A 72089-nucleotide genomic window follows, 5' to 3' on the forward strand; every position below is an offset into this window, starting at 1 on the left:
TCTTTCCTTTTATGTCATCATTTTCAAATCTTCTAATCACATCTAATTTACTTTCAGTGTTACCAGTGTTCATTTCTTTGCTGCACTTTTATCTTTCCTGGCCAATTCCCTCTTTTCATTATGTATTTATATAAAATGTCAAATGGGTTTATAAGAGGGAGACTGAATAATAGATACACAATGACCCTTCACCAAAAGGCTAGAAATAAGTGGCATGATAGGTCACAGATCATGATGCACATCTGCTGTTTATGGAATGATTTTCAGATTGAAAAGCTAGAAGAAAAATTTGCACTTTATGCAATTACTCATACTTCATATACCATTATAACTGAAATTTAAGCCATAATTTTGGGGAACTGGTGTGACTTAACTAAAGTATGGTAACTAAAATCCATGCATATCAGAATCGTACAAAGAGCAGGCTGACTATATACACCAGAAAGTTTAAAATTTAAGACAGACAATACCAAGTGTTATTTAGGATATGGGACAACTGGAATTCTCATACACAGCTGGCAGATGTATAAAATGGTATAATTTCTTTGTAAAAATCTTCAGCAATATATACATGTTCTTTGATCTAGCAATTCCATTCCTAGGTTTTTACCCAACATAAACTTTTGTGCCCCAAAAAACATGTATAAATATTTTCATAGCATTATTTGTATATCCAAACCTGTTAATAACTCAAATGTCCATCTATAATAGAATAATTCATTGATACAACTAAATGTTATACAGCAAAGAAAATAATAAAGCATTGTTACATACAACAACATGAACCTCATGAACATAATGTTGAGCAAAAGAAGACAGAAGCAAAAAGTATGTGCTGTAAAAGTCCACTTACATGAAGTTCAAAAACAGCCAAAACTAGTCTATGGTGTCAGGCTAGTGGAGTGTGGGAGAATGGTGACTGGAAGGGGACACACAAAGGATTTTAGTGTCCTGGCAATTTTCTTTTTCTTGATCTTAACTTTGTGGGGTTTGTTTTTGCTTTGTTTTTGTTTGTTTGTTTTTGTTTGTTTGTTTTTTAAAAAATTTATTGAGCACCCTGGTTGGGTGGCTAAGTTTGTTGGAGCATTGTTCCCTACACCAAAAGGTTGTAGGTTCAATCTCTGGTCAGAGCATATACCTGGGTCGCCAGTTCAATCCCCCATTGGGTTGCATAAAGGAGGAAATTCATCAATGTTTCTCTCTCATCGATGTTCTCTCTCTCTCTCTCTCTCTCTCTCTCTCTCTCAAATCAATAAATATATCCTTGGGTGAAGATATTTCTAAAAAAGAGAAAAATCCATTGGACTATATTCTTATGATGTGTGCACTTTCCAGTAATGACAACATACTTCAATAAATAAATGTATTATTTTATTTTATTTTTTTATGTGTTTTATTGATTATAATGTTACATTTGACCCAATTTCCCTTCCCTCTTCTCCTCTCCACCCGGTGGCCCCCCTCCCTCCAGTTGTCCCCCCCTTTTAGACCATGTCCATTAGTTGTGCATATAGTTCTTCTCAACCTTTCTCTGTCTATTCCATTCCCTCCTACCATGCTCCTTAATTCCTATATCATCTCCCTCCCTCTCCCCCTTCCCCCTCCCTGCTGACCTCCCCCCAATATGTTCCCCATACCTATAGTTCTTTTTCCACTCTCGTTGCCTGTTTAGTTTGCCTTTGTTTCAATTTCCTAGCTTCTGTTGTTGTTTCTTGTGATGCAGTTTTTATTTTAGTGTTCATAGTTTTGATCCTCCTTTTCCTAAACCAGTCCCTTTAACATCTCATATAACAGTGATTTGGATCTAATGAACTCTTTCAGTTTTATTTTGTCCCGGAAACACTTTCTCTGCCCTTCTATTCTGAATGACAATTTCACTGGATAGAGTATTCGTGGTTGTAGGTTTTGGATTTTCATTACTTTGAATATTTCTTGCCAGTCCCTTCTTGTCTGCAGGGTCTCCCTTGAGAAGTCAGCTGATAGTCTAATTGGGACCCCTTTGTACATGTTTCTTTTCTTCTCTCTTGCTGCTTTTAAGATTCTCTCTTTATCTTTAACTTCTGACATTTTGATTATAATGCGTCTTGGAGTGGTTCTCCCTGGGTCCAGTTTTTGTGGAACTCTCTGTGCTTCCTGGACCTGTAAGTCTATTTCCTTCCCCAAGTTTGGGAAGTTCTGCTTTATTATATTTTCACTTAATTTTTCAATTTCTAGTTCATCTTCTTCGCCCTCTGGCAAACCAATGATTCTTATCTTGGGCCTTTTATAGCTGTCCCAGAGGTTTCTGATCCTCTCATCCTTGCTTCCCATTTTTTCTCTCTGCACTGGTTGACTGTTCCTTCTTTGTGTTCTGGTGTGTTGATTTGAACTCTGGATTTTATTTCCTCACCACCTGTCTCATATGTGGTTTAGTTCCTTTCAGTATGAGTGTTTTTCGATTCTTTCTCATCTTTTTCCAGATCTTTTGTTAATTCTGTAAGCCACCTGATAACAGTGGCCCTGAACTGAGCCTCTGACAGGTTTCTTATTTGTTCATCTGTCAGATTCTTCATCTGTTTCCTGGTGAGCTGCGCCACTGGGATTTCTATAGTTGTCTGCCTCATTTTGACAGATGCGTTTTGTTTTCTTGGGCCGGCTATAGGGGGCGGTGCCTGTGTAAATGTATTATTTTAAAAGGAGGTACTCTTCCCTTCACTTCTGGTCAAGATGGAGGCATAGGTAGATATGCCTCTCCTCCTTTCACAACCATAAGAAGGATCACAACTAACCTCAAAACAAAAAACACCCAGAACTGCCAGAAAATCAAATTATATGGAAGTCTGACAACCAAGGGTTCAAAGAAGCCATAATCAACCAGACAGGTAGGAGAGGCAGAGATGGGAAGCCAAAGTGGAGAGAATGTGTTGTGGCAGCAGCGACAAGGTGATGGCCAGTGAGACAGGCAGTCCCACATTCATGTGTGGTGGAAAAAAATCAGGAGGGATAACTTGGAAGCGAGTGACTACAGCCCCAGGCCAGATGGCACAGCACAGGGTTCCAGCACTGGGATAATAAAGCCTCATAACTTCTGACTGTAAAAAACAGTGGGGATTAGGGCAGTGGAAGAAACTGCCAATCTCTCAGGACAGTCCTAGAATATACACAATCTCACCTACTCTGGGGACCAGGCAATGGCCAGAAGGGCACAAGTCACATACAGGAAGAGGATAAAATGACTAGAAATGAGGCAGCGCTGAGCAAGCCTTCAGCAGCCAGGCAGTGGCACTGTCCCCTCTCTAACCCCTCCCCCACATATAAAGCCACAAAGTAGTGAAACTGGTTGCCCCTCCCTGGTGAATACCTAAGGCTCCACCCCATACTACTGAACAGGTGCACTAAGAGAGGGAGTCAAAGCAGCTCTAGCTAATACACAGAAACAAACACAAATTGAGGAGACAAAGAAATGTGGCTCAAATAAAAGAACAAACCAAAACTACAGAAAAGAACTAAATGAAACAAAGATAGCTAACCTATCAGATGTGGAGTTCAAAACACTGATGATCAGGATGCTCAAAGAACACATTGAGTACATCAGAAGCATGAGGGAAGAAATAAAGGCTACACTAAGTGAAATAAGGAAAAATCCCCAGGGAACCAACAATGATGGGAAGGAAGACAGGGTTCAAACCAACAATTTAGAACATAAGGAAAAAATAAACATTTGACCAGAACAGAATAAAGAAACAAGAATTCAAAAAATGAGGAGAAATAAGAATACTCTGGGACATCTCCAGAAGTGCCAACATCTGAATCATAGGGATGCCAGAAAGAGAAGGGAAAGAGCAATAAATTGAAAACTTATTTGAAAAAATAATGAAAGAATACATCCCTAATTTGGCAGAGGAAATAAACATACAAATCCAGAAAGCACAGAGAGTCCCAAAAACATTAGACCCAAAGAGGACCATACTAAGATACCATAATTAAAAGGCTCAAGACTAAAGATAAAGAGAGAATCTTAAAAGCAGCAAGAGAAAACCATAGTCACCTACAAAGGAGTTCCCATTAGACTGTCAGCTGATTTCTCAAAAGAAACTCTGCAGGCAAGAAGGGACTGGCAAGAAGTATTCAAAGTGATAAAAAGTGAGGACCTACAACCTAGATTACTCTCTTCAGCAAAGTTGTCATTTAGAATGGAAGGGGCAAATAAAGGGCTTTCCAGACAAGGTAAAGCTAAAGGAATTTATCATCACCAAGCCGTTACTACATGGAATGTTAAGGAATTTATTTAAGAAAAAGATCAAAACTATGAACATTAAAATGACAACAAACTCACAACTATCAACAACTCAATCTAAAAAATAAAAACAAAACAAAATGAAACAAACAAGCAGAACAGGAACAGAATCATAGGTATGGGGATCATTTGGAGAGCTATCAGCTGGGAGATGGAAGGGGGAGAATGGAGGAAAAGGTATCAGGATTAAGAAGCATAATTGATAGGTACAAAATAGAGGGGCATTAAGAATAGTACAGGAAATGGAGAAGCCAAAGGACTTATGTGCATGACCAATGGATATAAACTAAGGGGGAGGATTGCTGGAGGGAAGTGGGTACCAGGTGGAGAGGGGCAAAGGAGGGAAAATTGAGACAACTGAAATAACAATCAATAAAATACACTTTAAAAAATAAAAGCATGGTACCATATAAAAAATATTAAGGTGCCAGCTGGAAGGTATCCAACATGTGAAAGCTGTGACAATTTCAGCATCAAAGTAATAATAAGTTTAGCTGATTTAGGTGTACTTATTCAATAAAAAGTTATGAATTTATAATAACCCTAAAATAAGAAATTTGAAGTATTGATACACAAGACAAGTTGGATGCATTACTAAGGGAAGTATGCTAAGTGAAAAAAAAGACAATATCAAAAGGTTACACACTATGTGATTCCTTTTATATCACATTTTTGAAATGACAGCATTCTAGGAATACAGAACAGATTAGTGGTTGTGAGGTCCTGGGGATCAGGAGGAGGTGTTGGGGTGTGGGGTTATGGTGGGTGTGATTACAAAAGAGCAATTCAAGGGACTCTCATAGTGATGAAAATATTCAGTATTCTTGACTATGGCAGTAGATACACAATCCTATACATGTCAGAAAATTGTATAGATCTAAGTATGCATACACAATGAGTACTAGTAAAATTGAGGGAATCTGAATGAGATAAGGTGGATTGTATCGATGTCAATATCTCCACTATGATATTGTACCACAGTTTTGAAAAATGTTACTCGTATAAGAAGCTGGGTAAGGAGTATACAGAAATTGCTCTATATTATTTATTATAACTGCATGTGAATCTACCATTACCTCAATAAAAAGTTCAATTATAAAAAAGAAAAAACTTACCCTGGCTGGAGCATTGTCCCATACACCAAAAGGTTGTGGGTTCAATCCCCAGTACAATTGATCTTTCTTACACCAGTGCCTCTCTCTCTCTCACTAAGATAATTTAACTCTAGGGAAATGAAGTGCTATTTTTACACCTTTGTCTATGGTTCATTGAGACTATGTGGAACCTGGATTTGCTGCAGTTTGTTGACAGTTAATGTCAGTGGCAAAGGGTAGGTTTTTTTGAGAGAATGGGGTTTTGAGAACAAATTCCATGGACAAAAGTATAAAAGTGTTACTGAAAAAAAGGGGGGGATTTGTCTGCCTGCTACCACAAAAGCCAAACTCATGAGGCAGGTGTTGATGCAAAAGGAAAGAGATTTTATTCAGATGCTGCACAATATGGGAGAATGTCACTCCCTGTCTCAAAGCTCATCTCCTCTGCATAATGTAGACAAACTCCAGCCGTCCTCAGCATGACCAAAACAAAAGGCAGTGCCTGAGTTCCTGCTCTATTTTCAAGTTTCATCCTTTGGAGTCTGCAGGCAGCTGTTAAGTGGTCATCCAGGTAGCTTAGCTTATTCCTGGCTGCTACCCATTCTAGGATCCTTCCTGGATGCCACGGACTATGTGGCTTCTAAGGCCATGTGGCCAATGGAGAGAACGTTCTGCATCATGCCAGGGCAGGTTATGAGCAAGCAAGCCAGAACCATAGTAAGAGAGAGAGAGAGCAAAAGCAAGTTTCTTCACTCCCCTAGGACTGTATCGGTTTGAGTGTGGGATAGACCAGGTGTTTTCTCAAAATGCCCAATCAACTACCCAAACTCTCCAGGCTTTGCTGGGTCCACCTCCCAACCAATTCCTTCTTTCCCCAGGCTAGACTGACAGGCCTCTCTGGTCCAGCACATCCCTGCCCATTTTGACTTCTGTGGTGCATGTGCCTGCTTTCCCCTGATTCCATACCCAATCTGGTACCCAAAGGATGGGGAGAAAGAATTTTCTCCTGCTCAGTGCAAGGACCTCCCCCTGCCACCATCCCATATCCCAGGACAAGGAAGATGTCTCTGGCTCCCCCACACCCACCCAACCCGGAGGCTGCCCAGATTCTCTGCTCTTAAGGCCTCAGGCAATGTCACAGGGCTCAGCCATCTCCCAGAGATGGCCCAATGGAGTTGGGCCCAACCACCTCTCCCACTGTGGGAGGTGGTGCCCTGTTGCTTGCAGTGCCCACCAAGGTTCCTGCTACCTCTGGGCCAGGCAGTTGCATGACTGAGTGGCTGGGCATCTGATGGTCCTCTGCAGTGATAAGCTAAGCCTCAGTCTCCAAAATGGCAGGCTCCATTCTCCCTAACCCCCACCCACAGAGGGGTGCCCCCTCCTCCCTGCAGCTTGGCAAAGTCTGTCTATTATGACGCTCAGGCAACTCAGCTCTCTGAGAGGGGGTACCAGCTGAGTCCACCAATAACAAAGGTAGAAAGAGGAGTGCAAACAATTCACCTGTCTGTGTTTTCCCTCTTCTGGTCAGCAATGGTTAGAGACAAGAAAGAGATACCCTCACAAAGTCAAGGCAGCTCATGGCTTCTCTGAGTACTTGTTATATGCAAAACCTTGGGTTATATTTTATGGGAAACACAAAAAATGATGCAGTAATATAGTCAGTCTTCATATAGCTTTCTGTGAGTCCTAGGGGAGAACAAAGCATGGTAAATCCACATGGACAAGAGAGTCATTCTTTTCTTTAGAATTCCCTATGGTGAGAAAGATGTTCGAAAAAAAATAAAGAAGTAAAATGTTTCCTGTTAAGAAAAAGACCAATTAATAAATGTAGCAAGAATGCTAAGTTTAAAAATATCTATTTTGCAAGCCCCAGTATAATCATCAATTCAGGCATGGGTCATAAGTGGGTGTTAAATCATTGGGTATATTACTCGTTTATTAGAATGACTAAAATGCAAAACACTGACAACACTCAGTGTTGGAGAGGATTTGGTGCAACAGGAGCTCTCATTCACTGCTGATGAATAAGCAGAACAGAAACAGATTCATAGATACAGAGAACAAAGTTATGTTGCCAGATGGGAGGGGGGCTTAAGGGGACTGCCAGGAAAAAGGTAATGGGATGAAGAAGTACAAACTGAAGTATAGGAGAGATGTCCAGCCAAGATGGAGGCACAGACAGACACACTGCGTCCCCGCCACACACACACAACTAAGAAGGAACACAACTACCTCAAAACTAGAAACAATCAGAAGTTCCAGGAAATCAAACTGCATGGAAGTCCAGCAAACAAAGATATAAAGAAGAAATACTCATTCAGAGCCGGGGTGGAGAGGACGCAGTGTGGTGGAGGCAGTAGCGGTAGCAGCGGCAGGCCAGTGGAAAGCAGAGTCACATGTTTTAAAATGTCGGGAGGGACACCTGGGGAGCATTCCCAGCTCCTCTCCGGACCTCACAGCTCACGGTCCTAGCACCAGGGAAAATCAAGCCTCATTGCTTCTGACTGTGCAAACCAGTGGGATTTGGGGCTGCGGCAGAAACTGCCAGTCTCTCAGCAGAGTCCACTTGTTTAAAGGGCCCCCACAGTCCTAGAACATCCAGAGACCCACTCACTCTGGGAATGACGACCAGGGCAGCAGCTAGAGGGGTGCCAGTCTGGTGCGGAGGTGGGAGAGGTGCCTGGAAAAGGGGTGAGTGCTGGGCAGGTGACATTGTTCCCTCTTGGACCCCTCCCTCACACACAGCGCCACAACATAGTGAAACAGGTTTCCCTGTACTGACGAATCCCTAAGGCTCTGCCCCTTACAACATAACAGGAGTGACAGCTCTACCTGGGACGTGGAGGCAAACAAACACAGGAGCCCATCAGAATGAGGAGACAGAGAAGTATGGTCCAAAAAGGGGAATGGACCAAGGTTTCAGTGGGAGAACTAAGTGACAAGGAGATAGCCAACCTAAAAGATGCAGAATTCAAAACATTGGTGATAAAGATGCTCACAGGCTTGACACATATGTTTGAGTATGGCAAACGCATAAGAGAAGAAATGAAGGCTATGCTAAATGAAACGAAGAAAAATCCACACAAAACCAATGGTGAAGGGAAGGAAACCAAGTTTCAAATCAATGATTTGGAACATAAGGAAGAAAAAAAACAGTCAACCAATGCAGAATGAGGAAGCAAGAATTGAAAAAAATGAGAAACACTTCCCAAATTTTGTGAAAGAGATGGACATACAGGTCTGGGAAGCTCAGACGGTCCCGGGCGAGCTGGACCCAGAGGGAACCACACCAGGACGCATCATGATTGAGATGCCAAAAGTGAAAGATAAAGATAGAGTCCTGGGGGCAGCAAGAGAGAGGCAGAGAGTTGCCTACGGGGGTAGGAGGGTGCCTCTAGGACTATCAGCTGATTTCTCAGAGGACACTTGGCAGGCAGGAAGGGACTGGCAAGCAGTATTCAATGTGATGAAAGGCAACATGCAATCGGGATTACTCTATCCAGCAAAGCTATCATTTGGAATGGAAGGGCAGGTGAAGTGCTTCCCAGAGAAGGTAAAACTAAAGGAGTTCATCATCACCAAGCATTATTATATGAAATGTCAAAGGGACTTACTTAAGAAAAAGAAGATCAAAACTATGAACACTAAAATGACAACAAACTCACAACTATCAACAACTGAATCTAAAAAATAAAAACAAAATCCAACTAAGCAAACCAGAATAGGAACAGAATCATAGGTATGGGGATCACTTGGAGGGTTATCAGCTGGGAGAGGGATGGGGGAGAAATGAGGATATGGTGCAGGGATTAAGAAGCATAATCGGTTGGTACAAAATAGACAGGGGGAAGTTAAGAATAATATAGGAAAGGGTGAAGCCAAAGAACTTATATGCACAAACCACGGACATGAATTAAGGGGGGTGGGATTGCTGGATGGAAGGGGGGTACTGGGCAGAGGGGAGCAAAAGGGAAAAAATTGGAACTATTGTAACAACATAATCAATAAAATATACTTTAAAAAAAGAATAGTTAAGAAAGGTAAAAGCCAAGAACTTACATGTATGACCCATGGACATGAACTAAGAGGTGGTAGGATTGCTGGAGGGAAGGGAAGTACTGGGAAGAGTGGGACAAAAGGAGAAAAAGATTGGGACAACTGTAATAGCATAATTAATAAAATATACATAAAAATTAAAAAACAAGCCTGTACAGATGCAAAAAAAGAACAAATTGATAGTTATAAAATAATCATGAAGATGTAAAGTACAGCAGATGTAATACGGTCAATAATATTATAATAACTATATATGGTGCCAGGTGGGTACTAGACTTATCAGGGGATCACTTTGTAAATTACATAAATGTCTAACACCATGCTATACACCTGAAGCTAATATAAAATAATATTGAATATCAACTATAATTGGAAAATATAAAATTTAATTAAAAATTAAGAACATTTGGTGAGTGTGATTAATTCAGTTCAGGACACCTGGGTGTCAAAAAATAAAAAAGAATTTGATTACTCCCAAAGTTCAATGAATTGCTGTACTAGTTTGTACAGATGGGGAAAAAAGTCTCTAAACACTTTTTTCAATAAAATCTAGATAGGTATAAAAAGAAAAAACAACTGAATACTACATGATTCCAATTATACAACATTCTGGAAAAGGTGAAACAATGGAGACAGTAAAAAAAATCAGTGGTTGCCAGGGGCTGAGGGAGGGAGAGATGAGTAGGTGAAACACAGAGGATTCTTAGGGCATTAAAACTATTCTGTGTGATACTCTAAGAGTGACAGACTGCATGTCTGTCAAAACCCAAGACTACAATGAAACCTAATGTAAACTATAAACTTGAGGTGATAATGATGTGACAATGTAGCTCATTAGTTGTAACAAATGTACCATCCCGTACAGGTATTGAAAGTAGGGGAAGCTATGGCTGTGGTAAGGGAGGAAGTACATAGGAACTTTCTGTGATTTCCACTCATTTTGCTGTGAACCTAAAACTGCTCTAAAAAATAGAGTCTATATATTTTTTTAAATCATTAGTTGAAAGATTGTGGAAAGCAATACAGCTATATGGTGCCCAAGTGCCATCCCACAAACTACTAGTAACCAGTAACTGTGAAAAGGTAATGTGTGTACCTTTACAATGGAGAAACCTTGTGGTTGCTGCCTTCACCCAGGTACTAAATTTTGCATCTTAGTAGTGGAAAAATCTGACACCAGACCTTGTAACAGGTTGTAATATGAAGTGTTCAACAGCATGTATGATATTTTCTTGCTAAAAAAATGTTTAATTAGGATATAATCAAGGCTCTGAATCAAGGTAGAAGATACAGGGGAGAAAGGTCCTGTTAAATGACACCATGAAAAAAGTAAGTCAGACAAATAGAGAATACAGGACATTGTATAAGATACCTGGCCTGCACTTTTCAAAATATCAGTGACATGTATTTTTCTTAATATTTTTGAAATGAACGGAGCTATTCTAGGCAGAGAGTTATTAAAGAGCTAACATAGCCAAATACAATACATGAAACTTCCTAGGATTTTTGAAGCAAATGGGGAAATTTGCATATGGATTAATATTAGATAGTATTATAGAACTAATGTTAGTTTTATTAGGTTTGGTACGCTTCTTTTCCTTATGATAACTTCCTTCTTCAGAGATGAGTGCTGGGTACTTTCATTGTGTCAAACCTGCAAACTTACTTTTAAATGGTTCTCCAAAAGAAAGGAGAAGATAGAAAGCAAACATGGTAAAATGTGAACGGTTATGTTTGGTCTAAGGTTCCTGGAACACTTATGTGTCATTTCTTCAAGTTCTAGTGTGCTGAAAAATCTTCATAATAAAACTTTGAGGAAAATAACGTGTCCTGATCATCAAGTTTAGATGAGTTAGCAACTTTCACATTTTCCTGACTGAGCTAAAAGAATTTCTTATTTCTGTACTTCTAATGTTAAAACTAAAGAGTTCAGAGTACCCAAAAGAGAGCTGATGATAATGGCAGCTTTACACCTATAAATTACTTTAAACACATACTGCACAGGTCACACCTTTACTCCAGACCATGGTGAGAGTTGTATGCCATGCATTGCATTAATGTAAACATGGATGAAACCCAGGTAACTTCTCATGGTTGACACCAACAGAGATAACAAAAGGTGTGGGAGGACACACCGAAGTGAAATCATTTAAGAGACAGCTTCCAGCAGCTGACATGAGCTCTATTTGCTTCATCCCCTATGAGGACTCTTATGCCTCCAGAGTGCAAAATTTCTGCAGGTAAGATTAAGGTCCTTTGACTACTCAGAGAAATTATTAGGTACCTGCTCCTGACAGTTTCTCTGGGCACAATTTAGTACAGTTTCCAAACAGGAGTTGACATAATTTTACTATTTTCAGTGTCCTTTCTTCTTCTTTTCTAATTGTCCTTGCTCAATTTGCTGATTTTTAGAAGGGTGAGGGGAAAAGGTGGTGAAGACGGGGTTTTAGGCAAGAAGGGGCAGGGGGATGAGACATGCTCGTGGGCCCAGCTGGGCGAAGGTGAATGCGTGGATTTGGCCTCATGACAGGGTCTTACATTTACCAACAGCTCACAAGAAGAAGGGGAGTCAGACAAACTCCTGTGCAAACCCCTTTCCCATGCCCTCCTCAGCAATTTCAGAGTTGAAGCAAACTCTAAAATGTAGAAAAAAGCCTTCTAGGCCTCTGCGATGGTTATCTTTACAGAAGACAGGCTGCAAACTCTGTGTCATTATCAGAGAGTCTCTAGTGCCAGTGACAGAAATCAATATTGCCTGGCATTTGCAATTTACAAAATGCTTTATTATATTTGTTGCTTTAATATTTTTAACATTCCTGAGAGTCAGTAATTTTTACAACATTCTCACAGTCATCCTTCTAATCTGAAGTGCTCAGGAGGTGCTTGAAAAATGAAAGGAGGTCCTTGTGGTTTAAAGCCTAGTTTATTTAGGTCTTTTAACGTGTAGTGAACAAAAGAGCTGAAGTTCTGGAATCAGAGCATGGCCTTGAGCCCCACTTTTACTTAAATACCATGTACCCCTTGGTGAGTCATGTACCTACCTGAACCCCATACTTGCCCCACAGGGCTATTTTGAGAATTAAATAAAACAAGGCATGGAAAGCATATAATGCAGCTGAGTACTTATGCTCATCATAACGCTTAATGATTTTTTTTCTAACTGCCTCATTGCCATGACTGTCCAAAGACCCACCTGGGAACAATCGTATTTGCTGGCCAGCAGTTCCTACATTCAGGGCTTATGTGTACTTTTCTTCTTTGTTCCAAAATTGAGTGCTTTCAGCAGCCTGAGAGTGCGGTCTCTTAATTCAGGGAACATTTAAACAATGAATGGCTGGAGACATGTCAAAATTTTTGTCCTCAAAATGGTCCCAAAGTGTAACAACATATTGCTAAAATTTAATAAGTTTTATAGAAAGTTACTTGAATTTCTTTCAAGATAAATCATCTACTTTGAGAATAAACTTTCTCCTATAAAAAACTATGATGAAAGTCACAATCTTCTCTTGATCTCCACATAAAAATCCTGTGAGCCAGAATGCTTTCTCCATCACATTTGTATTTATTTTTAATAGATGACAAGATATCATTTCTTCTCATAATCACAATGCACTACATGTTGCCAGGATTGTGCTTGAGCCAGAAAGTTTATATAAGCTTGGAGAATAGAGTGAATTTTCTCTAGCTTGATGTTTTTCCTGATTATAAACTTGAAATGTGTATTAACTCTTAATGAACATTAAGGTAAGTGGAAATCCTTAAAATTTTCCAGGGAAAATATCATTAGGGAGATAGTTAATATTTTTAATAAATCCAAATAAATTAATGAAGGAGATCTGCAATGTCTTTTTTTCTTTGCTCTGTCCTAAAAGCAGGTCTTCCCCAAGATTTTTCTTCTCTCCTAAAATCCAGAGAAATATTCATATAAATATTCATAATGATGTTCCAGCAATAATGCTCTTTTTCTCCTTCATATCAGTGGGTATTTCTGGCTAGTCAGGGCTACCAGAAAGATGAAGGCAGCCTGGGTCCTTCAGAGTCCTCACTTGGGTCTTCAGGACATCTCAAAATTAACTCCTTAGCATGAAATGAATGTAATGCAAAAATCATTCTTTTTTCCAGACTCAGTGTTTGCCTTTTTTCTTTTCTTTTTGCTATATCTCTTAGCATTTGAGTGCTTGGAGAGTGAAGTCACCATACAGGTTCAACTTCCATCCTCACTATCATTACCTGGGTGACTTTGGCTAGTTTGCTTAGCCTCTTAGTAACTCTATTCTTAACTATAAAACAGAACAACCCTTGCAAGTGTCCCAAATGTATTGCTGCATTATGACGATGATGATAGCAGCTGTGGTCTGTTTTAATGTGGGTTCTATAGATGTCCACATCTAACGCCTACATGAAGTGATTGTGTAGAAATGTTCAGGTGTAACATAATATGATTATCAAAAATCAAGGGTGAGTCACCAGAAACAAAAATAATATTGCTGTATTATTTTTGTTGAAAGTCGATCTGGGAAAAGTACACATTAGCTCCAAGAAAAGTCTATTCTAATTTTAAAGGCCTGGGCTACAATCCAGGAGACCTCTGTCCTTGATCCCAATGCAACCTGTTTTATTAGCTACCTATGTGACCTTGAATAAAGCTACTCAATATTTTTTGTCTCAGGTCCCCACTATATAACAGTAATAACTGTACCTTGCTTGACTCTCTCAGAGGATATTGTAAGGATCAGGTGAAAACATATAGAGGTTTTCATTGTGTTATGATGTTACTTTATAGTATTGAACACCTAATGAAAAGCAAATTTTTATTAGATATGAGATTATCAAGTGAGTTTATGTAATATAAAAATGACCAGACTGAGAATCCAAAATCTTTGTTTACTAGTCACATAATATAGGGCAAATCAAGATTCAAGGATCTTATGTCTTTAATTATAAAGTTGTCCTAGTAATCTGTGATCTCCCTATATGTGTAAGATAGTGCTCTGTAAATTGGAAAGATTCTTGTTAACATAAAATATTTTATACACATTATTTCTATACTTTAAAAATTCAACCATTTTAGCAGTTGTTGCTAAAAAACATATTCTAGATAATTAATGTCTCAAGGGCAAATCCCCTTGTACTAAATACTTCATATGTATATTGCAATTATGATAATGTAATTGAATTTACCAGTCACCTTTTATTTTCATTAGGACATTCCTTTTTTTCCGTGGATCAACATGGATGTGATTTTGGACACCATCATATTTTTGGCAAAATTTTTATATTATTTTTTAGAATCTTTAGTTTACAAGATAATTCCCAAGAGAAAAAAGGATGTTTCTGGAGAGATTGTACTTATAACAGGAGCTGGAAGTGGACTTGGAAGGCTAATGGCCATAAAATTTGCCAGCCTTGGGGCCATTTTAGTTCTATGGGACATTAATGAAGAAGGCAATATGGAAACATGCAGACTGGCCAAAGAAAAGGGTGGTAAGAAAGTATTTGCCTATAAGTGTGACTGTAGCAACAAGCAAGAGATCTACAGAGTGGCTAATCAGGTAAGCTGATTGGTGTCCTTCTTAGCTTCTATGCCAGAGAAAAAAAATATTGCAAAGAGAGGAAAAGAAAAGATCTTCTTCCAAGATCTCTTTGTGCCTCTTGCCTGAGTCTGCGTGTCAGGAATCTGACTTTGTAGCCTCTGCAAAGGAGCATAGAATAAAACAATGCAAGTGGGAATTTGATGACTTGTTTCTCAACTGCTTCCTTGGCAACTCATTTACTATCAAGGGTCAGGGAAACTAGGTCTAGTCCTGGCTCTGTTCCTCATTGATTGTGCAATTTTTACCAAGTTACCTGCTCTCTCTAGGTCTTGGACAGAATGACATTGACCATTAGGTTTTCCTTAAATATCTAAGAATGTCTTACATCAGAGATTCCATCTCCTTCTTAGGCTCATGTTCCTCCCTCATAATTAATATAAAATAGCACTTGCTTAAACAGATCCCCTTGTCAAGTCAATGGGCTGTTCTTCTCTAAAAGTTAGGCTCCTTGGATGTCTTTCTCTGTCTTGCTTCTCCCCAAAGTAGAGGAATCTTATCCTTCAGCCAAACCTCTGTTCGGCAATATTATTAATCCATCTTTCAAAACTTATTTGACTTGACTGAAATATTTACCTACAATCTCACAATTATGTTATCTGGAAGGCTCAACATGAAACAGTGCATGGACCAGGAATTAGAAAATCAAGACAAGACATGCAGTGTTTCCTGTTCAAAAACAAAGAAACAGATTGCTGTATCAGCTCAAAAGATCCAGTTCATGGCAAAAAAGAAAGTCTTCAAATTATTGTTTAAACATGCATCATGCTTTACCCCTGGGTCAGCTTTATCAATGTCACCTACAAGCTTTAATTTGAGGCAAAACTGTGAAAGAGAGAAGAACAGCCCCATCATTTTTTCTGGAGCATGCTTGCCTCTGAGTAGGATGGGTGGTACATTTTGGAGTGTGCAAGCAGGCAAGGTGGGCAGTGCATAAGGGAAGGGTGAAAGAAAATGCTGTAGCACAGCTGTGGACCACAGGGAAACACCGGCCACGGACAGAAATTAAATCTGGGGAGGTCTTTTGGACAGAGGTGCTCAGGCTCACAGAGGTCTCTGGGCAGTGGGCCAAACACATCTGTGTTTGGGATGTCTTCGTGCCAAGCACTGGTGAGGCTCTAGCAGGGTGGAATGAGTTCCTGCCAACTGACTCACAGAAGAGTCAGGAAGGAGACATGTGAAGAAGTAACTATCAAACACACCATGCTGAGGGGATACCTACCTGCCACCTGAACGAAAACATTTGGAAACATGCATGGATACAGAAGCAAATATAACCCATACACCACCCTCGGCATTAGCAACTGGCAAATGTAATATTAGGTCATCTCTACACACACACACACACACACACACACACACACACACACACAGACACATCAAGATTCTTTAAGCAAAATTGACAAATCACAGTAGTTTTTAAAATATAATTGATCATTAAGTTACTTTTAAAATTGCTGGTGTTCTATGTGCAGAATCAAATGCCTAGTTTTAAAGAAACTGAATAAATTTTCTTTAAATGATGACCTGGAAAAACAAATATGAAAATCTAAACACCTCAAATGAGTTAACACTTGCCTCACTTCTGTCCAGGTTAAGGAAGATGTTGGTGACGTGACCCTACTCATTAACAATGCTGGAGTGGTGACAGGAAAGCTGTTTCTCAACACTCCAGATGACATGGTGGAAAGATCATTTCTTGTAAATACTATATCTCATTTCTGGGTAAATCTTAATTCTTTTTCATTTTATATTATTGATAAGTAGGAAAACTCCATGTATTTCTGTAAACAATTGTTCAGCCATTTATCAGTATATATACCCTTTGTGAATTTGCCATTCATAGACTTCCAGCCTCTCATCTGGGTTTCACTTTGCCACACACACTCAGCTTCGTTTTTCCTTTTCTTGCCCTGTTATAAGTGCTCAGTGCAGGGCTCTTCCCTCTATCCTCTCTAGTCTGACCCCAAGATTTCTTAGGCTTTTCAGAAATCTTCCTGTCAAAATACAAATAGAATATGACAGCCATTATACAAAAGAGGTTTAGTTTGTTCATAAGAGAAGCTTGTGCAGAAAGGAAGTGGCTATTTTTAGAGTCATGGTCTGTGTATAACTGGGCATCAAAACAAAGGAAATAAGCTCTTATTTTATGCCAGGCACTGCTCAGAGTTCTTTTCCTGCACATGGTAGCCATGGTGCCATTTTCATTCTCATTTTACAAGTAAGAAAATTGAGGCTCAAATGGTTTAAATGCATTACCCAGGTAGTCCTGCAACTGCTAAATGATGGCCCATACTTACAAAAAAAGGAAGCAAGAGACAAGGGAAACTCTTTACAGAAGACAATTAGTGAGTCTATAACTCAAGACTGGTTTTCTTGAGGCCTAGTGTTTAGACCAGTGCTTTCCAGTAGAACTATCTGTGATAATGGAACTGTTCTTCTCAATATGGTAGCCACTAGTCAAGCACAGCTATTGAGCACTTTAAATATGGTTGGTGGAACTGAAGAACTAAACTCTTAATTTTATGTAATTTAATTCATTTAAATGCATATTTAAATACCACATGCCTAGAGGCTACCATCTTGGACAACACTTCTCTGGAAAATGGATAGGGGGCTGAAGAAAGCTTGCATTACCAAGGGAGTTGGCACTGAGAGAGCTTCTACTTGATTAAATGAACAGATACAAGCAGGGGTAGGGCATGGAGGAGGCACAGGTGGCTGTAACTGGGCCTTAGGAGTCATGGAGAAGGGAGGGAGGCACAGTCCTCTGTGGCTCCAAGGATAGGGCCATGGAATGGGTTTGCTTTAGGTGTCCCAGGTTACTCTTTCTTTGCAGTCAGTGCTTCTATACCCACTGTCTAAGGTCCTCAGAACTATTTCCTTGACTGTCTTTCTTAGAAAGCCCCACCTGGAGCCCAAAAAATCTCTTTCAACCTCTTTTCAATATTTAGTGAGTACCTAGCACAGTGCTTGACATACAATAGGTGTTCCATAAATATTTATAAAGTGACTGACTTTTTTCCCTCTCCCACCCCAACTAAAATGTCTTTGGGAAGGGGAAGTATCACCTTGGCAGATAGAGCAGGGGGCACCCATATATAATCACATCACAAACGTAGAAGCCACCCTTGATTTCTCCATTGCCCTAATGCCACCATCCTTGGCTCTCCCTACAAAACATGCTTAAGTACACTCATTTCTCTCCTTCTCTGCTGCTAGCCCTGGTCCAAGGCTTTGTTATCTCTTGCCAGCAGCTTAACATGGCCTTCCATCTTCTAACCTGTCTTCAGACAAGAATAAAATGATCTTTATCCAAATCATCTCACTTCTCTGCTCAAAAATGTTCAAAGCATTCCAAATGCACTTGGAATAACATATAGTTACCTATCATGCCCTGTAGGCCCCTATATGATGTAGCAATATCCTCCTACATCTGTCTCCCACCTCTCATTTTTCTCTACATTCTGCTCACTTTCTATACTCCAAGGATCCTGAAAAGATCCCAGAGCACATCAAGCTCTTATCTATATGAGGGTCTTTGCTGAGCTGTTCCCTGATAAGAATATTCTTTCTCCTGACTCTCACATGGTGGCTCCTTCTCATCATTCAGCCCTCATGCAGTCTCAGAACTTGTACCTTTATATTGTTCTAGACTCTTTGGCTTAATTCACTTACATAGTGACCAAAAAGGTATTAATAAACACATACATTTATTTTTGTATTAATTTTAATATGCATTTATATATGATCTTATACATATATAAAATACATATAGCTATATGCAATATCATGGTTAGCTTTCAATAATAACTTTAAAATATCATTAATTTTATAATCATATTAGAATATGTATGGTATATACCATATTAAATTTACCTTCTCAATTCAAGCTTTACAAAAAAAAATCAAAATTGTGCTAGCTTACTCCATACCTTTGCTCTATAAATTTTAATTTTAAAAAATTGTATGGATAACCAAAGATGTCTCAGAAATTTACCCAATTTGGTATTATCCTAAAGTGTTCAAGTCTTTTAAGTTGACATTACAGAGTAGCACAGTCATCGGAGATATTAAAAGGCTGTCCAAAAGATGACATGGAAAAATTGTAAAAGACTGTGCAAGCAGAGCAGCTAAGTCCAAACAATGGGCAAAACACTCTGATGTTAAAAAACATCAACCCTTTTTTTTAACAATAAAGCTATCACTTATTGTAATTCAATTTAACTGAACACATATTTGCATTCATCATAACCTGAAATATTTTTGTAAAAACAATGATAACTTCTTTGGCCCATAATCAATGTGAAAAAAATCAGGAAACTCCTTAACTAGGCTTTTCTGTGAGAATAAACAAGTCTTATATCAATTTCAATAAAATAAAATCAAGTAAATCTGATGCTTGTTTGTACTACACCCTACATGTGATAAGATTAGGAAAAAGAGCTTCATTAGTTCACAGATTTACCTTGATTATGAATAATGAATAAACTTGGATCAATATATAATTCTCTAGTACATTCCCTGGTTAAAAATGTATTTTACAAGTGTCATTAATTGCTCACTGAACACTTATGCATTCCTTTTTGTTTTTTTTAATATGCTTTATTGATTATGCTGTTACAGTTATCCCAATTTCTTTTCCCTTTGTTCCCCTCCACCCAATGGTCCCCCTCCCTTCAGTTGTCCCCCACCCTTAGTCCTTGCCCATTGGTTGTACATATAGTTCTTCTCAACATCTTCCTGTCTACTCCATTCCCTCCTACTATGCTTCTTAATTCCTGTACCATCTCCCTCCCTTTCCTTGCTTCCTCCCTGCTGACCTCCCCCCATAATGTTCCCTATACCTATAATTCTTTTCCCATTCTCGTTGTCTACTTAGTTTGCCTTTGTTTCGGTTCCTTAACTTCTGTTCTTGGTTGTAGTGATACAGTTTTCATTTTAATGTTCATAGTTTTGATCCTCTTTCTCCTAAACAGGTCCCTTTAATACCTCATATAAAAGTGGTTTGAATCTGAAGAACTCCTTCAGTTTTACTTTGTCCTGGAAGCACTTTCTCTGCCTTTCTATTCTGAATGACAGCGTCACTGGATAAAGTAATCATGGTTGTAGGTTTTTGCTTTTCATTCCTTTGAATATTCCTTGCCAGACCCTTCTTGCCTGCATTTTTATTTTTTTGAGAAATCAGCTGACAGTCTTATTTGGACCCCTTTGTAAGTAATTCTCTTCTTCTCTCTTGCTGCTTTTAAGATTCTCTCTTTATCCTTAATTTTTGACATTTTGATTATAATGTGTCTTGGTGTGGCTCTTCCTGGGTCCAATTTTTTTGGAACCCTCCGTGCTTCCTGGACCTGTAAGTCTATTTCCTTCCCCAAGTTAGGGAAGTTTTCCTTCATTATTTTTTCACGTAATTTTTCAATTTCTAGTTCTTCTTCTTCACCTTCTGGCAACCCTATGATTTGGATATTGGCCTGCTTATAGCTGTACCAAAGGTTTCTGAGCCTCTCCTCATTTTCCTCACTTTGTGTTTCCTCTTTCTTCACTGGTAGACTATTTGTTCCTTCCCTATGTTTCAATTCATTTATTTGATCCCTGGTTTTCTTTCCCTCACCACTAGTTTTGTATGTGTTTTTGTTAATTTCAGCAGGACTAGCCTTCATTCCTTCCCTGTCTTGTTTAAGATCTGCTGTTATGCCTGTAAGCATTTTTATAAGCAAAGCTCTGAACTGTGCCTCAGAAAGATTTCCTATCTGCTGCTTCATTAGATTAGATATTTGCTGTCTGGTCAGCTGCATCACTGGGATCTCTATCATGATCTGTGCCATCCTGACAGTTTTGTGTTTACCTTTGCTTCCTGGGAAGGGCTGTCACACCTCCTATGATATAGAGGGTGGAGCCCGGTACACTCGTCAAAACTGGGTGACCCTTCTCACCACACTGTGGTGTTTTCTGTGGGGGTGGGCATCCAAGATGGATTCCTGCCATTCACTCTCTGCTGAGAAACCAGAAGCCTCCTCCTCCGTCCCCACCCCCTCCAGGCCTCACAGTCCAAGGCAATGGGGGTCTGCCTTCCCTGGCATTGGAATCGCAAGCTGACAGGTCTGGTCTGCAGCCAGGGGTGCTCCCCAAGCACTTATCGCCTCCCCTTAAATATAGTGTCTGTGCTTACCACCATCCTGCTGCCATCACCACTGCTGCTGCCACCAGCACAACTTGACCTCTCCGCCCCAGTTTCACCCCTCCTACCCATCCAGATGAGAACCACTTCTTTATAACTTCATATGTTGGACATCCATTTATTTTCTGGAACTTCTGGTTATTTCTGGTTTTGCGGTAGTTGTATTCCTTCTTAGTTGTGGAGGGAGATGTAGCATATCAGTCCAGCCTCCATCTAGGCCAGAAATCCCCTTTTCTTCTTCTTAATGGTAGAGATTCATATACTGGGAACAAATGATGAGTTACTATGATAAATTCATCTTCTGGAATGTCCTAAAATGCCCTCACTGATATATAGGGCTACAAACACAAACAAATCCCTGAATTACCTAGTTATTTTTCTCTGTGAGGGAAGACTTTTCTCAATTGGACATAGAAAACTGGTAGCAACTTCAGCCTTAGCTCAAAAGCAAATAAGCATATAGATACATTTGGGGAGGGGAGAGGAATCTTGTGGAAGAAAACAAACCAGACCAAACTCCTGCAAATGATTAGATCCCTGTGAGTAGGTAAGTGCTTCCCCTGATCCTTTTAAATTTCACCTGTGTTCAGCCATATGACAGACTGTTGTAGGCCACTACTTTCTCTCCCTTTCACCTAGGGACTTTCACTGCCTCAACCAATGGCATTCCTTATCAAAAGTAAAACTGACGCACACCTTCAACTCTATTATTCAGCTTCACATTATTGAAAGTTTACAAACTTTCAGACACCCATAATGATGCTGCAGCTGGACCTCCAGTCCCTAAATCCCATGAGGTCTACCAGATCATCACTCTGGAGATGCCTTCTGGGGCCAAGGTTGAATTTTTTACACACTTAAACTGAAAGACAATAAACAACTCTTGCCATTTACAACTAACCTGAAGAAATGACTAATGCAACAATATTTTTTTATTTTTGAAGTTTTGAACAACAAAGAGGTCATTACCACAAGACACAGACATATAAAATGCTATCACATCTGAACATGAGATGTCAAAAAAAAGCCAATCATCTATATCTAAGCAGACTCACCAATTAATTAATTCAATAGTTCTGGAACAAGGTTAGTGAGACCCAAAGACCTTGCAAGCAAAGGTGACATTTTTTGAACCAGTAGCTGCTACCTGCTCAACTGGGTCCTTGTAGGTAAGCACATCTCAGCAGATTCTGCAAAACTCTTAACGCAAAATTCTACATCATTAAAATTGTAAATCTTATAGAAATAGATGGTAAGAATTGCCTGTCAATGTTTTACTTAATTTATTTAACACAGCTGATACATTGATTATATGAGGAATTTGCATTTGTATAGTCAATGAAAAAGAATGCTAAAATGAGTTCACCAAACTCTTACCTCCAGAATCACAAAAAAATTACACCTATGAGTTTTCTACTAACCTCTAATCTTACAGGATTGTGAAACATCTGGTCCTAATAATCAGTCCAAGTTACATTGCCAAGAGAATTTGATAAACCTCAGGCAAGGTTATTAGAAAATGTTTCAGTATGTTGAAAGTCACACAATCACCTGTTTGCCTTATTTCCAACTTTTGGGGTATTATTTCTGAACAGAGATTAGATTTAAAATCCTCATTTCAGAGGAAAGGAGAATGAAGAAGTTTGTTGAGAGAACCTAAGAAGCACAAGGGTAAAAGAACATGACATGGGATTTAGCACACTGAATTAATATCTTAGCTGAGGATGAATAAGAGGATTTTGCCAAAATATCAATAGCCAAAAATATATCTAAATCATGGTAGACAATTGCAAAGCACTTTATTTACCAGACTGTCTTCCTTGCATTGAAATTCACCTTTTTTTGAGCAGTTTTTCCCATTCTCTCAATCCATCAGTGTGAGGAGGAATCTTGTTTATTATAAAGCCAGGAGGTGGGTGTGATTAACTTTTAATACAAATTGCTGAAAACTACGTAGAACTCAACATATTAGAAAAACTAGGTTTAAAGTTTTTTTTAAATCAAACTAGAAATGTAAAATGTTGATTTAATTCAGTTGGTATAGTTAACTTAAAAAGAAAAACAACTCAAATAGTATTTCTTATGGATTAATACATAATAAATTTTAAAATCCATAAGTACAGTGACTACATGGTACAGTAGTCTATCTCTATATCGCGGTTCACTTATCGCGGACTCACTGTATCGCGGGATTTTTTTAAGTATTATATTTAATTATTTATTGTGGATTTTTCACTATATTGCTGGATTTTATGGTACTGTATACATATGTTGTTAAAGTTATGTAGGTTTAAGAGTGTAGAATATGTTTAAGAACATAAGTAGTGTTTATAAAAGTGTGGAAAATGTTAGTAAGGGAGTAGGAAAGGTTAATAAGGGGCTAGGAATGGTTTATAAGTGTGTGGGAAGGGTTTATAAAGCCTTAAAATATATATAAATACTAAAATAAATGTAAGGTTCCTACTTCACAGATTTTCACCTATTGTGGCGGGGGTGGGGAGGGTCTAGAACATAATACCTGTGATAAGTGAGGGAATACTGTACCAGTGACTATTTAGTACTGCCACAGGATTTAACACATCGTAAGTGTTATATAAATATTTATTAAATTAATCTGTAAATTCACCAAATAATAACTGAGCAAATAAAATAATAAATGAATAAAATATTGATACTGTGCATTTATATCTTCCAGACTTGTAAGGCTTTCCTTCCTGCCATGATTAAAGCTAACCATGGTCATTTGGTCTGTATTTCAAGTACAGCAGGATTAATTGGTATTAACGGACTAGCAGGTGAGTACTTTACTAAACTGTGTGTCTCTATATTACCAAGGCCATGGGACTCAGAAATTAGAACTCTTTCAAGGTATAGAAACTCATACTTCACCAAGGGGAACTCTCTCATCCATTTGGTTTTACTTATAATATTAGCATTACTTCCCATCTTCTTATTTAAAATAGCAGTGGCAAGGGAAGATATTCTCTTTTAAAAAATAGAGAAAAGTGTGCCACTTGGCTCATTAGTCTTCTTGAGTTAAAAGAAACTGAATTAATTTCCTTCATCTTTCAGAGTATATAGTGTGGAGATACAGGAGTACAGTGGCCACAAAAATAACTTTAACAAGGATGTTTTGTTCCTAAGGAAAGGATAAACCATAGAAAAGAGTTTCAATTTTTAAAATAATTCTGTAAATTAACATGTCCAATTTCATTACTAATAGCTCTTCACTCTGTTTTAGATTATTCTTCAAGCAAATTTGCAGCTTTTGGCTTTGCAGAATCTCTCCTTTTTGAATTAAAACTAATAAAGAAAAGTAATGTTAAAACCACCATTGTCTGCCCATATTTCATCAAAACTGGAATGTTTGATGGTGCTACAACCAAGTAAGTGAACACTTACAGTAACCTTTGCTCTTATAATAATCTTCCAATGTATGTCAATTATCTTTCCATTTTGAAGTTCTGAAATATGGACAGTAAAACAAAATAAATACCTTGAATGCCTAATTTAGTGAAAGAACAAAGTCAATATGTATTAAGTTAATGAATTTATTCAATTTAAACATATTAATATCGGTTATATAGTTTATGGTACGGTGAAAGCTTTACCAAAATAGCTAATCAGAATAATACAATATAACAGAAAAATTGGAAGTCAGAAGATAATAAAATATTTAGCATTATAATATTGACAAGTTCTTTCCTAACAGGTATACTGAAGTAAAAGTAATCTAAAAGACAAACTATTTTGTAATGTTAATTAATATATGTGGGGAAGTATTTTGGAGGTGTGTTTTGATACAAAGGTTACATTTGGTAGAATAGTTCAAACAAGGATGCAAATGAAATATGAGGGCTTGTACAATCAGTAGAATATATTGAAATGTATAAACATGATTGAGAGCAAGTATAACCATTAGAATTGCTAAACAGAAGACAACATGACCCAAATAACATGAATCATCTATAATAATACTAAAGAGAGATAGTCAACAAAAAGCTTGGGTAGAAAGCAATGAGGCTATTTGGAGTTTAGTAAAACTGTAAAACTAAATAGAAAGTGCCAAAACAGGTGGTGAAGGGTTTATAGATTATAAATGAGGAAAATCTCTCACAAAGACATGTTTATTTAGCTAGTCAAAATCAGCAAAAACAATCATTCCAGATCTTTGGAGGTTGATCAAAGGGCATGCAACAAATAAAAAAGTATTCATTCAAATAAATCTAGTGGGAGGCCATAGCATTGGGGTTAACCACCCACATCTCCACCTTGTAGAATAATTATTTCAGTGGATTTGACAACCAAGTGGCAATATCCAATTCCCCAAGCTCCCTGGGGTAGAATAGCTTTTCTGGGTAGTTTGACAGCAAGTGAACATCAGAAGATCTCATTTTCTGTGGAAGGCCTATATTGAATATATAGACTCAGCAAGACAGTATTTGTCTTTTCCCTCAACTCCCACTAGGTAGGAAAGATCAGGGGAGAGGCTATTGGTGAAGAGATCAATTCCTCTTTCCAAAACAGCTCTTTGTTGATAGAGAGCCACACTAACAATTTCAGCAGTCAAGTGGCAAGTCCTATCTCTCCCATCTTCTTAAGTTAGAAGACTTATTTTGGGTAGATTAACCAAACAGTAAATATTGGCAGATCCCAACCTCTGAGGCTCTGGGTTGGGAAAAATCCATACAGGGTGATGGCAGCATCCATTGTTCCTGCCAACTATCAGATCCTGCTCAATAGAGACAATTCATGTGGGGCCACCAGTGAAGAGTGAGTTTCTCATCGCACCCAACTTCTGCTTCCTAATGCAGAGGTTCTGCCAGATGGGAGTCAAAATCAGCTTCAAAGACTGGGATCTCTCTGGCTCTGCCTTGGGACCTGACTTCAAGTGGCTAAGATCATAGATCAGAGCATTATCCAGAAAATAGTGCAACCAACTAGTAAATTGTAGAGGGTAAGAGCTGGATGTGATATGAATAGAGGCAGACCAGCTAGAAACTTAAGAGAAAAAAGACAGTTAAATATAGACTTGCTAAAATTACAGTTATCCCTGACAGTCAGAAAAACTATATGTATGCCCAAGATGGTATTCTCCAAGAAATGACATCAAAAACAACTCATTGCAGAATAAATAGACTTCACTTAACTACTCCAGCTAAGTCACTAACTAAACAAGCAAATAACCCTAATAACAAACCCTATGAAGAACTGTTATACAGAGTTATTACAATATATTATATAAAATGTATACTTTCAACAATATATATATATATATATATATATATATATATATATATGATATGCAAAGGCACAGGAAAGTATAACTCATACATAAGAAAAAATGTAAGCATTGTAAATTACCATGAAGGGGACCTAGACTTAGCAGACAAACTTCAAAGAAGCTATTATAAATACATTCAATGATCCAAATAAATCCATATTTTTATAATGAAAAGAAAGCATGATAACAAGGTTTCATCAAATATCAATAAATATATAGAAATTATTTTTAATAAAAGGAACCAAATGTAAATTTGATGGTGGGAAATAACCAATGTAAATTTTAGAGTGGGAAAGAAAATAACTGAAAAGAAAAATTCACTAGAGTGGCTAAATAGTAGAACTGAGCTTGCAGAAGAAAAAATATGTGAACTTAAAGATAGATGGATAGAGAGTATGCAGTTAAATGAAGAGAACAAAAATGAAGAAACATGAATAGAGCCTCAGCGAAATCTGGGACACCGTTAATCATATCATATTACCAGGTGAGTAACAGAAAGAAATGAAAGGAACAGAAAAAATATATTCAAAGAAATAATGGCTGAAAACTCCCCAAATATAATTTTAAAATAAATAACTTATATATTCAGGAAGCTAAATGAATCTCAAGTAAGATAAACACAAGGAGTTACACATTGAGACACATCACATATAAAAGTGTTGAAAAACAAAAGAAAAGTTTTGAAAGAAACAAGAGGTAAAAATGACTCACCATGTACAAAAGAACTCAAAATAAAATAAACAGCTGATTCCTCAATAGAAGCAATGAAAACCAGGAGGCAGTAGACGATATATTCTAAATACCAAAAGAAAAAAAATATTGTCAGCCAAGAATCTTATATCCAGCAAACAAAACAAAGCAAAAATGAAGCCAAAAATTAAGGCAAAACAAAACTAAAAGAATTTGTTGCTAGTACTTCACTTTAAAAAAAACACTAAAGGAAGTTCTTCAGGCTGCAAGTGACACCAAATAATAAATTGAATTTACATGAAGAAAAAAAAAGTGGTAGAAAAGGTCATAAAGTAGGTAGTTTTTAAAATATGGCCTAAATACATACTTCTTCCCTTTTCTTAACTGATTTTAAAATCAAATGTATAAAAAATATGAACATAATAGTATTGTTGGAACTATATCATATAGAAATGTAATATTTTTTATAGTAACATTACAAAGAAGATGGGTGGATACAAAGCTGTAGGGGAGTAAGGAAATGACACCAGATGGTAACTCAAATCCACAGAAATAAATGAAAAGAACCAAAATGGAGAAGATGGATATAACAAACTCTATAAATAAACAAATTTTCTCCTCCTAGAGTCTTTGAAACATAAATTTATAAATAATTACAACAATGTATTATTGAGTTTATAACATATATTCACATAGTATGTATAACAATAGCACAAAGTAGGAGAGATAATATAGCTAATAATAAAGTAAATATAGTAAAATTTCTATAGCTCTCTGGAATTAAAGTAGTTTAAATCTGAATTAGATTCTGATAGGTTAAGATGCACATTGTATATCCTAGAAAATAACTCAAAAACACAGTTAAAAAATTATTAAAAGATGTCCTATGATCAAAAGAGCATAGAAGACTAGAACACTATAAACTAACTAGACCTAATAATACACATCGATAGGAGATTCATCCTAACAACAGCAGGATTCACCTTCTCACATAAACATAAAACATTCACCATATGCCAGGCCATGAAACAACCATCAATAAACTTGAAAAGAATTGAATCATACAAAGTATGTTCTCTGACCAAAATGAGATGAAATTAAAAATCAACACCAAAATAAATGTTGATTTATAAATATGTGGAAATACAAAATTCCAAAATGTATGGAATGCAGCTAAAGCAGTGCTTAGAGGGAAATTTATATATGTAAATGATTACATTTAAAAAGAAAGATTTTAAATGCATAATCTTACACCATAAAAATCTGTAAAAATAAGAGCATATTAAATCCAAAGCAAAAAGAAATAATAAAATTTGTAGCAGAAAAAAATGAAATAGAAGGTAGAAAACTAGAGAAAATCAATGAAACCAAAAGTTGATTTTATGAAAAGATTGATAAAATTAATAAAACTTTAGCTGGAGTAACCAAAAAAAGAAAACAGAGAAGACTCAAAGTACTAAAATCAGGACTAAAGGAAGGGACATCATTTCTCACAGAAAGAAAAAATCCTAAGATAACTTAGATGAAATAGACAAATCCCTAAAGAAACAAAAGCTGACTCAAGAGGAAACAAACAAACAAAAAAACTGAATTGACTTAAAGAGATTGAATTAGTAATCTAAAAATTTCCTACAAGTAAAAGCTCAGGTCCAGATGGATTCACTGATGAATTTTATCAAACATTAGAAGAAGAATTAATATCAATCTTTCAACAACTCTTCCAAAAACAGAAGAGGACTCAACACTTCCCAACTCACTCTATAACCCTGATATCAAAATCAGACAAACATCACAAGAAAATACAACTAAAATTCAATACTCCTTATAAATGTAAATATAAATATCCTCAATAAAATACTAGTAAACTGAATCCAGCAACATATAATAATAACACACCATGACTAAGTGTGATTTATCTGCAAGATTGGATTAACATATGAAGATAATTTAATATACACATCACATCAATAAAATAAAGAATAAATGCTACATGATCATCACAATATACACAGAAAAAGCATATGGCAGTCTAACATTTTTATTATAAGAATACTTGAGAAACTAGGAGTAGAAAGGAACTTCTACAACCTAATAACCAGCACCTATATAAAACCTACAGCTAACATTATCTAAGATTAAGAACAAGGCGAGATGTCTGCTCTGCTTTCAAAACTCTGATGCTGTTCCTGTTCAACAGGACAATTAAGCAAAACTATAAAACAATAGGTATCCAGATTGGTTAGGAAGGTATAAAACTATCTTTATGTATAGACGACATAATCTTGTATTTATAGATAACCATAAGGAATACAAACATGTGCACACAAATTATTAAATATAAGAAATAAATTGACAATATATAAGATTGATATACAAAAGTTAATTGTATTTCTATATACTTGCAATGAACAATAAAAAATGAATTAATAAAACAATTTCATTTACAATAGCATCAAAAATAAATTTTTTAAAAAAGAATAAATTTAACAAGATTAGTACAAAACATACTTTGAGAGTTATAAAATTTTTTTGAAAGAGATTAAAGAAGACTTAAATAGATGGAAAGAAATTCCACGTTCAGAGACTGAAAGACTTACTATCATTAAGATGCTAATACTCTCTGAATTGATCTACATATATAATGGAATTCCTATCAGAATCCCAGGTGCTTTTTCTGAAGGAATTAATGAAATGATTTTAACATTAATATAGAAATGCAAGGGATCCAGAAAGCTAAAACCATTTTTAAAAAGAAGAATGAAGTTGAAGTGAATCAGACTTCTCAATATCAAAACTTACTACAAAACTATACTACCAAGATGTATGATACTTGTCTAAGGGCAGACATATAGATCAATGGAATAGAACTGAGAATCAGAAATAAACCCTTATGGTTATGATCAATTGATTTTTAACAGAGATGCCACGGCCATTTAATGAGGAAATAATAGTCTTTTAAACAAATGGTGCTGGAACAACTGGAGAGCCATATGCAAAAGAATGAAGCTGGACCCCTACTTCCTGCCATAGAGAAAAATGAACTCAAATCAAAGACCTAAATGTAAGAGATAAAACCATAAATTCCTTAGAAGAAACAGTGCAAATCTTGTGACCTCAGGTTAGGCAATGACTTACTAGCTGTAATACCAAAATACAAAGAACAATAATGGATATGCTTCAAAGGACATCAAGAAAGTGAGTATAGAACTCACAGAATGACATAAAACTTTTGTAAATCATACAGCTGATAAGGGACTTCCAGTACATATAGGGAAGTCTTTACAACTCAACAATAAAAAGACAACTCAATTTAAAAACTGGCAAAATACATGAGTAGACATTTCTCCCAAGAAAACATACAACTAATCAATATCATATAAAAATATGTTCAACATCATTTGTCATTAGGGAAATCTAAATCAAAGCCTCAATGAAAAACCATTTCCTATCCACTAAGGTGACTATACATAAATAGACAGATATAAGTGCTGATGAGGATGTAAAGAAATTGGAGACTTCCGGCCAAGATGGAGGCTTAGACTGACACGCCTTGTCTCCCTCCACAACTAAGAAGGACTACAACTACCGCAAAACCAGAAATAACCAGAAGTTCCAGAAAATAAAACTACATGGAAGTCCAACATATGAAGTTATAAACAAGTGGTGCTCATCTAGACAGGTAGGAGGGGCAAAACCAGGGCAGAGTTGTCAAGCTGTGCTGTCGGTGGCAGCAGCGGCAACAGTGGCAGGACTGCAAGAAACACCAGGGGAGCAGTCTCAGCTGCAGTTGAGACCCATCAGCTCGCAATTCTAATTCTGGGGAAGGTAGACCCCCATTGCCTCAGACTGTGAGGCCCAGAGGGCGTGGGGATAGAGAAAGAGGCTCCCAGTCTCTCAGTGGAGAGTAATGGCAGGAATCCATCTTGGACCCCTGCCCCCACACAAAGCACCAGAGTGTGGTGAGAAGGTTCGCTAGGGTGTGAGGAGTGCTCAGGGCTCTGCACTGGATAGAGTAGGAGGTGTGACAGCCCCGCCCAAGAAGGAAAGATAAACAAAAACGGTCAGGGTGGCAAGAATAATGATTGAAATACCAAATCATGCAGCTAAACAAACAGAAAATATGGGAATTATCTGATGAACAAATAGAAAATCTTTCTGAGGCTCAGTTCAGAACTATAGTCATAAGGCAGCTTACAGAATTAAAAGATATTGAACAAGACAGGGAAGGAATGAAGGCTAGTCCTGCTGAAATGAATGAAAACACATATGAGACAAGTGGTGAGGAAAGAAAACCCAGAGATCAAGTCAACAAATTGGAACATAGGGAAGGAACAAATAGTCAACCAGTGCAGAAAGAGGAAACAAAAAGTGAGGAATATGAGGAGAGGCACAGAAATCTCTGGGACAGCTATAAGCCAACAAACATTAGAATTATAGGGTTGCCAGAAGATGAAGAAAAAGAACTAGAAATTGAAAAATTATGCGAAAAAATAATGAAGCAGAACTTCCCTAACTTGGGGAAGGAAATCGACTTACAGGTCCAGGAAGCACAGAGGGTTCCAAAAAAACTGGACCCAGGGAACTTCCAGCCAAGATGGAGGCGTAGACAGATATGCTGCGTCTCCCTCCACAACTAAGAAGGAATACAACTACCTCAAAACTAGAAACATCCAGAAGTTCCAGAAAATCAAAGTACATGGAAGTCCAACAAAGATATAAAGAAGAAATACTCATCCAGACAGGTAGGAGGGGCAGAGCCTGGGCAGAGAGGACACAGTGTGGTGGTGGCAGCAGCAGCAACAGCAGCAGATCAGCAGAAAGCACAGTTACATGATTTAAAAAGTCAGGAGGGACACCTGGGGAGCATTCCCAGCTCCTCACCAGACTGCGCAGCTCACTGTCCCAGCACTAAGGAAAATCAAGCCTCATTGCCTCTGACTGTGCAAACCAGTGGGGGTCAGGATGAAGGCAGAAACTGCCGGTCTCTCAGCAGAGTCTGCTTGTTTAAGGGGCCCCCATGGTCCTAGAACGTCCCCAGAACACCCACTCTGGAAACGATGGCCAGGGCAGCAGCTAGAGGGGCACCAGTTTGGTAAGGAAGTAGGAGAAGTGCTTGGAAAAGGGCACGACAACGTGGTGAAACAGGTTGTTTGTTACTGACAAATCCCTAAGGCTCTGCCCCTTACAATGTAGTAGGAGTGACAGCTCTCCCTGGGACACAGAAGCAAACACAGGAGACTTCCAGCCAAGATGGAGGCCTAGACTGACACTCTCCATCTCCCTCCACAACTAAGAAGGAATACAACTACTGCAAAACCAGAAATAACCAGAAGTTCCAGAAAATAAATGGAAGTCCAACATATGAAGTTACAAAGAAGTGGTGCTTGTCAGGACAGGTAGGAGGGGCAAAGCTGGGGAGGACTGTTCAAGCTATGCTGTCTGTGGCAGCAGCAGCGACAGAGGCAGGACAGCGGTAAGCACAGACACCCGTATTTAGGGGGAGGTGAGAAACACCTGGGGAGCACCCTTGGCTGCAGGCCAGACCTGTCAGCTTGTGATTCCAAAGTCACGGAAGGCAGACCTCCATTTCCTTGGCCTGTGAGGCCTAGAGGGGGTGGGGATAGAGGAGGAGGCTCCCAGCCTCTCAGTGGAGAATAAACGGCAGGAATCCATCTTGGACCCCCAACCCCACAGAAAACGCCACAGCACGGTGAGACAGGTCACCCAGTTGTGACGAGTGCATGGGGCTCCGTCCCCTATAGCATAGGTGTGCCAACCCTGCCCAGGAAGCAAAGGTAAACACAAAACTGTCAGGATGGCACAGATCATGATAGAGATCCCAGTGACGCAGCTGACCAGACAGCAAATATCTAATCTAATGATGCACCAGATAGGAAATCTTTCTGAGGCTCAATTCAGAGCTTTGGTTATAAAAATGCTTACAGGCATAACAGCAGATCTTAAACAAGACAGGGAAGGAATGAAGGCTAGTCCTGCTGAAATGAACAAAAACACATATGAAACTAGTGGTGAGGGCAAAAATACCATGGGTCAAATCAACAAATCAGAACATAGGGAAGGAACAGTCAACCAGTGCAGAAAGAGGATATGAGAAGTGAGAAGAATGGGGAGAGGCTCAGAAACTTATTGGACAGCTATAAGTGGGCCAACATCTGAATCATAGGGCTGCCAGAAGGTGAGGAAGAACTCGAAATTGAAAAATTATGTGAAAAAATAATGAAGCAGGACTTCCCGAACTTGGGGAAGGAAATAGACTTACAGGTCCAGGAAGCACGGAGGGTTCCAAAAAAAACTGGACCCAGGGAGAACCACACCAAGACACATTATAATCAAAATGTCAAAAATTAAGGATAAAGAGAGAATCTTAAAAGCAGCAAGAGAGAAGAAGAGAATTACATACAAAGGGGTCCCAATAAGACCATCAGCTGATTTCTCAAAAGAAACTGCAGGCAAGAAGGGACTGGCACAAAATATTCACAGGAATGAAAAGCAAAAACCTACAACCATGATTACTTTATCCAGTGACGCTGTCATTCAGAATAGAAAGGCAGAGAAAGTGCTTCCAGGACAAAGTAAAACTGAAGGAGTTCTTCAGATTCAAACCACTTTTATATGAGGTGTTAAAGGGACCTGTTTAGGAGAAAGAGGATCAAAACTATGAACATTAAAATGAAAACTGTATCACTACAACCAAGAACAGAAGTTAAGGAACCGAAACAAAGGCAAACTAAGTAGATAACGAGAGTGGGAAAAGAATTATAGGTATGGGGAACATTATGGGGGGAGGTCAGCAGGGAGGAAGCAGGGAAAGGGAGGGAGATGGTACAGGAATTAAGAAGCATAGTCGGAGAGAATGAAATAGGCAGGAAGATGTTGAGAAGAACTATATGCACAACCAAGGGGCATGGACTAAATGGTGGGGGGACAACTGCAGGGAGGGGGTTCACTGGGTGTAGGGGAGCAGAGGGAAAGGAAATTGGGACAACTGTAACAGCATAATCAATAAAACATATTTTTTAAAAATAAAAAAATAAAAGAAATTGGAATCTTATGCATTGCTGGTAGGATTGTCAATGATGCAGCTACTTTCAAAAATAGTTGAACAGTTCCTCAAAAAACAGTTACCATATTTCTATTCCTAGATCTATAGATCCAGGAATATGAAACATATTCCCACAAAAATTTGTACTCAGGATATTCATAGCAGCATTATCCATAATATTAAAAAAGTGAAAAAGCTTAAATGCCTATCAACTGATGAATGGATAAACAAATGTGGTACTTTCATGCAATGAAATATATATAAGCTATAAAAGGGAATGAAGTACTGATATGTGCTACCATATAAAAAAACTGTGAAAACATTATGCTACTCATAAGAAGCCAGGCATAAAAGGCCACATATGTTATGATTCCATTTATATGAAATGTTTAGAATAGGTAAATCTACAGAGACGGAAAGTAGATTGTTGATTGTCAGAGACTGGAGGAAGAGCAAATGGGGAGTGATTGCTACAGGGTACAAAGTTTCTTTGGGCAGTGATAAAAATATTCTGGAATTAAGTAACTACCAATAGCTTTCTGAATATACTAAAAATGAATAAATTTTATGTTTTTAAAGAGTGAATTATATGGTATATGAATTAAATCTCAATAAAGCTGTTATAAAAAAAAGAAAACACGAGATAACTTCACATCAACCAGGATGGCTATAATCAATAAGAGAGACAATAACCAGCGTTGAAAAGGATATGGAAACAGTAGAACACTCTCACATTGCTGGTGGGATTATAAATTGTTGCCACTGTTTTAGAAAATAGTTTGACAGTTTCTGAAAAGGTTAAACATGGAGTTATCACATGGTCTAGAAATTCCACTCCTAAGTATATACCGAGGAGAAATGAAAACATACATCTCCACAAAGACTTATATTCAAAAGTTCATACCACACTACTCATAAGAGCTAAAAAGTGAAAACAATCTAAATGTCCATCGACTAAGACATGGTTAACTAAAGTGTGGCATATCCCTATAGGATAATGTTATATGTGATGCAATAATGCAGCAAAAATCAATGAAAGCATCTATGAGAAACAATTGACTATGTGGAATTTAGAATACTTTATTATTTGTGAAAAATATATATACTTTATTATCAGTTAAATTTATAATAAATTTATATATGAATATAATGTATATATACGTATATGTATACACACACACAATGTGTTTATGTATATATATATTTTTGAATCTGTGTTGTGCTAACTCCCTCATTTACAGAACTGGTGTGCCTTTGACCTGATATCTCTGCATCAATGTCTCTGTTTGATCAGGACAACTGTGTAGTCCATTTATTGCATTATTGTTAATGCACTTTTCTCTTTTAACTGTCACAATAACTTTCAAATCTTTGCTGACTGGCTTTCCACTCAGGGTCAATATCTTTCATGATAAAACCTGCATTTTAATTAAACTTCAATACTTGGCAGCACAGAAGTCAAAGGACTTGTAGATTCATCTGCTTGTCCAGGTCCTTGCCCATCTGAACTCTTCTCAGTAAGGGTCCTTTTATAGTAACATGTCCTTAGCTTGTTTTTAGCACTGATAAGGCTAAGAGGGATATGAGCACAGCCTACTAAGCTGCTGGGAATATATACCCATCCACCCATCCACCGTTAATTTCCAACCTCAACGTCAGCCCAAGTAGGTTAGTGAATGAAGTTTCTGTCCCATTTTGCACCCACCTGGCAAATCAATATTATAAATGACAGTATTTTTCTCATAATTATTGAGTACTCATGACTTAACAGAGATTGTACTAAGTACTTTTCGAATTTTATTCCATTTACTTCTCACAACCATATGAAGTACACGCTATTATTGTCTCCTTTTTATAGGTGAGTAAACTGAGGCATGGAGTTATTCAGGAGCTCACTTAAGGCCATGTAGCCAAAAGAGCTGGATTCCAGATTCACACCTGACAGTTTGAATCTAGAGCCTGTACCCTTAAATGTTATGATAAATATATAATACATAAAAATAAAAAGTCAAATAAATTGGGAGACAATATTTTCAACATATGTAACATAGAATTATCAGTCTTAGTATAAAAATGATAGCAAGAATAGAAAAAAGATAATTCATGACAGAATTATAAAAAGCTAAGAATTATATATCTCCTCCAATGAGTAATGAGACTGATATATAAAATTTTACCAAGCATATTGGCAAAAAGTTTTTAAAGAGTAATATATAATGTTGGCCAGATATAAGGAAAATTCCCATGCCCTTAAACCATGAAAAGCAAAGTGTTCCTCATTTTTGGAAGATTTATGGCCTTAAAAATGGCTTATATTTGTCCAGCAACTTTACAACTAAGATTTATGCCAAGAAAATAATTGTAGATATCAATTGAGATTTCTCTACATAGATCATCATTACAAAGCTGCTTTTATCCCATTTTATTGAGCTATAATTGACATATAACATTGTATTAGTTAAAGGTATACATATAATGGTTTGATATATGTTCATATTAATAAATATTTCCACAATATAGTTCATTAATATCCATCACCTCATTCAATTTTTTTTCCTTGTGATGAGAACTTTTTTTTAACCCTCATCAGAGGACATGCTCGCTGATTCTAGAGAGAGGGGAAACAAGGGACAGATAGAGGGAGAGAAACATTGATCAGTTGCCTCTCACACATGCCCCAACTGGGACTGAACCCACAACTTAGGCATGTGCCCAGACCAGGAACCAAACTCATGAACCTTTGATTTACAGGGCAATGCTCCAACCAACTGGGCTACACCAACCAGGGCCTATGGTGAGAAATTTTAAGATCTATTCTTTTCACAACTTTCCAATATACAATGCCATATTGTTAACTACAGTCACCACGTTGTACATAATATCCCCAGAACTTACTACTATTTTAACTGGAAGTATGTACCCTTTGACCATCTTCACCCACCTCCTCCAATTCCACCCCCACCTGTGGCAATCCCCCAGTTTTTCCCTGTTTCTCCGAGTCTGGTTTTCTCCAAGTTTGATGTTTTACATTCCACATGTGACATCATATAGTATTCGTCCATCTCTTTCTGACTTATTTCACTTAGCATAATGCCTTCAAGTTTCAATTCATGGGGTTGCAAATGGCAGGATTTTCTTCTTTTATAGTTAAATAATATTCCATTGTATGGGGCTGCACCAATTTACATTCCCACAAACACTACACAAAGGTTCCTTTTTCTCCACATCCTTGCCAACATTTGTTCTCCCTTGTTTTTTTAATAATAACCATTTTAACAAATGTGTTTTTGCTTTGCATTTGCCTGATGACTAGTGACTTTGAGCATTTTTTTATGTACCTGTTGGCCATCTGTATGTCTTCTTTGGAAAAATGACTATTTAGTTTCCCTGCCCATTTTAACAATATTCTTTGTTTTTAGCTGTTGAGGTGTGTTAGTTCTCTATATATTTTGGATATTAACTCTTTATCAGGTATATGATTTGCAAAGATTATCTTCTATTTTATAAGTTCCTTTTTTATTTTGTTGATGGTTTTCCTTTGCTGTGCAGAGCTTTTTAATTTGACATGGTTCCACATGTTGATTTTTGGTTTTGTTGCCTTTGCTTTTGGTGTCAAATCCAAAAACTCATTGCCAAGGTTGACATCAAGGAGCTTGCCTTATATTTGTTGTTCTGGGAGCTTTATGGTTTCAGATCTTACATTCAAATCTTCAATCTATTATGAGTTCATTGGTGTGTGTGGTATAGGCTAGGGGGTTATTTTCATTCTCTTACAAGTGGCTGCCCATTTTCCCAGCACCATTTATTGAAAAGATTGTCCATTACCCATTGTACATTTTTGGCAATTTTGTTGTAAATTAATTGACCATATATGCATGGGTTTATTTATGGGCCCTCTATTTTACTCCACTGATCTATGTGTCTGTTTTTATACCAGCACTACACTGTTTTGATTATTATAGCTTTGTAGTATAGTTTTAAATCAGGAAGAATGGTGCCTCAAGCTTTGTTCTTTTATCTCAGGATTACATTGACTATTCAGGGTCTTTTGTGATTTCACACAAATTTCAAGATTGTCTTCTATTTCTATTCTATTTCTGTGAAAAATACCATTGTAATTTTGATAGGGATTGCAATGAATTTGTAACTGGTTTTGGGTAATGTTGACTTTTTAAAATATTAATTATTCCAATCTATAAGCACAGAATATCTTTCCATTTATTTGTGTTTTCTTTGATTTCTTTCACCCCTATCTTATTAGTTTCAGTGTACAGATCTTTTGCCTCTTTGGATAAATTTATTCCTAGGTATTTTATTCTGTTTTATGCAATTGTAAATAGGATTTTTTCTTAATGCCTATGTGATATTTCATCATTAGAATACAGCTAAATTTTGTATATAGATTTTCTATCTTGCAACTTTACTAAATTTATTTATTCTGTATTTTTATGGCATGTTTTGGTTTTTTTCTATAATATGGTATCTGAAAATAGAGACTGTTTTACTTCTTCCTTTCTATTTGAATGCCTTTTTCTTGCCTAATTGTTCTGACTCAGACTTCCGTTGCTATGTTGAATAAATGAGGCAAGGGTGGGCATTCTTGTCTTTTTCCTGCTCTTAGAGGAAAAGCTTTCAGCTTTTCACCTTGAGTATGATGTTAGCTGTGGGTTTGTCATATGGTCTTTATTATGTAGAGGTCAGTTCCCTCTATAAAATTTATTTTCTTTACTTTTTTGTTTCTAACATTATTATTAAAATAATAATGTGTGTAAGAATTGATAATATGTGATTAATTTCTAAAAATAAAAAACTATTATGAGAGACGTAAGAAGAATATAATTTAGAATTGGGTGGGGTGGTCAGTAATAGACTTCCATTGGAAGTGACATGAAAATGAAACTCAAAGGATAAGTAGGAATTAACTAGGTAAAGAGTAAATGGGAAGAGCAGAAGATCAAAAGGAGCTGGTGATACTGAAGAACCTGAAAGAAAACCAGTATGCCTGAGTATAGTTGTTATTGAATCACCTCCCAAATTCAGGATCATGAACCTGATGTACTAGTAGGCCAAAACATTTAGACACCAGTTTTTGGAGACAGAGAAAGGTCTATTCAATTTGGCCAAAGGGAGAGGACAGGAGAGCAAGATCTCTCACCACCATCTCTCTCAAAAAGCAAAAGTACAGAGTTTTTGTGTGGCTTGGGAATAAGGGAGGTGGTGTTTCAGGGATCTGAGAGAGAAGTCTGTGTTTCGTTAGTCACAGATACACTTTCTGCATCAGACTCTTGGGTGTCAGTAGCTATCACAGCTACCTTGAAGACATTCTTTCCTTCTGCAAAACAAACTCATAAATTCTCCTGGAGATCCTGAAGTTATCCTCCTGCTTGAGAAAGAAATACCATATTAGCAACTTATGACTATGTTCCTGAGAACAAAAGAAGTTGAGCAGGAAAGATCAGTTAACATGTGAACAAAGGCCTAATTAAGAATTAAATTATTTAATTCTACCTGAAAAATACTAGGGACATTACAAGTACAGGGGCTTGGCTGCGAGTGAGAAAACTGAAAAGTAAAGTCAGATAAAGTTGGAAACTATATGTACAGTTTTTCTTTCCAGAGGAACCACTTAACCTAAAAATAAAAGGGCCTTTCAAGGTGAGAGGCAACAAGCATTTACTTGCTATTTGGTAAGCACTAATTAGTATTCTTATTAGGAGACAAAACAAGGCGTATTTATGAGAAAGGGAAGGGGAACTTTACATCAATAGAAGGAAGGCGTTTATATTGGTGTAGATAACATAACATAGTAATGTTTATTCTAAATAATATATTAAATTTTTCAGTCCAGGAACTATGAGTATAGTAATCATAATTTCTGCTTTCTTGTTGTCTTTGAAAACAGTTCTTTAGTGCATAAGGATGCTCAGGCTAAATTCAAAGGTTATTTTGCCCTATTTTAACAGTCCAACATTTGAGGCATAAGATGTGCAAGGCAATTCTGCTGGGATGTCAATCAGGCTCCATTTCAAAGTGGCTTCATTTATTATATTTTTATACTTTTAACCATTTGCCAGCACATCACTGTATTATATGCTTCTTTTGTTTAGTCAAAATTATTCATAATAATTTTAAATAAAAATAATAAATAAGGAGAGCCAAGATGGTGGAGGGTGGGAGTAGGTGGAAACTACACTAACCACCACCAAGGGCCAAATGGGAATTACAACTAAATTATAGAAAAATCATCCTGAATAACCAACTGAACACTAACTGGAGAGAAGCTTTATAACCAAGGTCTTAGGGAAGGAACCACATCACCACACTGAAAATGACAGAAAATGCAGAGGTAAGAAAGGGCCATCTGTATACCAGAAAGATATTTCAGCAAACAGGGGGTACACCCTTGAGAAGTGTGGGGTCTAAACTCCAACCTGGGCTCCCCAGCCTAGAGCATCAAAACCAGGAAAGGAACCCAAATAACATCCAACTACGAAAAGTAGCAGGGTTTTTATCTGCCAGGAGAGATGGCTAGAGATACAGAGAGCTTCTTAGAGAGTCAATGCACAAAATTTGGTTTACAGCCACTTACCCTGGGCACCAGCAGAGGGAGGACAGAGAAGATTAGAGCTGCGTGAGGAGAGTCTGGGGTTGGTGGCTCTGGGGAGAGAGCTGAAGGGTCAGTAGCCAGGATACCTGTGCAGAATCATTCCCCATACTCCAGAAGCCATAATTCTCCCCTTCGTGTGGCATTAGCCTGGGTGAAAGCAATAGCCCACTCACAGGAATGCTGTTCATCCCACTCTGTGGAGCTTAAGCCAGGCTGCTGAGGAATATTGTCAGAGGTGACTCAAAGATTAACCTAACAGAAAGCTTTCAGGAGAAGGCAGATCTATGGGAGCTCTGAGGCTTTATCTGACCCTCCCCCAGGCCCAATGCTGGTAAAAGCCAGTCTTGGTATGCAGCTTGGTTCTTTCTGTACACATCCAGACTCAGCAGATGGAGCCACGAGCTGTGGATCACTGATAGCTCCAAACATGTTGCCCAGGGCTAGTCATAGGCAGTGTCTGATATAGGTCTGAACAAGTCTTTGCAGATCTGCTTAATACATAGAAACAAACCTATAACGGAAGTCAGAATGGGAACAAAGAAACAGGCCTCAAATGAAAGAACAAAAGAATTCTCCAAGAAGAACTAAATGAAATGGAGGCAAGCAATTTAACATATATAGAGTTTAGAGTAATGATTATAAGGATGCTCAACAGTATGTAAAAACTCATAGAAATCATAAAAAATGACTAGTCTGAAAGAATGCAATATCTGAAATAAATAATACACTGGAAGAAATAAATAGTGGGTTAGATGAAGCAGAGGATTGAATCAGATATTTAGAAGACAAAGTAGAAAGAAAACAACGAAGCAGGACAGCAAAAATAATAATAATAATTTTTAAAATGAGGAGAGTTTAAGAAACCTTTGGGTCAACATGAAGCATAACAACATCCACACCATAGAAACGAGAAGAGAATGAGCAAGGGATTGAGAACCTATGTGAAGAAATAATGACCGAAAACTTCCCTAAGGTGGTGAAGGAAAAAGACCCAGAAATCCAGAAAGTGCGGAGCCTAAACAAGATGGACCCAAGGAAGCCCATTTCAAGACACATCATAATTAAATGGCAAAGCTTAAAGACAAGGAGATAATCCTAAAGCCACAAGAGAAAAACAAGTAGTTACCTAATAGGGATCACCAATTAGACTGTCATTCGATTACTCAACAGAAACATTTCAGGCCAGAAGGGAGTGGCATGAAATATTCAAGGTGATGAAGAGCAAGGAACAACAACCAAGGCTACTTTAGCCAGCAAGGCCACGATCTAATATTGAAGGAGAAATAAACAGCTTCCCAGACAAGAAAAAGCTAAAGGAGTTGGTTACTAGCAAACCAGTATGGCAACAAATGTTATAGGGCTTGCTTTAAGAGAAAAATAAAAATAAAAGTCAAGGAAAATAGTTAAGAATAAAATAACAATAAGTACATATCTACCAATAAGCACCTTAAATCTAAATGGCTTAAATGCTATAATCAAAGTTCATAGGGTAGCTGAATGGATAAGAAAATAAGACCCATATATAGGCTTTCTCCAAGAGACCCACCTCAGAACAAAAGTTACACACAGACTAAAAATAAAGGGATGAAAAAGATATTTCATGTAAATGATAAGGAAAAATATCTGGGGTAGCAATACTAATATCCAACAAAATAGACTTTAAAACCAAACTACAGTCAAAGATAAAGAAGAGCACTACATAACGATAAAGGGAACAATCAACGAGAGGATAAAACCCTAGTAAACATTTATGCACCCAGCATAGGAGCACCTAAAAATGTAAAGCAAATCTTGATGGACATAAAGGGAGAGATGAAAGAAATACAGTCACAGTCAGGGATTTTAACACCCCATTGACTTCAATGGTTAAGTCTTCCAGACAGAAAATCAACAAGGAGACTGTGGCCTTAGATCATACACTAGATCAAATGGATTTAATTGATATCTGCAGAGCATTTCATGCCAAAACAGAAGAATATACATTCTTTTCAAGTGCACATGGAATGTTTCTAGGATAAACTATATGTTAGGACACAAAACAAGTCCCAATAAATTTAAGAAGATTGAAATCATATTAAGCATCTTCTCTGACCACAGGGCTTTGAAACTAGAAATCAATCACAATATGAAAACTGAAAAATACACAAAGACATGAAAACTAAATAACATGTTATCAAACAATGAATGGATCAACAGTGAGATCAAGAAAGAGATCACAAAACACCTTAAAATAAATGAAAATGAAAAAAATATCTGTAGGACACAGGGAAAGCAGTCCTAAGAGAGAAATCATGGCGTTACAGGCATATCTCAAGAAACAATAAAGAACTCAAATAAATAATCTAACTTCACACTTAAAGAAACCTAAAAAAAAAAAAAAAGCCAAAGTGAATAGAAAGAAGGTACTAAAAAAGATCAGAGTATAAATAAATGAAATAAAGTAAAAAAAAAAAAATGATACAAAAGAGCAATAAATCCAAGAGCTGATTCTTTGAAAATATAAACAAGATTGACAAGCCTTTAACCAGACTCATCAAAACAAAAAAAGAGAGGACCCAAATAAATAAAATTAGAAATGAAAGCAGAGAAATAACAACTAATACCAAAGAAATACCAAGGATTGCAAGAAAATAATATGAACAACTAGATGCCAATAAATTGGAGAACGTGGATAAAATGGATAAATTACTAGAAACATAATGTATGCCAAAACTAAGTCAGGAAGAATCAGAGAATTTGAATAGACATATTGCACCTGGTGACACAGAAGCAGTAACCAAAAAACTCCCAACAAATAAAAGCCCTGGACTGGATGGCTTCACAGGTGAATTCTACCAAACATTCTGAGAAGAACTAGCACCTTTTCTTCTCAAATTACTCTAAAAAATTCAAGAGGGAAGACTCCCAAGCCCAAGCCCATTTTATGAGGCCAGCATTATCCTAATTCCACAATCAGATAAAGATACTACAAAAAGAAAAAAGAAAATCATAGGCCAATATTCCTGATGAACATAGATGCTAAAATCCTCAACAAAATATTAGCACACAAAACAAAAATACATCAAAAAGATTATACACCATGATCTAGTGGGTTTTTTTCTGGGAATGCAATCTTGGTACAACATTTGTAAATTAATAAATGTGATTCATCACATAAAATGAAGGATAAAAACCACGTGATCTTATGAATAGATGCAGAAAAAGCATTTGATAAAATAGTGCCTGTTTTTGATAAAAACTCTCAGAAAAGTGGGAATAGATGAAACATACCTGAACATAATAAAGGCCATATGACAGCCTCTCTGCCAGCATCATACTCAATGGGCAAAAACTACAAGTGTTCCCTGTAGAGCAAGAATAGACAGAGATGTCCACTTTCACCTCTCTTATTCAACATAGTACTGGAAGCCATAGCCATAGCAATCAGACCAGTAGAAGAAATAAAAGACATCCAAATTAGAAAGGAAAAAATAAAACTGTCATTTGTTTATAGATGGCATGATACTGTACATAGAGAACTACAAGGATTCCACCAAGAAACTACTAGAACTGATAAATGAATTCAGCAAAGTAGTAGGATACAAAATTAATATCCAGAAATCAGTTGTGTTTTATATGCTAATAACAAACTAACAGAAAGAAAAATTAAGAAAACAATCCCGCTCTCAATTGCTTCAAGAAGAAATAACCAAGAATGTAAAAGACCTGTACTCAGAAAATTTTAAGACGCTAAAGAAAGAAATCAAAGAAGATCTAAAAAAGTGGAAGTATATACCATGCTCGTGAATAGGATAAATTAACATCATTAAAATGTCCATACTACCGAAAGCAATCTATAGATTCATTGTGATTCCTATCAAGATACTAATGGTGTATTTAACAGAACTAGAACAAATATTTCAAAAATGTATATGGAAAAGCAAAAGGCCCCAAACAGAAACAGCAACCTTGAAAAAGAACAAAGTTGGAGGAATCACATTACTTAATATAAAATTATAAGGCCATAGTAATCAAAATGGCATGATACTGGCATAAAATAGAAACATAGATCAATGGACTTGAATAGAAAGCCCAGAAATAAACCCACATCTTTATAGTCAATTAACATTTGACAGAGGAAGCAAGCTCATATAATGTACAAACATGTTGATTTGAGACTTTATATTGTAAAATAATTGTCTTGATAGCTTTAGCTTATTACCACTTCTTTTTTGTGATGAGCACACTTAAGATCTGCTCTCTTAGCAACATTCAAGTATATACACAGTGTTAATAGCTATAGTCACCATGCTGTACATTAGATCCCCAGATCTTGGTAATCTTATAACTTTAATCTCTATCTGCCTATTCCCCCCATCTCCTAGCCTCTGTTTCTCTGACTTTGGCTTTTTAGATTCCACATATAAGTGATGCAGTATTCTTCTTTCTCTGTCTGATTATTTCACTTTGCATAATGCCATCGAGGTTCATCCAAGTTGTTACAAAGAAAAGGATTTCCATATCTTGGCTAGTGTAAATAGTACTGCAATGAACACTGAGAGCATATATCTCTATGAGATCCTGATATATACCCAGATTTCTGGGTCATACGGTAGTTCTACTTTTGATTTGTTAAGGAACATCCATGTTTTTCCATAGGCTAAACCAATTTACAATCCCACCAGCAGTGTACAAGTGTTCTCTTTTCTCCATATTTTTGCCAACACTTATCTCTTGTCTTTTTGATAACAGTCGTTCTAACAGGTGTGGGGTGATATTTAATTGTGGTTTTGCTTTGCATTTCCCTAATTATTAGTGATGTTGAGAAACTTTTTATGTACATGTTGGTCATTTGTATTTTTTTTAACTATCTTTTAATAAGTGGTGGAGCTCTTTAGTATATAACCCTATGGAACTTTTAGTAGTGTAAAATATAAATACTGATTACCAACAATCAACTTTAGGGAGTCAATCACATTTCACATCAGCTTTGATAAACAGAATTTCTTGAGGAGGTGTGGTTCAAGTAATAGAGAAACATAGAATAAAAGTATAAACTGTCAAAGTAATGTCTTTTGGGAGTTTTATTCATATGCTCATCCTATTTCAACTCCAATTGATTTTTACCAACATCTAGTTCTGCTTAATGCTGTAAAAATGGTCTACCTAAAATATAGACACATTATATATACTCAAGATTTTTTGATAAAATAATTTTTGGCAATTTTGCTTCTTAATAATAGAACAATTACTTGAATTTGGGTTGAAGATGAGGGAAGGAAAAATCTAAAAGCAATTCCTTTTATAAATCCAACCCATCATATAGCAGAAAATCAATAAAGGCAGTGATTTCACTCTAAAAAATTAAATGTATTAGCACTGGTCCCAAATATTGGACATGAGAGAAAATACAATGCAGTTCCTAATATTTATATTTTGTTTGAATATTTACAGCTATTTTCTTTTATTAAAACATACTTTACTAAATGCTAACATAGAGGTAAATACAGGGTATGGGTGTGGCAGATTATTCAAAGATGGCTGTACCAATATACCCTGTTCCACATGTTTTACTTATAGTGTGGCTTTTCTTTTTTTTTTTTTATTGTTGTTCTATTACTGTTGTCCCAATTTTCCCATTACTCTCCCCTGTCCTGCCCACCCCCCATTCCCACAGTCAATCCCCGTCCTATTGTCCATGTCCATGGGCCATTTATACCTGTCCTTGACTAGACCATTCCCCTTCTTTCCCCCTACCCCCACCCCTCTGGTCACTGTCAGTCTGTTCCTTATTTCCTTGCCTCTGTTTCTATTTTGCTTGTATGTTTGTTTTGTACATTAGGTTTCTCTTATAGGTGAGATCATATGGTATTTGTTTTTTGCTGCCTGACTTATTTCACTTAGCATAATACTCTCCAGTTCCATGCATGCTGTCACAAAAGGTAGGAGTTCTTTCTTTCTTTCTGCTGCATAGTACTCCATTGTGTAAATGTATCACAGTTTTTTAATCCACTCATTTACTGATGGGCACTTAGGCTGTTTCCAGCACTTGGATATTGTAAATAACACTGCTATGAACATAGGGGTGCATAGATTCTTTTGAATTGGTGTTTCAGGATTCTTCAGGTATATTCCCAGCAGAGGAATTGCTAAATCAAAAGGCAGTTCCATTTTTAGTTCAGGTTTTTTTTTTGTTTTGTTTTGTTTTTTGAGGAAATTCCATACTCTTTTCCACAGTGGCTGCACCAGTCTGCATTCCCGCCAACAGTGCACTAGGATTCCCTTTTCTCCACATCCTTGCCTGCACTTGCTTTTTGTTGATTTGTTAAAGATGGCCTTTCTGACTAGTGTGAGGTGATAGCTCATTGTGGTTTTAATTTGCATCTCTTTGATGACTGGTGATATTTCATATGCCTATGTGTCCCCTGTATGTTCTCCTTGGAGAAGTGTCTTCTCAGGTCCTTTCCCCACTTTTTAATTGGATTGTTTGTCTTCCTGGTGTTGAGTTGTATGAGATCTTTACATGTTTTGGAGATCAAACCCTTGTCCAAGCTATTGTTAAAACCCTATATCTTAAAGTTAATAATGAATGCTCATGATGACAACTAAAATAACACTCTGATTATATAATTCTTTATTTTTATTCCAGGTACCCATTTCTGTTGCCTTTACTGGAGCCAGAGTATGTGGCCCAAAAAATTATAAATGCTATTTTAGAGGAACAACTTTACTTAATAATGCCCAGATTTATGTATTTTGCATTGATCCTTAAACAGTAAGTTAATAATGACTTCTCTATCATTTTGGTTATTTTTTAAAAATTGTCCTATCATTGCTACCTCTTTTGCTAGAAAACAATTTTATATTTTTTAAATCGTAAAAGGAAGAACTTTCACAGGGCAAAGACAATTTATTGGACTACTGCTAGCTGTATCTTGGTTTTTTCAGACACTGAGAACAGTCAACCATCTATCAGGCCTCAAAGAGTACAAATTATTTACTTCAAGAGAAACAAATAGCACCCAAATTATTATTGTTGTTGTTTTTGTTGTTGTTGTTGTTATTGGTTAATTTGTTTGGTTCTACTAATGAAGGATTTTATTTTGAAAACAAAGAACATAAAACCTGATTGTATTGCTAGAAAAATATTAAAGATGTCTGGCAAGTTCATTGTTTCCTTTAGCAAAAGAACACCTACAACTTCATGCAAGTCAATGCCGTGAGTTCCAGAGTATTTGTGGATGAATTTGGCCCAGGTCTACTGTCTTCTCTGTAGAGAAAAGAGAATAACAATATTCACCATGTGCCTATATGTGCCAGCCTGTGGGATAGCTTTGCATGCTTCACACTTAGGGAATCTGGGACTTAATGACAATAAGTAATCTGTGCAGAGTTAAGCAACTAAATGCAGGAACAAAGTTGCAAACCAAAATTTTAAGTCAATTACACATCTTAAACTCTGACCATCAGGATATACTCCTGCCCTGCTGCAAATTACTGACACAGTAGAAAAAACAACCAGTGATTCACTTTTATAAAATTGTTAATAACTCTAGAACTTTTGTTACTATATTTATCTTATTCAGAATAGTTTTGTGACATGTTGGGTTTGTTCATGCATTCACTGAACATGTACACACACAGGAAGTTATAACATGGCACCTCCTATTCATCCATACTTAAGAGGTGTCCTGACTAAGCAGCTCTGTCAAAGTTTCTGATGCCTTGATGACTTATGTAGCACTCATCACACCTATGGTTGCTTATATAACATCTATCCTCATTGCTAGATTGCATGCTTCCTGAGAACAGGACACATTTCCTGAATTGTTGCCAGCTCCAAGCTCCAGGCTTAGTACAGTACCTAATACAGAGTACGGCACACAATAAATATTTGCTAGGTTGAGTTGAGTTGAGCAGAACTGAGCTGATCTAAGCATAACTAAGTTGAAGGTGCAGCTCCTCTGTCTTCAAGGAACTAAAGCAACGAATGGTTCTCAACCGCAGGTGTACACTGAAATCACCTGGAGAACATTAAAACTGACTCCTGGACCTTACCCCAAGACATTCTGCTTAAATTAGTCTGGTTTTCTTTCTCATTTTTGCTACCATTTGTTAGTCTAGTAAATAAGAATGTACATAGTTTTTCTACAGAACTCAGTGAGTATAATATATGGATATTATACTGGGATTTTTCCAAACTCCCAGGATGTAGGACTGCACTCAGCATAGGTGACATAGCATTCCTTTGTTCATCCCTTTCATCTAGTGATGCATCCACAGCATGAATCAGGATGTCACACTTGGTGCAATTCAAAGGTAACCATTGCAAAGAAGTCTCTCTGACTCCTGTAAAAGGATTATGAGTCTTTCCTATGCTTTTTCCCTAGACTAATATCTCCAAACATGTTATTTGTCCTTGCTGAGTACCTGGGCATGGATACTTGCATGGCCTCTTTCAGAGGGCGAGAGAAAGCAAATGAAGTCCAGGCTGAAACTGAGAAGGAGCACCGAAGCTGAAGCATCATATGTGGAAGGACAGTCTATCTGAAACTCCTCCTAATGCTAAATCATCCCGGCATACCAAGGATTACTAAAGCATTTAAAAGTGCCAATCTTATGCCCAGGACATGGTTTACATACTGACAATTTTTCTAGCCATTCAAATTATGTGTGCAGTTTTTCCTATCAGTTTTTAGTTTGGTAAATAAGGACAGCACAGCCATTCCAATGAATTTAGTAAATTTAATGTACTTATAAAAACATATTAATGCAAATTGACCCTAATTTAATTTTTAAAGACATAATACTTTTAGAAAAGGGAAAATTGTAAATAATGATCTTGTAAGCCAGTGTTTTAGGCTGATAACTTTTTAACATCAGATTTAAAGAAACATTAGTTTTGTAATTAGGAAAAATATTTTTATCTCACAAAGTGAAGATTTATTTGTATTGCTTATTAATTCCTACTGGAGTTGGATGATTATATTAAGTTCCTTAGCAGGACTGAATCTCCTTATTCAATAAAATAAATCTGTAATGAATCATATTTGTTGCACTTGAATTTACCAAACAATTCATAAGTTCTTTACTTCATAAGAAAAAAGTAGTACACATTAGATTTTTATATACTACAGTTTCAGAAGGAAACTTATTTTCATAATTAAGTTAATAAAATGTTCCTAACATTGATGTACTTGAATACACAATAAAAACTCCCTTTTAAAAAAATGTATACTCATTTGGATGTGCACCACACATGATAGCCATTTGGCAAACGTTTCTAACAATGAACTTGGAATTCATTGGTTTTGGAATATTCTTGAGTTTCTGAGTTTGGAATGATTCTTTATATGTAATCACTAAACATCAATCTAGCTTTGCCTCCATCAGGTTTAAGAGCTAGTGAGTAATGGTAAAACTAAAATGAAATTTCAAGTAAATTGAAGTATATATTTTGTTAACCAGAGTATGCACTCAACACATAGTCTGCTCCTCTGTTATCTTTCATTTGTAGATACATATTGTGGGTAAAGGGCTAATGAAACCCTTTGCTTTTCTGCAAGAGAATTTTGTCCTGAGTTAACTTCCTAGCTCTATTCCCCTGATAAACTGGGAAGAGTCAAACGTCAAATGTGGTTCTAGGCAACACTGCTTATGAGAAAGAAAGAAAATCATTGAGTGGTAACTTGCATCAGATTGAGAGGAGTTGTAAGTAAATTATAAATACGTGATGAGGAGGGACACCATACTTTGGGCTTCCCTGAGCAAGAGAGATCCTGGTAACTGGGATCTTAGAGGCTATAGGCATGGAGTGGTGGGCTCCGTGGGATATGAGGCTTTTAAGCTTAGGCATGCCCCTCACTTGCCCTGTGTGCATCTCTTTGCTCCAGAGCTTATACCTAAGAAGTTTCCTGCATATCTGTTGAGTGGTGCGTGGGCACAGGCCAGAGGAATGCCTGCACAGCCCACTGGCACCTGCGGCTCCTCACATTCTAAGTGGCCTCCTGCCCATGGCTGTCTCCTGAGTCTGAATGTTGAGCTGTATCTAAATAGACATCCTGGTGGGCATTGCTCTTTTTCTTCCTATGTGGGTATCTTTGAACTTTTAGGATATACTACAGCTGTCAATGTAACTGTTTCAAATCTTCACATGTAATCATGAAATCTGCCCAATAAAAGCAACAAAATTGAATTGATTGTGTCCAAAATTTGGTCGTGTCTATTATTTTTTGTCCATCAGGTTTTCAGAAAGCACCCCAATTACCATAGCACTTTACATGTAAAGTCTCACCTCATCCACTCACCATATTTAAAACACTTGGTGGGAATGTCAGTTTGGGGAAGTGAAAATTCATTTATGCAATAGAATGATATTGTAAGTGGTAGTTACTCTCATCCTACAAAAATTTTCCTAATCTCATGCAATAACAAATACTCAAAACTATTAAAAATTAACATATGTTAACAGTATTTAATAACAATTAGACAATTTTAAATCAAATTCTTGAAAAATTTTAAAGGTTAAGAAGTCAGGAGAAGTTTGTAGAATCTTCCAAGGGCTTGGAAAATGAGAGCTCTTTCTTTTGCATAAGTTTATTCTTTAAAGTAGACCTTTTCTTTTCCTTGATACTGGAAAAGGAGTATATTTTGGTTTAACAGAAGAGCTTTCTAATAATAACAGCTGCCTGAGATAAAAATGACTCTTGAAAAATGGAATTTTCATTTCTGAAAATCAAAGGTTAAATGACTAAATTATCTGGAGCCCTTCCAATCCTGGGGCTCATTCTTGCAATAAATCTTTATTAAGAATCTAAGCACAAAGCACAAATATTTGTGAAACTACTGAAAGTACTTTTGACTCACAAACAGAACTGAGTAAGAGAAAAGGAAATAGAGTCTGAGGGTAACTTTGCAGAATTTGGAAGAAAAACAATGAAAGGTAAGTGGAGAAGCCAAAAAGAAAATGGAGAAGAATTATACCCTAGGATGAAACATGCTTTTGCCAGAAGAAATTTTAGAAACTTTTTGGAATGCAGAATGAGCCCTCCCTGAACCAAGAGGCAAGTCTGAGAGCAGCAGGTTCTCACAGACAGGCTCACCGCTTGCCTTTGGTTCACATATGTATGCAAGCTCAGGGCTAGATCTGTCTTGTTTAGGGCTTTAAAAGGGTTCTCGAGAGACCATGTGGAGAAAAAAATTGTGATAAACCAGCTAGACAGAGAAGGAACTTTCAGGGCAAGGACAAACTACTGATATGGGAGATCTTATCATATTCCCTGTGTGTTATATGTAAGGATTACCTGTCCCATCTATTCACAACATGTTTCACGCATTCCTCTGTGAAGATGGCTGTGTCCTGGGTAATGCTGTTACTATAAAGTGTTAAGTACGGCCTTTAAGTGCATTCAGGATGGAAGCAGAGTCAGCCCAGGAAAGCCTCCTATACCTGGATCGTATGGATGAAAGGGGAAATAAAATCCTGAAGGCAAAGCAAAGAAAAAAGTAAGGAAAGGAAACAATAATTAATTAAAGTAAATTAACATTTTGTTAATAATATCAATTATATTCATTATTGTATTGTTAAATATTATAATAAATAGCCATATTTATTAATTAATTTAAAATACTCTTAAAAATGAAGAAGAGATGTCTCCAGCAATCACTCCAGGTTCAGGAACAGGAAATGGGTTCCTGAAATACCATGGTTCCTGTCAGTTACAAGGTGCTCCATTGAAGAGTGATCTGCATGTGGATGTGTGCAAGACTGGGATGGAAGATACAGGACCAAGTGCAAAATAAAAATTGGACCCTCTAGTCAAAAAGCAGGGGAAAGTGCCATAAATGGTACCAAAATATAAAGCTCTTCTTTTAAAAATATTTTATTACTTATAAAACATAGTAATAATTCTGATACACAGATAACAACCAACTAAAAAATTACAAAAAAATTTATAAAAATTTTGGCTTCACAATTTATATAATACAATAAATGCTTTATTAGTATGATAACTTGATTGGTCAAAAGATTTTTCTGACTTACTTTTTTCAATTTCATTCATTGGTTCACCAAAATGTATACTTTTAGCAATTTCATTTTTGATCAATATAACTGAAAGTGACATTTAACAGTCTAGACAAATAAAAGATTGCAGATCATTTCTAATAATTTTTTTAACATTGAGAAGGAACTTTCTGCTGATGCAATTGTTACTGGAGCTGTTAAGAGAATGTTGTAGACTATGACACCATTAGGATAAATTTCTGATAAATTAATTTGAAACATAAATTTGAGTATATCTAGAGCTCATGAATCTCATGGAACAAGCTCTCTAAAAATATTTAGCCCCTCATACATATCAGATGCGTGTAAGTCTTTATTTTAAATGCAAATATATACAATGGCATTTTAATGCTTCCTCTGACATTTCCTATAATTTGTCTATGTTGTATAAGGAACCAAAATGTACTTCATGATTTTGTACATAATTCAAAATGCTTGTTTAGGAATTCTGTCACTGTATCTTCAATTACAAGGAGGAAATTAATTATAAAATTGTCTTCCTCATAATAATTGGTTCATATGAAACTTCAAATGAAAAGTGGGTTTTTTACCCACCCACCCCCACCCCACCCCTCTGGCAACCATCAGTTTGTTCTCTGTATCTGCTTTGTTTTATTAATTTTTTGGGTTTGGGGTTTTTTTATATTCCAGAAATAAGTGAAATCATTTAGTATTTGTCTTTCCCTGTCTAACTTAGTCCACTTCTAGGTCCACCCATGATGTCACAAATGGCAAGATTTCACTCTACTTTTTATCACTGAGAAATAAGTTTTCTAAATCCAATATAAATTTCTATTTCTAAGCTTATGAATGTTTGCTTTGCAATGTAGCAGCATTTTTCATGACCAGAAATTCTAAATCTTTGAAGACTTTTAATAATGCTTTGATGTACTTTATTGCAATGTCCATGTGTATGCTCTTATTTTTTAATGGTTTACTGACAGTTTACTGCCTGAGCACGCAATTCCTGTTCTGGTGCTCAGAGATGTGCTATAGGGACAAAGAGCAAGCAAGCCTTCCACCCAGGGTCTTGGTGCTGACCCCACGTGGAACTCATCTATCTCCTGTGGCCACAACCACTGCCACCTCTACTTCTGTTGCTGCTGCCATCTATTCCACCACCAATATGAGCAGAAAGCCAGGTCCAGCCACCCCCATAGGGTCCCATGGCACCCTGATCTGCCCCAAGGCATGCACATATATGCAGAGCCAGCTGCTATGTATACACTATATACTGCATGCATGGATGGCTACTGGACAACAGTCCCACTTGCCCTCTGCCACCCAGCTCATGCATATGCTCCATTGTCCCATCAAACTCAGCTTACGAAACACAAGTTCAAAGATAAACAATGATGAACTTTAAGACAAGCAAAGATAGAGCATTGCACTAAGTACACTGTCCTTCTTAGCACAGGACCCTGTGCAGTCTCAAAGCTGTGTCTGCTGCTGTGTGCCACATACTGTGCTTAATCTCCTGCAAGAGAGACCATGTGATGGCTGGCTCAGATTCAACTCCAAACTTACAAACTAGATGACCTTCACCAAGGTCACTAAGCCCCAGTTTTCTTATTTGTAAAATGAGCGTAAATAATAACATGCCACAACTAAAAGACTTGCTGTAGGAAATGCATTACAATAATCCATGAAAAGTTTTTTTAGCATAGTGCCTTGCACATGGCAAATGCTCAATATATTAGAGTTCCCAATATTTTATTATCCATGATGAGAGGCACAAGAGTACTGCAGTCAAGATTGTGGCCATATTTGGAATCCAGTCCTAGTGCCACTGATTGCCAACTGTAATTCTGGGCAAGTCAACCTCTCTGTGCTTCAGGTTTCTCATCTGTAATAAAACTTTGATTAATGCATGCAAAGAACTCAGAAAAGAACCTAGCACATTGCAAGTAATGTTACCTATTGATATTTTTTTCATTATCATGATTTATTCCTCACAACAACCAGCATAGGTATGTGTTGTGATGCTCACTTTATAAATAAGAAAACTGAACCTCCAAGAGATGAAAGATCAACTTCCCAGCATCAAAGAGCCAATAAAGGGAAGATCTAGATCTCAAAGATAGGCCACTGCACAAGCTGATTCCAGGGCCTAAGCTCATAACCACTTGCTAGTCCCTAATATAGAAGACATTCATATCACAACTAAGCTAACTGACTGGGTGGTGAGGGTCCCACATCACCTAAGTTGTTGGGTTGGCCAAAAAATTTGTTTAGTTTTTTCTGTAAAATAAAAGACACATTTTTCATTTTTACCAATAACTTTATTGATTTAGATATTTTGAATATATCAACTATCTCCTGTGTGGTATAACATTGACTGTTCTCAATTAATGTCTCAACTTGATCACTATCAGCTTCAACTGGTCTACCCAACCACGGAGCATCATCCAACAAGAAATCTCCAGCACAGTTTGCAAACCACTTTTGACATATTCAATCAGTCACAGCACCTTCTCCATATATTGCACAATACTTTTTTTGGATTTCAGTTGCATTTTTACCTTTCTTGAAATAATAAAGCATAATATGCCAAAAATGTTGTGTGTTTTCTTCTATTTCAATATTAAAATGGCTAGACAAAAATTTACCAATTTTGATGCTTTTTTTAATGTGTGTTGATATGACAGCTGTCACAATGCAATCTAACAAATTTGCTTCAAATTAAGTTAAAGACAATTAAGCACTACCAGAGCCATCTCATGGAAAAAAACAAACAAACTTTTTGGCCAACCCAATACTTCTGCAGAACCACAGTTAGAAAACTTCTGGATTTAACTAATTTCCAAAATGCTTTCCAGCTCTAACATCCTATAAACCCAAGTCAAAATTGTGTTCCATCACCTTTTGCCTTTTCTACATTTGAATTTCATCACCTGCAGTCTCTACACTGACATATCTGAACTACTCTTGACAGATGGAACAGATCGACAGACAGATGATGACCGTGTGCTGTTATCACATGCTGGTGTTGCCTGTCAGTCTCTGACTACAAACCAGCCATTCAGTTTCCTCCTCAGTTTCTGCTGATCCAGAAAACTGCTGAAATATTCTGAATACAGTACTCCTCCCTTACCCATGGAGGGATATGTTCAAGATGCTCAGCAGGTTCCTGAAACTGTGGATAGTAACAAATTCTACATATGCTGTTTTTTTCCTATATATACGTTCCTATGATAAAGTTTAATTTATAAATGAGGCACAGTAAGAGATTAATAATAATATAATAAAATAGAGCAATTATAATAACATATTGTAATGAAAGTTGTGTGGACGTGGTCTCTCTCAAAACCTTATTATACTGTACTCACCCTTCCTGTGATGATGTGAGATGATACAATGCTTTATAAAGTTGAGAACTTTCACCTTTTCCTCTTTGACACATCTGAATTGCCAGCATCACTACTCTTGCACTTTGGGGCCATTATTAAGTAAAATAAGAATAATTTGAACACAAGCACTGTTATACGCCTACAGTGTATCTGATCATTGAGAGGGCTACTCAGTGACCAATGGGCAGGGATCATATACAGCGTGGAGACTCTGGACAAAGGGATGATTCACATCCCAGCAGGATGCAACAAGATAACTCAAGATTTCATCATGCTACTCAGAATGGCAGGCAATTTAAAACTTATAAATTGTTTATTTCTAGAATTTTCCACTTAATATTTTCAAACTGAAGTTTACCACAAGTAACTGAAAGCATGGGAAACAAAAGCATGGGAAACAAAACCATGGATAAAGTGGGACTACAATATTAATTTAAAATTGAAAAAAAATGCTTTTAAGAATAAATACGACAGCTTCCATTTCTGATTATATGGGAGACTAGACAACCAGAGAAAGTTTTCTGGTGTGGATCTAAAAGTTCTAAGTTAAAAAAATAAGAATCATTTAAAAGAATTAGCAAAACAATTTGGAAAGGGAGATATATAACAAGAAAGTAAAAATCCTGACAGTTAAACCTATCTTGCCAGGCTGTTTGTCAGGAGGTGGGGAAGGAAGATGTACCTGGCTATCCTAGGTGCTCATATACTGTGCAGCACAAACAAAAACAAGAGGCCTGTGAAAGCCAAGAGGGTGTACTGGGAAACATACACGTGAACCCAAAATCCCAGAAAGGTTACACTGCCTAAGGGCTGAACTGGGGGGAGAGGAGTGTGTCCTAGAGAGAGATAGTGTGTTTGGGACTAGAGTTTATGCCACGTGTGTTACCTCCGCTTCGCGATAAATTCAAGCCAAATAGTTGGTTTAAAATCTCCCAACTGAACTTATTGGGGTGATGAAATGCGCTCCAATAACACACAATTAATGGTACAACTATATAAATTTATTTTTTAAAAACCTAAACTGTACACTTAAAATGGGTGAATTTTAATGTACATTATACCTCAATAGAGCTTTATGGGGTAGGGGGTGAGGAGCAGATTGCCTTTTTTACTCCTCATCCTGATCATAGACCCACCAACAACTTCTTCTCTAGCTAATACAGACACTTAATATCCTTCACTAGTAGTATTTCCACTGATCAAAGATAGAATCAAAGGAGAAAAGAAATCCAAGAAGAGAAGGGCAAAATGAAAAGAGGAGAAAACTTAATCTGCTATGAGACACTGGCTATGTTTGAATTTGCTTCCAACATGATTTAAGCAGCCTTGGCACAACAAACCAGGTCAAATCTACATAATCTCATTACCATGCCACTCACACCATGATTACTCAGAATGAAAAAAAAAAAGTTTGTTAGAGGTGATAATGATCTTGGAATAGAGAAAGGAGCAAAAACAAACTTATAACAACACATCCTTTTGTCTTGTTCCAGGAGAGGTGGAATGAGGAGTGTTTGGCTGTGTGACCAGCCCTCTGAGAAATGTAGTCCACAGGAATTCCCGTCATGTGCCCAGTCCTATCGCTGTCTTCCCTGGGTCTTAGCTTTCTGAAACTTTTGAGTTTCTTTGGTATATGGTTACTTTCCCTAATAAGGTGGCAACACAAATATCACCTGCTTCCTTCAACTCCTACATGACTTATTCTTTTTTTTAAATCATCGTTCTATTACAGTTGTCCCATTTTCCCCCCATTGCTCGACTTATTCTTATGTATTGTTCTTTCTACCTTCACAAGAGTCAGGTGTATTTGTTTTCTCCTTCTGTCACAGCTAACACTGCTTTCCTCTCATCATGGAACAAACAAATCTAGCTTCAGGCTAATTCTGTTCTTCTCTGAGAATTTTATAATCTCCTACCAAAATTAAGACAGTACCCAAAATAATACATTTTGGTAAACCTAATATATTTTTAATGTGTCATCTGGTGACCAGATGTCTTCCACTATTTTGCAAAGTAATCCCCAAAGACATTATGTTCTTAAAATAAGTATTTTTAAAACAGAAAGTATATACATTTCATTCATTATTTTAGTTTTTTAATATTATAAAATAATGCATGACATCTATAAAAAGTCTAATGATACAGAAATATCTATCATAACACAGGAAGCCTCCCTTCAGGAGCCTCGAGGGATAACCACTGGGAACAATGTGGTGTGTATGCATGAGCTCTTCCTCTATGCATTTTCATCTGTATTTCACTAACACATACACATGAACAATATAAACATAAACTTAACTTCAATGAAGTAATTCTGTACTTTTCTTTCACTTAACATACCCTAGAGACATTTCCCTGACAGTAAATATAATTCTAAAATCATTCTTTCTGTCAGCTTCATAGTGTTCTATTATATGACTACACCATGATTAAAGGAATAGTTGTGCATTTAAGCAGTTTCTTTTTTTTTTTCTTTTTAGCATTGCAAAGAGTTCCAGTGAGAATTCTTTCTGCACAAATGTCAATATTCCTATGATGAAACCCTAGATGTGAAAGGACAGAGTCAAAAGGCATAATAGCTACACTTGTTTTACATTAAGGATATACCAACTTACACTCCCACTCACAATGCTTGAGAATGCCCGTGTTCCCACATTCTCACCATTCCTGGATTTATATCTAACTGGACAGGGGATCTTACGCTCCTGGACAGGGACTGAACCTTCAACCCAGGTATGTGCCCTGACACACCAACCAGCTGAGCCACACTGGCCAGGGCTATATTTAACTTTTTAATATCTCAGTATAAATGGATAAAAAGAAGGTATGCCTTTTTACTTTGCATTTTCCTGAATACCAATGAAATTTAGCATCTTTTCAGTCATTTGTATTTATTGACCTTGAATTGCCAGTGCATTTTTTTACCAATTTTTCCTACTGCCTTACTCAGATTGGTTTATAGAAATGCCATACATTATGGCTAATTTTCTATTTTAATTCTTTATATGAAAATATTTTCTCTTAGTCTGTTGCTTATCATTTTACTTTGCTTATGATTTTTTTGTTTGCTATGCAGAAGTTGATATTTTTTATGCAGGAAAATGAATTATTGTTGGTTCATTGCCTAGCCCAAAATTACAAAATAATTTTTTACATTTTATTTCAATTCTTTCACTCTTTTGTTCTTTTATGTCAAGACTCTTATTCCATCTCAATGCCCCATGACCTATTTCTACTCTTTGTTTTTGTTTACTGATTTGGAGTTTCTCTGGGTTTCTGTTGGGAAGAATGACTCATTTCTGTAGTGCCTTCCTGGGGTGTGTTTTGGGTTAAGGTATCTTTTGTTCTGGTTTCTAGAAATGGGATCCATCTGCTTACCAACCTCTAGTCAGTCCTCACTGGTAGTCCCTTTCTTGCTAGCACATTATGTTTTTATTAACATTTTTATATCTTCCCTTTTATTTCAGTAGAATTTTGGAATAAATAGGCTATAAATGCATATACTTAGTCTGCCATCTTAAATGGAAATGTCTTGGTATGTTCTAAGAAATATTTTTATTATGAAATAAAACTATGCACATAATAGAAATTTTGGAAAATAGAAAAAGGCAAAGAAAAATAAAAATCAACCAAAATTCCACTATTTGATAATAAAAAATGCTCAGATATTGGTGAATTTACTTCCAACATTTCTAGTGCATATAAATAAAATTGTCACAAAAATGTAGGATCATATTATATAGTTAGTTTTGTACTATGCTTTTTAAACTCACATTACATTCAGAGCATCTTCCTATATCCTTGAAAAACATTTCATTAAAAAATGGTTGCAGCTCACTCTATCTGCACATATTTCTTAGAAATTAATGATCGGCAGTGGAGAGCAACAGGGGGGAAATTGGGACAACTGTATTTTTATTTATTGATTTTAAAGAAAGAGAGAGAGGAAGGGAGAGAGAAATACCAACTTGTTGCTCCACTTATTTATGCATTCATTGGTTGTTTTTTGTATGTGCTCTAACCAACTGAGTTACCCAGCCAGGGCAATGATCAATTTATAGTTTTATTAATATAGTTTCCCTTCCTGAAGTCAACAAATGATACCTGATTATGTTGTAAAGATAAAGTCCCATAGATGGAATTAGGTGAGAGGGCATATACTTTTCCAGCTCCTGATAAATACTTTCTCTCTAGAAATGTATACTTTACACCACTCCCCCATGAGGCCGTTCTCTATCTTTTAACATGTACTGGTTTGGAAGGCAATAAATGTTTTCTCTAAGAATGAAGTTTGAGCATATTGATCATACATCATTTACCTATTCTGCAACTTCTATCATAAATTAATTGTCTGCTCCTAGCCTTTGTCACAAAGGACCTTTTAAAAGTACTTTCTTAGCTTTCAGGATTATGGTCAATGCACTGAGTTTTCCCCACATCAAGGCCTTCTCCAAATAGCAGGGCTCTAGTTCCCCTTAATTACATTATCAGTGAAACCCCATTGCTTAGCACTCATATTTTGTTTTAATGAGATTTCTAATAATGCTCAAAACTTCTTGAGATCTACTCTGAACTTCTGACCAGGAAGTAGAGTGACATCCCAGGATTTTGCTCAGAGAAACCATGAAGATGACATAAGGCTGGTGTTCTCCAATGTCCACCCATCCAAACTTTTGCAGGCAGGCTGTACAGTCCAGAGTTCATTACCCAAATCTGCTGTGACTCATTCTCACTCCAAGGTTTGCTCACCTCCACACCTTGACCCATTTTGTCTCCAAAGTCTGGAAGGCCCTTCCAACCCAGCTACTTCTCTTTATTCAGGTTAGCTAAGTGTCCCTCTTCTATTCACAGGGGCACTGGGGTGCATGTCTATCATTTGTGCATGTGCTGTTCATAAATATGTCTCCCCCTTGCCCCGCCCCCCCCCCAAAAAAGCTCTGTGGTTTCCTAGAGCCATGCACAGAGCTCTCGCCACAGCTCATGCCCCTGGGTGATGATCGCTGACCTGGAACCAGTGCACACACACCTAACCCATTCACCATCCAACAGCACACTTACTCAAATGCTTTCCACAGTTGGCCACAGCTGCCCACAGCTCACCACTGCCTACAGAATACAGGTGACCTCCTAAACACTGAAATGACATTCAAGGCTCTCCCCTGCACCTACTTTTCCAGGCTTAGGCAACCTGTTTCTTCTCACAGCCAAACAGAGAAAAAATAAGCAGCCCACACACACCCAGATATAGCTTGGCTAACACTGCTCTCCTCTGAACCTTCACACTTGTCACTAACACGCATCCTACCCAATCTTGGGTGAATTCCAAAGGCATTCTTGTCCTTTCTCCCCGTTTCTCCTTCAATACCCCATAATTTATTGACATTTCAGTTCCTTATGCCACCCATCAACTCTGCCCTCTATCACAAGCATTCAGTAGTGAGTTATGCTTATATTAGATGATTAAGTGATTTTTATCGTTTTTTCTTGGCTGATGTGGCATTGTTGTACTTTCTGGATCATTGTACACAGAGATGTTCAGAAAATACTGGTTGGATCAGAGTGCACTGCTGACTTCTGCTATTTTCTCCCAACTGAACAAACTTTTCCCTAGCCTTCCTCTCCTCCGCCTCCTGCTAGCGCCACACCCACACCCACTCCCGCCCGCACCCCACCCGTTGCCGAGAGGCTCTCCCACACCCACACTACTTACCACCACAGGGCCAAGGAAGCTGTTAACCTTGATCCTCGGTGGAAGAGTCAGATGGTGCTGAGAAGCTCCGCTTCTGTGCCCAGAGCCGCAGGCTGCACAGGCATGACTGGCCCCCTCCCCGCATGGACTCCCGCACCTGCCTCCTCTTTGTTCTGTTACACAATGGTTTCCAGCCTCTGGGCTGTGCTTGAAAATACCTGGGGAACTTTTAAATGCTATTACCTGGGCCCCCCTCCAACTGAGAAATTCTGATTTAATAATCCAGGGCGCAGCCTGGCTATGGGAATTTTTAAACGTCATGGTGTGGAGGAGTGGGGGCGCTTCTTATGTTTGAAATACTGGCGAGCGCACCTGGCCTTGGCGACCTAATTTCCAGCTTCTAAATATGGGCGCGGGAGGAAAAAAGAGAAAGGAGCGCGGCCCACGTGGCGCGCCGGGGCCGGGAGGGGGCCCCACCCCTTGCTCGGGCGCGGCCGACCCGCCTTCAGACGCGGTCTCCAGTGGGTGCCTGAGTAAACTCGGAGCCTAGTCCAGCTGGACCCACTGACGCGGTGCCGAGGTAAAGGAAGCCGGCTTCCTGGCGGTCAGCGAGGGCGGCGTGTCTGAGGTGAGTCGACGGAGTCCCGGGCCAGGGCCTGGGCGCTACGAGTGGTGCTCGCGGCCCGCCAGCCCTTAGCGGCGCAGGTCTTGCGAAACCCGAGCGACCTGGGGCATTAGCGCCGGTGGGGACGCCGCGGGAGCGTGGGACTAGGGAGAAAGGGCGCCGCACATCGGAGCGAGCGCCAGGCGACTGCGTCCCAGAGGCGCAGACTGCCGAGGCGCCGCCGAGCCCAGCAGGGGTGAGCTGCTAGCCTCCTTCCCCAACCCGGAGCAGAGGGCAGGATGACCCTGTCGCCTCTTTGGTCCATTCTGCCTCGGTGCCCTGCTCTCTGCATCTACCTCTCCTTTCTCAAAGCCCCCAACTCCTCCCTTCTCCCTTACCTAACCCTCCCAACCCCAGCCCCGCGTAAGTCAGCTGTTTACGTTGCACCAGGTTAGTTCAGCTTCTGGGCTAGAAGGCTAGGACATGGGATGGAGACACCAGAGAAGTCTTCAGCCTGATTAAATTTAATATGCTGTCACTTCCTGAGTTAGGAAGAGTCTTTACACTAAAATGGAACTTTATATTTACTTTTGTTTGTAAGTATACTTATTATAAGCATCTTTAATTGGTATAGTCAGGGATCATTAATTTATGTGCTAGCAGTAACACCAATCAGCTTTGGCTGCTATTTATTTTGCTGTTATTATGTGCCTAGCACTATTCTAGCAAGGCCTGTAACATGGCAGGCCCTGAAATCCAGCCCTGACACCTTTGGTCCCACCCACCACCACCCTATGCTTCCTGGAGAGGGCTGGGATAGGTGGATGATGAGGACCTTTTTTTTTTTTCAATTTACTTAGAAGTTTCATATGTGGTAGTATTGACCGTATAATCATATAATATGCCCTAATATTTTACCTGCATTAACTCATTTAATTCCCACAGGTTCCCTATTTCATAAGTTTTGGTATGTATTGTTAGCATCTTCCTATTTAGAGGAGGAAACTGAGGCATAAGAGATGAAATAATTTTTACCAAGGTTGCAGAGAAGTGAGTGGTAGATCCAGAATTCCAACCGAAACTTTAATCTCTGAACCTCATTACCTGTGCAAGTCCCCAACAGACACTCTAAACCCAAATGAGGGAGACCTCAGGATGCCATGCTCTTAAGCATCTGCCAGGACAGGGATAAACAATGAACCTGTTCTAGGTCTTGCACCATACCCACATTGAGACTGTGGAGTACAGTACTGGTGCCTGGAACCCCTGGCATTAAGAATGTTGTTGTCACCCAAGTCAACGGTAAGACTCCTAGCCACCTGCATCATGAGGAGAGAAGCAGACCTTTGTGTTTCTGGCTTAGACTTACATAGTGTGTGCCTAAAAGGGCATGGATGGCCTCATGTGGGCTTTCTCATGGAAAGAGTGTTGTCAGTGCCCAGGGTGTCACATTACTGGGTGAAGTCTGACCTCATCCTTGCAGGTCTGAAAATACACACCCCAGGACTATTTAAAATAAGAGTCCGAATACCACTGTTCACCTTTCAGAGCACCTTCTTTCCAATTCCTGCAGGGCCTGGATGCCCAAGCAATTATCCAAGCTTTTCTGTGAAAATAAATTCAAAGATGCCAGAGAGTTTAAAGGCCCTTTCATCCAAGTGAAACCCAGTGCTCCATAGCAGAAAACCCTCTTTGTTTAACCAGAATGTCCATGTCCCCCACCTCCAGCACTATTATTCCCTGGACAGCCCTGGACAGATCAAACCTACCTTAAGGCTCAAACTTTTCTGTTCCTCTGCCAGGCAAGTTACTCCCAGATCTGTCTGCCTCTCACCACTCATCACATGGATATTCACTCAGATGTTGGTTCCCAAAAAATTTCTCCTGTTGCCTCCTATCTTGACCACAACCTAAATTATATCTCCTTTCTACTTTCTATAGCCCCCTGCAATTTTCTTTATAATACTATAGCTTGTGGTGATGTATTTATTCACTTGATGTCTATCTCTTTAACTAGATCCTTAGCTCACGAGGCCAGAGAATACAGGAGGCCGCCCACCCCCTCAGCCCCAGTGCCCAGCAGCTATGCCCAAAAATATAATAAATGAACACTTGGCCCTGCACTAGCAAGCACGGGGACCTTGGATAAACTGCATACATATTCCCTCTGATCCTTAGCCTCATCTGCAGAATGAGTCAGGAAACAACAGTTTGGGTCACAACTTCCACAGCGTTCCAGCCATGCTCCAAGTCTTCCTATAGATGGATCTATCCACCCATAGTCATTAATAGTAACTAATCTGTCTTCAACCAACTGCAAAGTGAGGATCTGCAATTCTTTAATGAACATTGCCTGCCCTCTTCTGTGCCTCTCAATTGGATATCCCACTCAAGAAACCTCTCACGCCCACCACAGTATGCCCCCTGCTAAACATGTCTTCTCTTCCTAGAGGAAATAAGACCTTTTTTTCTCAACTGGTTATTAATAAAGCATCTTATAAACTCATTCTCACTGAAGTACAAGTAACTGATAACAGGATATAAGCATGGAGCCCAGTATAAGCTTGTCAAGGGGAGATTTGTTATTCCTTCAGCAGACCTATTGGGTGCCTTGTTGGTGAGCAGTACCATGAACCTGAGAAGCATGATAACATTTATGAAGCACTTGCTGTGAGCCAGCGTGTGGTCAGGCACATCACATACATTCTTATTTCTTCTGCAAAACCACAGGACAAGTAAGAGGAGATGAGGAGACCTAGGTCCAGAGAGGTTGTGGAGCCTACCCCAGGTTCCACAGCTAGGCAGGGGCAGGATAGGACAGGAATCCAGATCTGTCCTCACCGATGGCCTATAATTACAGACACAGGGGCTGAGAGCTGGAGAATGGGTGTCCAAAGCTGACAGCAAATTCATCAGAAAAAGTTTAGAACGTCTTAATTACTCTTCTTAAAATACATCATGCAAATAGGATTTTACATTTTTCTCTTGAATCTCAGATTTTAAATAGTGACACATAATTGAAGAACAATAGTGCAAATGAGGAAACACCAACCTAAAAGGAGACAGAAATAAAACCAAAGACACAGCAGTTGTGTCATCAACATGATATGGTCAAGACTTTGAACATAAATCAGTCAACAGGACTCATGATCATTAGAAAGAAAGGTTAACTCTGAGAAATAATAAACATCTCCTTTGGGTTAAATCTGGGCATGGTTAATGAACATTAATGAACATTTGTCACCTGCAATACTTAGCGGGCACATAGATACGTGCCGAGCTTGATGCTGTGCATGAAATTTGGCCAAGATACAGTCCCCAGAGGGTCCCTTCCTCTTTCTAAGTTTAGAGTCTGCTACCAAGAGAGATGTTTAAATCATGCTTCTCAGTTTGGTTTGTTTTGTTTTACTATTTCAGGAAGTTTAAGCTTTATGTAGTAAGCAAACGCGGAGGGAGTGGACACCGAGGTCTTTACATGAGTCTTTCTTTCTTTATAGGTGTCAGTCAGAATATGGCTCCCAGCATGGACCCAGCAAAGAAATTATTCATTTTCTTAGGAAAATCAGTGTTTACCATTCTGGAGACTATGATTTTTACCTTAATCCCAAAGCCACGGAAGAATGTTGCTGGTGAAATTGTACTCATCACAGGTGCTGGGAGCGGACTCGGAAGGCTCTTAGCCCTCCACTTTGCCCGTCTTGGAGCTGTGCTTGTTCTCTGGGATATCAACAAGGAGGGGAATGAGGAGACGTGTAGAATGGCTCAAGACACTGGAGCCACAAGAGCCTATGCCTATACCTGTGACTGCAGTCAAAAGGAAGAAGTATATAGAGTAGCTGATCAGGTAAATTCTGGGTGCTTCCTGTTTGCTATGGGTAGTAAGCTCTCTATGTAAATACTTGGACATACAACAGTTTCTTTATCTGTTTGCCTTTCTCAGTGCCAAATTTGCCTGTCTCCAACATTCTTTTAATTTAAAAATTATTGGAGAATGGGAATTAGGATTTTTGAGTTCTCACTGTATGTAATACGCCATGCTAAGTACCCTATGTATGTATTGTATAATAATCCTATAAAGTAAGGCCTATTACTATCTCCATTTCACAAATGAGGAAACTGAGGCTTAGGGCAGCTTACACAGGAAACAGCTAAGAAGAAGCAAAGCTGCAGCTGGGACCTGAGTCTGTTGACTCCTGAGTAGGTACTCCAGCAAGCACTCTATACTGACTGTACTGGCCCCTAGCACAGTATAAGGTAGGTGATGGCATCCTTCTATGAGGATAAAGAAACAGAGGCACTGAGATATTGAATAATCTTCTCAGGGTCCCAGAGCTAGTGCATGACTAAGCCAGGATGTAAACACATATTTAGTCTGATTTTAAGTCCAGCTATTTCCACCCCACCACAATGCCTGTTATTTGAATGTATATTTCCCATAAGTAATCATTAGAAAATCAGAATATTTTATTTATTGTAAAGACTGTGTTCCATTGATGATGACAGAGATGCTCATATAAAGAATGCTTTCAGGAAACCAAAGCTCCAGCATGCCAGCACTAAGGGTTTTCTTAGTTTGTAGGGGCACATTCTTGTTTGCTGGCTGTCTCCTTTCCTTATTAAGGATTTCTCTTTCTTCACATTGGCATGAGTACTCCACATACCACTGTCCAGAGCCACTTTTTTTTCTCCAGAGCTCCCCCATTTAGTTAGAAGGGAGGAGCCAGACAAGCCTGTGACAGGCAGCCCAACGATGTTGGAAAGTTCTTGCATAGTTTCTCTGCTCTGACTCAAATTCCCTGCTACTTCTCACCTCACTTTCTGGTGAAAAGATTTGCAAGTCACTGGCCAGTGAGTTTGTAACTTTTGTTTAAGTCTGTCTTTACATTTCACACATCCATTCTACCGTCTCCAATCACAAGCTGCCCAGAAAAGCCTGGAGATCCAAACCTGACAAGCTAGCATGGGTTCACACTGGGAGCACCCTACAAAATGCCAGAGCCAACCACACAAATTCAGCTCTTAGCACTTGAAGCTCCAATTACCTGGCATGTTGACTTACACTGATTACAAATAACTTCTCTGGCTGCTCTTAAGCAATGACTGGCTGATATTCCAAAACTTAACAGCTTCAGATATGAAGCAAGCTAATATGAGGCACTCCATAAATAATTATTTCCTTCCTCTCCATATCTGCCCAAGATGTTCAGCTTCAGAACTGGTCAAATGTGGCTATTATTCAGCTTTTCTTACTTCTGGGTCTTGCAGGGAATTAATTATATACTCTTCTGAATTTAGGAGTTAAAGGGAAGGTACCAGAGAATTTTTTAGAAGTATGTCATAGTGGAGTGATCAAGGTGAAAATTGTCAGAGCAGTATGACAGTGTTTTATCTGTACTGAAACCCCAATAACCTTGAAAGCTCATGTCCCTAGATCATAAATTAGCACGGAAAGGCCAGCCTTGATACCTGGCATCCTGACTGAGAGGTCATTTTGAAGAATAAACACGAAACCATACTGGAGCTATGTAGTTGTCTCTTACCTTTGATGTGGCATATGGAAGTGTCCTAATGATATATTTAATGACTGTGATCCCTTAGACAAGCCAAATCATAATCGATTTTGCTTGGCATACCTCCAATTGATTGCATCAGTTCAACAGAAAGAAACCCTTAATATAGGCATGTCTTTGATATATTGAGGGTTAAGTTCCAGACCACCAAAATAAAGTGAGTGTTTCAATAAGGAGAGTGTCACAGTAAGGCAAGTGTCACAATAAGGTGAGTTGTAATCTTTTTGCTGATGGAGGGTCTTGCCTTATTTGTAAGAATGAGGTATGTTTGTATTTTTAGCATCTGTGAAAATTTTTTAAGGTTTATTACTGATTCCTGATGTCCAAGGTCAAACTTGAGGATTGTTTCATCTTTTAAACCATGTGGTCACTGGTAGAAGTAGACTTCCACCACTATGACTAATAAGTAGTAATTAGGAAATTCAAATCAGCCATCCCAGGTGGCGTGGAGTTAGACACTGGCATGCACAGCCTTGCTGAAGTTCTTTTTGTCATAAAGTGGATGTTCACAGAGAAACCGCTGCCCGCAGGTGGGAACAGTTTATGTGCAAGTCTTGCCAGAGTTGTGATCCAGGGCTGAATAGACTGTTGTCACATTCTTACAACAAGGAGAATAGTGAATGCAAAATAAGAAAAAGAAAACTAGTCTAAAACTAGAATCTGTTGCATTCTCCCTTAGATATTATCCCTTAGCCCCTTATAAAACGACACAGTAGCAACAACTAACACTCATCCCAGGATGATTGTTCTATTGTGTTATCACTAGTCAGCAATAGTTAATATATAGTTAAGTCACATACAGCTAAACCTGCTCCTTTTTCTCCCTAATGTAGCAGAGGCTGACTACTCATGATGCCTTTTCATGCTTAATTTAAAGGAAGAAAAGTAGACTTGGGAGCAAGATAATCCTTAAAAGTCAAAAGATAATCCTATATACAAAATAAATAAATCAATAGGAAGAAAGATTTTTCACATGAAAAATCCTGTGACAAATGCTTAGTCTATTATGTTTCAAGTATGAATCATAAATATACAATTTTCATATACTGCAAAGATGTAAGCCATGGATAATAAAGCCCTCAGTACCTGGGAATTAAAGTCTGATGTTTATCTTATCAAGTGCAGGATGACATGCTCTATTCTTGGGGAGGTGGTGGTAGAACACATGTCCCTGTTTATTTCTCTTAGATATAACTTCTAGCTTGGCCATCCTGACTCTGAGCTACTGCTGTCTTCCATCCCACAAACCTATCCAGCTTTAAATTCTGCCTCTGCTGGGGCTTACCTAGTTGTCTTGACTGCTGTTCAACTTGGATTTGACGATATATATTTAATCACTCTCCAAAGCAGACTTTGTTGGATTGTTTCCAGTGCTTTGATCTGAAAACTCTTAGCATGGAATGTGAGATTTCCTTTGTCTCTATTTCATCCTGTATTTTTCCTAGACTACAGACCTAGTTGGCTAGTAAATACCAAATACATGTCACCCTCATTGCTGGGACCTATCCTCCCCTGCACCATCCATTCTGGCGGGTGCACACACATGCAGGCATGCACATACATATGCATATTGAGCTGGAGATGTCGGCAGTGCTGCTATGAGCCCCCTAGAAGCACATGATGACTGCAACCAGCACTTTTCTCGGATTTGGGGGACAGAGTCCCTACTGTGTGATACAAATTACAGTAATGAAATTTAAACCACAATGAGGAACAAAGGGACAGCACCATCTCATGGCATCAATCCTGGAAAATCCTGTGCTCATTTCTCACATGAGAGCCAGAGCTACACACTGAAGATATGCTCTAAGGGGAAGCCTCCAATGTCCCATGCATAACTTTTATTTCTTAAATAAAAGCTATTGAATACCTACTCTGAGCAGTGTTACAGCAGCAAACAGGGCCTACTATGTTCTTCTTTTCACAGATCTTATGCCTAAAAGTTAGTGGGAGGGAGAAGAAAACCAGCCAGCTGATAAAAACAGAGCACACGGGTTCTGTGTGCTTAAAGCATGGATATGAATATCATACTTCTCCATTCACTCCCTACACCACCTGATCTGTATGTGTGCTAGGGCTTGATTTATAGGGCATGGTTAGAATGGAGTATGTCCCATCACATTGGTTAAAACAGTATGCTACTTAGAGCATAGAACAAAGTTACTATTTACTGAGTATAAGAATAGCTCTAAATCTAGAAGGCAAGCAGCATTGTAGTGTTGGAATTATCACAAGAAAGAAATGAAAAGAAAAGCATTAGACTTGGATCTCTGATGCAGTGTACACTCAGCAAAGGAAATAAAACATACTGTGTGTTCAGACTACATAAACTCAATCTGCGTTAACAAGGATAAGAGGCATATAAAATCGGGGGAAATAAAATCTAGATCATAGAAGGAGTTACTACATTGATGGTGTTGCTCTTGTTACTCAATTCAGGTTAAAAAAGAGGTTGGTGACATTTCCATCCTAATCAACAATGCTGGCATCGTAACAGGAAGGAAGTTCCTCAGCTGCCCAGATGAGCTTATGGAAAAGTCTTTCAGTGTGAATTTCAAAGCACATTTATGGGTAATTATTTTTTCTTCTATAATAAGTAGTATTCTCTAAATAAAGCACAGTCTTCTCAATTTCAGATTATCCTGGCCTACCCAGTTATCTTCTCCCAATCCAACCTAACCCACACGTCCCAGCACCTCTGCTCCAGGAGTCCTACAAAGACACTCGGTCCTCACGGCAGGACTATCATTTATTCTTTGCCAAACACTATCCAAGGCACCTCAGTGAGATAAGGAATCACAGAAGTTAAAAGATTTGCTCAAAGCTACACAGCAAGTGACAGTACTTAGACATGATCAGGGTGACCTTATCATTTCCCTAAGCTGGAACACTTTTGAAAGTGAAATGGGGTATTCTTAATAAGCAAGCATTAATCAGGTCTGTTCTGGGCAACCATACATTTGGTTACCTGACTCAGTACTGACCAGGGAAAGGAGAGTTTCTAGCAGTAGCCCTGGTGACTGACTACATGCTGTGGATATTAAGGGACATAGCTCCTGACATCTAAGGTGATGTGCCCACCTTCAGAAGCTGCATTTTCTTGGCAGTTGCTGAAACCAGTCATGCTAGGCCTCCCTGTGCCCTACACATTCCCTTGTTCGGCCTCTCCCAGCACTTGACCCATTTTGTTCCCTCCCCACTCACAGCTCATTCTTCCCTGGGCCAGCTCTCCTTTGGAGAGTGAGTATGTGCTGGGAGTTTCTGAGATCCCCGCCATTGTCCTCACACCTCTCCTCATGGACCTCCACCCAATTCTCCTTTGACAGCCTTTAAATTTTATTTGGAGCCCTGGCCTGGTGATCCAGTTGGTTGGAGCATTGTCCCGTACACCAAAAGGTTGCAGGTTTGATTACCCATCAGGGCCCATACCTAGGTTTCCGGTTTGATCCCTGGTCAGGGTACATATGGGAGGTAACTAATCGATGTTTCTCTCTCTCACTCTCCCTCTTTCTCTACAATCAATATATAACATATCCTCTGGTAAAGATGTTTAAAAATGTTATTTGGAGTTTGTAGGTTTTCTGTACCCTAGTTTCACTAAAAATGTGATAATACTGGTGGTATTCTTGGTGTTCTCTTTAGTTTTTAGGAGAAGGATAGAAAATTTTAGAACTAGGTGGCCACCGTGTTCCTTCGGGAACTACTGCAAGTGATTCATGTTGTCTTCTCCCAAAAACCCCTCTGCTTCATCAGAATGAAGACTATATGGTCAAAATGAAGATAAAGACAATGTCCTTGAAAGTCTCAACTCCTGTGGCTTTCGTGTTCTTTTTCTACCTCTCTGTTTTCATGGTCTTCTCTTTCTATTCTTTCTCTCACTCTCCTTCTAGACGTTCCTGAAAAACTGATGTGTCCCTCGCCCTTGCCCTCCCCTCACATCCTGTCACTCTGTTCACTTTTCCTGGGCAAGTCTGTGTACATTCTTTGAGCACCT

General features: G+C 38.0%; 2 protein-coding genes across 5 annotated transcripts in view; both read left to right on the plus strand.

The window, feature by feature from the left end:
- The first annotated feature begins 14645 nt into the window (after nucleotides 1-14645).
- Nucleotides 14646-51013, plus strand: SDR16C5 (short chain dehydrogenase/reductase family 16C member 5). Of its 3 annotated transcripts, none has more exons than XM_090282843.1 (6): nucleotides 14646-14978; nucleotides 16611-16742; nucleotides 23891-23990; nucleotides 24437-24581; nucleotides 47468-47593; nucleotides 49209-51013. In XM_090282843.1, exons 1-6 carry the CDS (start codon nucleotides 14658-14660, stop codon nucleotides 49336-49338), a joined length of 954 nt encoding a protein of 317 aa, XP_090138969.1. In that variant the 5' UTR covers nucleotides 14646-14657; the 3' UTR covers nucleotides 49339-51013. The 3 variants fall into 3 exon arrangements, with proteins under 3 accessions (XP_090138969.1, XP_090138970.1, XP_090138972.1); XM_090282844.1 differs by having other exon boundaries at nucleotides 16611-16718; XM_090282846.1 differs by lacking the exon at nucleotides 16611-16742.
- An 11388-nt stretch (nucleotides 51014-62401) lies between these two features.
- LOC150004402 (epidermal retinol dehydrogenase 2-like) overlaps nucleotides 62402-72089 on the plus strand; it is a 21354-nt gene continuing 11666 nt past the window's right edge. The window contains exons 1-3 of one of the 2 annotated variants that reach the window (XM_090283677.1): nucleotides 62402-62549; nucleotides 66023-66369; nucleotides 70535-70666. In XM_090283677.1, coding sequence (XP_090139803.1) covers nucleotides 66037-66369; nucleotides 70535-70666 — 465 coding nt within the window. In that variant the 5' untranslated portion in view covers nucleotides 62402-62549; nucleotides 66023-66036. Of the gene's footprint in view, nucleotides 62550-66000; nucleotides 66370-70534; nucleotides 70667-72089 lie in introns of those variants that run through there. The other variant, XM_090283676.1, reaches the window with a different exon arrangement.

Source organism: Furipterus horrens, unplaced genomic scaffold, assembly GCF_987537825.1.
Source record: "Furipterus horrens unplaced genomic scaffold, mFurHor1.1.pri manual_scaffold_7, whole genome shotgun sequence".
In the NCBI taxonomy this organism is placed as follows: domain Eukaryota; kingdom Metazoa; phylum Chordata; class Mammalia; order Chiroptera; family Furipteridae; genus Furipterus; species Furipterus horrens.

What these genes read in the sequence shown, in the direction of transcription:
- SDR16C5 (XM_090282843.1), top strand. Translation starts at nt 14,658, where the DNA reads ATGGATGTGATTTTGGACACCATCATATTTTTGGCAAAATTTTTATAT. An exon ending in TCTACAGAGTGGCTAATCAG is followed by an intron (nt 14,979 to 16,610) that starts GTAAGCTGATTG and finishes ACTTCTGTCCAG; the next exon opens with GTTAAGGAAGATGTTGGTGA. An exon ending in TTTGATGGTGCTACAACCAA is followed by an intron (nt 24,582 to 47,467) that starts GTAAGTGAACAC and finishes TTTTTATTCCAG; the next exon opens with GTACCCATTTCTGTTGCCTT.